This window comes from Brassica rapa, chromosome A01, assembly GCF_000309985.2.
Source record: "Brassica rapa cultivar Chiifu-401-42 chromosome A01, CAAS_Brap_v3.01, whole genome shotgun sequence".
Lineage (NCBI taxonomy): Eukaryota > Viridiplantae > Streptophyta > Magnoliopsida > Brassicales > Brassicaceae > Brassica > Brassica rapa.
Genome location: NC_024795.2, coordinates 13,926,300 through 13,978,279, shown reverse-complemented (window position 1 = coordinate 13,978,279; position 51,980 = coordinate 13,926,300). Strand labels below are relative to the sequence as shown.

Below are 51,980 nucleotides of genomic sequence, written 5' to 3'. Positions count from 1 at the left end.
CCGATAAAAAATATAACCATTGTAGTCGTCGAAAAGTCGTCAGAAAATTCCGACGAATTTCCGACGACATTCCGATTAAAAGATATAACCGTTACGGTCGTCGGTATTCCGTCGGAATTTTCCGACGAATTTCCGACAAACCAAGTGACCATTGCCGACAAATATATATGACCGTTTTATAGCCATTTGAGATTGGAAAATACCGACGGAATTCCGACAGAATGCTTTATATTTGTCGTAATTCCGTCGGAAAGTCGTCGGATGTCCGTAAGCAATTTCCTATAAATGCAGCCCCTCCTCATTCAACTCATTCACACCTCATTCTCTCTTCTTTCTCTTTAGTCATAACAATTCCGTGAAAATCATGTCTTCAGGAGCTTATTATTGTTCGTGGATGGATAAACCTCATTTGGATCCCAACACCAATTTGCTTACGGAAGAATACGTTCAAGGGATTGGAGAATTCATGAGGCTTGTTCAACAGCAACCGGATGCAAAAAGTGGTATGTTAAGATGTCCCTGCTCTACTTGCAATAATAATAAGGTTATAAAAGAATTTGATGTTTGGACTCATTTGTATATGAAAGGGTTTTCACGTAATTATAAAGTTTGGTACCTTCATGGGGAAACTGGTTATGAATATGGTAATACTAGCGAACCTCAGCCTGTTAGTGAACTTCAGCCTGATATTAGGTTAGAAGAACCTAGAACGGATATATATTATAGTGTAGGTACTGAGCAGATGGTACATGATCATTATATAGGGGAAGAACCAAATCCCGAATCTAGGAGATTTTTTGACATGTTGGATGCAGGAAAACAGCCTTTGTATCAAAATTGTAGAGATGGTCATTCAGTCTTATCATCTGCAACTAGATTAATGGGTATTAAGACAGACTATAATTTGGCTGAAGAATGTATGGATGCGATTACTGATTTTGTCAAAGGTATTCTACCTGAGGATAACCTTGCACCGGGTTCATACTACGAGGTTCAGAAACTTGTAGCCGGTCTTCAACAACCGTACGATGTGATAGATGTATGTATTGACAACTGCATGATCTACTGGAGAGCGGATGAGACACGAAATGTATGCAAATTTTGTGGGAAACCTCGTTATCAGGAGACGAGGGGAAGAGTTCCGATCCCGTTCAAAAGAATGTGGTATTTGCCTTTGACGGAAAGATTGAAGAGGTTGTATCAGTGTGAGCGCACATCAAAAGCAATGAGATGGCATGCAGAGCATTCCACAAATGGTGAGATTAGACATCCTTCAGATGCGAAGGCTTGGAAATATTTCCAGTCAACATATCCAGAATTTGCGGAAGAGAGAAGAAATGTTTATCTTGGATTATCTACTGATAGTTTCAGCCCGTTTGGAAAGCATGGAAGACAGTATTCTCTATGGCCAGTTATCGTGACCCCGTACAACTTACCGCCGGGCTTGTGCATGCGACGAGAGTTTTTGTTTCTCTCAATTCTCGTCTCCGGTCCAGATCATCCTAAAAGATCACTAGATGTTTTTCCTCAACCACTGATATATGAGTTGCAACAACTATGGGCGCATGGTTTTGAGACATACGATGTTTCGTGCAAAGAAGACTTTCAGATGCGGGCAGTACTTATGTGGACAATAAGTGACTTTCCAGCATATGGTATGTTATCTGGATGGACAACACATGGGAGGCTATCATGTCCATATTGTCAAGATGACACAGATGCTTTCCAACTAAAGAACGGAAGGAAAACGTGTTGGTTTGACTGTCACAGACGATTTCTACCACCTGATCATCCATACCGCAGGAGTAAGACTTCGTTTACGAAGAACAAGCAGGTGTTTGATGGTCCACCTGAGGAAGTTAGTGGGGAAGATTTGTTGAAGCAGTTTAGGGATTTTGAGGCAGAAAGGACGCCAGATGTAGGTGGACATGAAAACACTCGAGTCAGTGCGGTTGGAGAGCTACATAACTGGCACAAAAAGAGTATTTTCTGGGATCTGCCATATTGGGAGAGTCATCTATTGCGACATAATTTAGATGTCATGCATATTGAGAAGAACTTCTTCGACAATCTGATGAACACAGTCCTTAACATCCAAGGTAAAACGAAGGATAATTTGAAGTCAAGGTTGGATTTAATCGATATCTGTGATCGTTCTGAACTTCACGTTGATGAGAACGGTACGGCCCCTTTTCTCATTTATCGGCTGGATGGTGCTAGAAAAAAGAGTTCTTTGATTGGATTACAGATAAAGTGAAATTTCCTGACGGATATGCATCAAATTTGGGGAACTGCGTTGATAGAAGCGAAGGAAAGTTTAGTGGCTTGAAGAGTCATGATTGTCATGTAATTATGCAGCGCCTCCTTCCATTTGCTTTTTCAGCATTATTGCCACGTAATGTTCATGAAGCAATTGCAGGTATCTTATGTTTTTACAATTTAATTTATTTTTATATTTAACAATTATGCTTATTTAAACTTAATACTTATGAAAATTATGTCTTTTATCTATGTAGGGATAAGTGTTTTCTTCCGCGACTTATGCAGCAGAGTAGTGACTGAAGAGGGTATTAATAATTTAAAGACAAACGCACCAGTCAGCATGTGCAACCTTGAGAAGATATTTCCTCCATCATTCTTTGATGTAATGGAACATCTTGCTATTCATCTCGCAAGAGAATTGGAACTTGGTGGTCCTGTGCAGTACAGATGGATGTATATTTTTGAGCGTTATATGCATCATCTGAATAAGATGGTCAAAAATCAAAGCAGGGTGGAAGGATCTATAGTGGCACAGGTGATCAATGAAGAAACTGCAATCTTTGCTGAAAATTATTTTCCACCAGAAGTGCATACAAAACACCGAAGACCTGCTCGGCATGATGACAGAGGGGAGAGAGCAACATATCATGTTACTGTCCCAAGCATGTTCAAGGAAATAGGACGACTTAGTGGAAAATTCACGAAGCACAGACTTACAGACACTGAACACGCTCATTTGCAAACATATTTGCTCACCAACTGTGAAGATGTTCTACAATATGAGAGGTAAAAATATTTTTTCATTTACATTGTTAGATTAATATTTAATAAATTTATTTCATATTGATAATATTTTTGTATATAGTGTATATATGGCGGAGTTGCGTATGACTCACAGGCATGCAACAGAAGATGAGCTTCAACAACTTAGAGATAACGGATTTGCTGTGTGGCTTCGTAGTTATGTGAGTCATATATTATATTACACTATGCAAATGAGTAGTTTAAATTTAATATAAACTAATCAACTTTTCACTCATATATGTTTTTAATTTGTAGGTGAATGATGGTTTGGCCAGAAGTTTTGTGTTCGATGATTGGATACACGAATTTGTGCAGGGACCAAACTATGTGGTCAAATCATATCCAAAATTTTGTACGCGAGGATATGCATTCACAAGGAAAGGTCATTCTAAGACAACATATGATGCTGGTGTTTCATCTTCTTCCGGTGACGATGTCTACTACGGCAACATAAAAGAAATATTGGAAATCCAATTTCCTGGAATGGTTGGATTGCGTTGTGTAGTATTCTATTGTGATTGGTATGACACCACCCCAGATAGAGGAGTGAAGATTGATGCGTTTGGTGTTACATCAGTTCATTCGCGGTAGAGCTGTAAACTGGGCGAGCCCATGTCCATTAGCCCATATCCATTTGTCCATTCATTGTTTGTGGACAGCAAAGTGACCATGTCCATTAAGAACCATGTCCATTAAAGACCATACCCACTAACACCCATATTTTTATGGGCTGCCATGGGGTCCATAATGACCATATAAGAAAATTTTAAATTTTAATTTATAAGCATACAATTATATATAAAAGTTCATAAAATTAAAATTCATCCATAAATTCAAAAGTACAAGAATACATAAGTTCATAAATACAACAATTACGGTTTTGGTGGGAAAAATTGATTTTGCAGTTTTGGCGGAAAAACTCGATTTTGCAGTTTTGACGGAAAAACTCGATTTTGCAGTTTTGACGGAAAAACTCGATTTTTCAGTTTTGGCGGAAAAACTCATTTTTGCGGTTTTGGCGGAAAACTCGATTTTCTGATTTTGGCAGAGAAACTCGATTTTTCGGTTTTGCCATGGGGTCTATAATGACCATATAAGAAAATTTTAATTTATAAGCATACAATTACATATACAAGTTCATAAAATTAAAATTCATCCATAAATTCATAAGTACAATAATACATAAGTTCATAAGTACAACAATTTCGGTTTTGGCGAGAAAAATTGATTTTGCGGTTTTGGCAGAAAAACTCGATTTTCCGGTTTTGGCGGAAAAATTCGATTTTGCGTTTTGAAGAAAAACTCGATTTTCTGGTTCTGACGGGAAAATTTGATATTAAAATTTAAGCGAAAAAATCGATTTTACGAGTTTAGCGGAAAAACTTAAATTTTATAAGCCTTAGGTTTTGTGACCATTGGACAGTCCACGTCCATAAAGCCCAAAACCAATAAAGACCATTTTCTTAATGGTCTTCCACATTTTGTCCAATGAAAACTAATGGGAAAAATGGGTTTGTCCATATTAAGCCCGTTTGTATATGGACATGGGCAACCATTGGACGGCCCACCCATTTGACACCTGCGGAAACTTCAATACTATTATCCCTTCATTCTTGGTTCGTAAGCTGATCAGGTATGTCAATCTATTCATAATTTTTTACCAATATAATTAATTAATGTTATATATTTTACTAATATTTGTATAATTGATATGTATAGGTGTGTTACCTCAGTTACCCTCGGGTAACGTACAAAGATGATCCATGGGTCATTGTAACGCAAATCAACCCAAGAGGACGAGTGGATAGAACTTCTGATGATGATGAACCATTGCAACTAGAGTCTACCAGCAACGTCCAGGCAGTTGAAGATTTGGCAAATGTTGAACTCGTTGAGGATTTGACTGAGTTTGGACTTGATGCTGTTGTACATTCGGAGCTAGAAGCTGAGGTTGGGGAGTTTGATGAAGATTCAAAAGATTCAGATTAGTTTTTTTTTTTTTCTATTGGTCCGTCGGAAATCCCTCGCAAAATACCGACAAGATAGCGACGACAAAGAGTTTCATTAAAGTTTGGAAATGTCTTCGGTAATTCGTCGGAACATACCAACGACATTCCGACGAACTCGTCTTGTTTGTCGGAATGTCGTCGGTATATTCCGACGAATTACCGAGGACATGTGTTTTTAAAAAATTTCCAACATAAAAATCTATAAATTTATATGCCAAAACTATGAAAATAATACATAATATGTGTTTAGTATAGTATTAGATCGCAACCGTTCAAATATAACAATTCATTAAAATATTTATGTATGCAAATCATTGTTTTCATAACATCTCATCTTAACACTCATATACTTATACAATCATATTCATCGAATCTTACACTACAAAAAATGTTGTTGTGTAAAATCGTGTTATAAAAACATTTCTATTGTTAAATCTTTATGCAAATACTATATATATTATCAAAGATTTGGATTTTGCATTTAGAAACTTGTAACCAAACTAAGTCGTCGGAATTCCGTCGGAAAGGGTCGTCAGTATTCCGTCGGAATATACTGACGAACTAAATTCCGTCGGAATTGTAATTTACCCGGGAAAACCAAACCGCGTGAAATTTTCGCGAACCGCCAATGGTATATATTTAATGATACCGACGGAATACTGACGAACCCGTGTCCGTCGGAATTGTTAAATATAATTACCCTTCTTCTTCCTTCTTCGTTATTTCCGCCTCCGGCTCTCTCTCAGTCCTCTCCACGATTTCTCTCCCTTTCACGGCGATTCTGGCCGTTCTCGAGCCCCCATCACCGGCGAATCATCTTCTCACCCTCATATCTCTTCCCAAACCCCAAATCATGTAAGAATCATCCCAACCTTGTTTTATCTCAATTTTTTAGGGTTTTGGAAGTTAGATCTCGGATTTTAGGTTGTTTGATTGAAAATTTTAGGATTGAATGGATAGTTTAGGATATATAAGTTAGGATTGTTGTTTGGATTGTTGTTTAAGTTTTTTTTTGGAATTATTTTGTGTTTTTGTTAAAATTCAAAACGTTTTACTTTTTTTAAAACGTTTTTTGATTTTTAAAAACGTTTTTCAAGTTTCCAATAATAAAATATGTATAATAAAACGTTTTTTAAAAATTTTAAAAATATTTAACAACATTTTTCTATAATTATAAAATTTTATAATTTTGTATACATATATATATATATATATATAAATCATGTATAATAAAAAAATTTAAAATTTTTATATTTTTTTACAAGTTTCCAGTAATAAACTATGTATAATAAAACATTTTTTAAAAAATTTTAAAAATATTTAACAACATTTTTCTATATTTATAAATTTTTTATAATTTTGTATACATATATATATATATATATATATAAATCATGTATAATAAAAAAAAATATATTTTTTATAAGTTTCCAGTAATAAACTATGTATAATAAAAGGTTTAATTGTTTTTTTAAACGTTTATAAAACCTTTTGTAAATATATAAATGAAAACATTAAAAATAGAAATGATTTGAAAAGATTTTTGATGTATTAATTTTTTTTTAGGTCCGAGTATGTACCCCGCCCCGCAGCCCGTCTTCGACGAAGTTCGGTGAGCAGTTCCCGTGCATCGGGATCGTCTCACGAACAAAACTCGGTTCCCGCATATATTCCCGCTCCAGCTCCCGCTGCTTCTCAACAGGATCCGGGGGTCATGCCAGTTGATCTATTGGTTCAACAACCAGGTCGAGAGCATCTCCCGGTTCTCCATCCCAACCCACGACGAGGACATAGCACTTGGTTAGTATTTTTTTTATTTGTAGTATTATGTTTTTTTCCATTAATTAACTTGTTAACTAACTTGTATTTTTTTAAAAGGTTCACCAAGTCGAAAAATGGCATTAGCAGGAGCATCAACCAGATGATGTACTCCATGCTTCGTTTTGGATATTCAAAGTGGAGTGTGATTCCTTTCGAAGAACGAGAGTTGTGGTTTCGTCAGTTTGCGGTAAACTCTTCATTTTTTTTAAAGTATTTACATTTTTTTTTAATATATTTACTTATTAAATTATGTTTGTTTTGTAGCAAGAGTTCAACTGGCACTCCGATCTCACGGAAACAGTCCGTAAGAAATTCAACGAAAAGGCCATGGACTCTTATACAAAGCAGATAAACGCGTGGAAGACAGTTTGGCAGAAGAACAAGAGGCCACGGTTCATCAACGGGACGGTGTGAGAGCAGTTGATAGTTCATTGGGAGAAGGAAGAAACTGCAGAGACGTCTTCTAGGAACTCCAAGAACCGGAAGAGCGATCGTGGCGGGAAAGGTATGTATGTGCACAACCTCGGCGCTTGCTCTATGTCTACTAAGGAAGATGAACTTGTAAGTTTTTTTTATTATTTATCTTTATATTTTTTAAATAAATATTTTATATATTCCTTGGCTAATAATGGCAGTTTTTTAGATCGAAGAAAATGACGGTAATCCCGTTGATCGTCTCCAACTCATTAAGGTGGCTCACACTAACAAGAAGACGGGTCAAATTCAGGATCTCGTGATCAAAGGTGTCGTTGATTTGGTGGAAGCTGAAATAGCAACTCAATCTCAGCCTCTCTCTGATGACGGCGATTCTACGGGAGCTTCAACCAACTTGTCCCTATTGCAAATAAATGAGATGGTTGAAAAGGTAATTTTTTTTATTAATATATTTTTTTTATAATGTCGATTACTAATTTGTCCATATTTACTAACTTTAAATATTTTTGTAGGCGGTTCCTAAAAGGAAAGGAGGCCGTTTAGTTGGGTTGGCCCGCCGTGCTTCTTCGTATCCGACATCTTCTTCGCAAGCTCTGTATGCCGATCCCATGATTCTCGAGGAGCTACATGACAAAGATGAACGGATTGGGGCATTGGAGGAGCAGAACACCACTATCCTTTCTGAGAATGCCACTATCCGTTCGGAGAATGCCACTATCCTTGCTGAGCTGGCATCCCAGAAGAAGTTCAACGCCGAGATAATGCAGAAGCTAGATCGTTTGATGTCTTCGAGTTCTTAGTTTTTTTCAGCTTTTTAAAACTTTCTGAATGTTTTTTTTTTCGTTTTGCATGAATTTTAAACTTTCTGAATGTTTTTTTTCTATTTCGGTTTTTATGAATTTAAATTCTATAATATTATTAGTTTTAAATTTCAGATTTTATTTATTTATTAATTAATTTTTCATATAAAAAATATATATAAAAATGCAAAATTAATTCGTATTAAAATTGATATATTCCGACTAACTGAGGCCTCGGAAAATACCGACGGACTATGATTCGTCGGAATTTATCGACGGACTATGATTCGTCGGAAATTACCGACGAACCAACGGACTATGATTCGTCGGAAAATACCGACGAATATTGGTTCGTCGGTATTTTCCGACGAAACATAGTCCGTCGGTATTTTCCGACGAATCATAGTCCGTCGGTATTTGCCGAGGACTTCGTTGGTCGGTATCTTCCGAGGATCCGTCTCCGTCGGTATATAGTTTTTCCGATGAACTCTGGTCTCGTGTGTCCGCATCGGAATATCGTCGGAAGTTCGTCAGAATGACATTTCTCGGTATTCGTCAGAAAGTCGTCGAAAGGTCTGACGAAATTCCGACGAATCCTTTTTTTCCGACAAAATGATACCGACGAACGCTTTCGTCAGAAATTCGTCGGAATAGGCCTATTCCGACGAATTTCCGACGATTTCGGCCATCATAATCCCCCTGTTTTCTTGTAGTGTTTTTGTTAGACCTAGATATATGCAAACTTCTGTTTTTTTTTTTTTTCAAAAAATGCGGGTTGTCTCTAACCAGTGAGTATATCAGGAAATAAGCTAAACTTCATGTGGTTTATGTTTTGGGGTTCATCAGAAGGTTTGTGTATGAAAAATTGTGGACTCTACATTTCTTAACTCCTAAGTCTGAATCCCCACGTTAATGAATTTGGAACAATAGGCTAATAAAACTTGTGTCAAACTATCAGTTTCCTCTCATCATGATTGTAAGTTTGTAACATAGCACAAATAATGTATCACTTGTTGCTCTTGTCATGTGCATATGGTATTATTAATGTCTCTTGTATTATTCGTGCAAATATGATAAAATCACTATAACATTGCAGAAACTGAGAGAGACCAAACTATATCTTCATCTGTCCCTTAAGAAAGCCTGCGAATATCTTCATAGCCTCGAGAGCTTTCTCACAATCAGGTCTCATCAAATGAAAAACATGGTCTTCTCCTTCACTCTCCACCAACTCCACTTTCCCTTTCCACTCACTCTTCTCAAGCTTCGCCGCGTACCCCCAACCTTGCCTGGCCAAGGCGTCTTTCTCAGCCACCATCACCAACACTTTACCGCAACCCAACCCGGAGATATCCACCGCCTCTGACTGAACCACGTTGATCAACGGATCATCGACTCCGTCTTTGTTGTTTGGAGTAGCAGCCATCATCCAAAACGCTTCGATCTTGGACCTCAACGTTTCATCTTTGGTCTCCTTGTCATCGATTGGTGTTTTCGACCAAAAGTAAGGATGCACCAGGATGATCCCGGAGATTCCTGAGTCGCTTAACTCGGGACTGAGATTCTCCTTCGCAGCTCTCATCGCCATGTGATGAGCGATGGTCGCGCCGGCGCTGTCTCCGGCGAGGAACAGTTTGCTGAAGTCGACGTGTTTGTTCAACCAACTCTCCGAGCCAGATCCGGCGATGTGGGTGAATACCCATTTGAGACATGTCCACGAGTCATCGAAAGAGATCGGAATGGGATGCTCAGGTGCACGCCTGTAATCCACGGACACGGCTACGCAGTCGGAAGCAGAGACAGCCGCCGTGAGGAAAGTGTGGTACGTCGGCGAGAAAGCGGTTTCGATGATGAATCCTCCGCCGTGGAAGTAGACGAGGAGGGGGAGTTTCTCACCGGTCTCCGCGGCTTTCACCGGGAGGTACATGCGGACGGAGAGATTGTCGTCGGGAGAATAAACGACGTCCTTGGAAACGACGCCGTTTTGTGGGGTTAAAGAGGCTGGGACGGTGGTTTCGCCCATGAGACGCTCGATGCGGCCACTCTTGTAGATCTTGAGCAACGGAGAGCAGTCGACGGCGATCTCAGAATCCATCGTTTTTGGTTGATTTGGGAATAGTAAAACTTGTCTGAGAGTTGTGATGTGGGTGTTGGGATTATATCGAGAAATGGTGTGTGTGTCTCTGTAATACTAATTATACTATTGGAGCTTGGTTTGGTTGAGGCACGTGATGTGTGTTGTTGTTACACGGACTATATATTTGCCAGCAATTCAAGGTAGATGTAAATTTGTTGACTAGTTAGGTTAAAGACAGGTCGATATATGGTACGTCATTTTTTTCAGTAACGTTTCCTATCTTTCGATGTGAACAGTTGGTATGGAGTTTTGAGTTTCAATGATTTCGGTTTTTGAAAATAAATGAAATAATTCTTAGCACATGAAAATAATGAATTTAATACATCAACACTCGGTCAGAACTATCAAGAGAAGGTCTATCGACCACAAATACAGTTCAGTCAGACATTAATTCATTAGGTCGATTTTATTTTAAATACTAACCAACTAATCTTCAAACTGGTCGAGAGAGATTTTTCTTGACCAAAAATTCATTTGCTCGTGAGGATCATTACATTATCTCCTCCCCCCCATGAAAATAATGAATTTAATACATCAACACTCGGTCAGAACTATCAAGAGAAGGTCTATCGATCACAAATACAGTTCAGTCAGACATTAATTCATTAGGTCGATTTTATTTTAAATACTAACCAACTAATCTTCAAATTGGTCGAGAGAGATTTTTCTTGACCAAAAATTCATTTGCTCGTGAGGATCATTACATTATCTCCTCCCCCCGCCCCAAAAGTTCAGTCCCCTCCCCCCAAAAAATTCAGTTGAGACATTAATTCATCAGGTCGATTTTATTTTAAATACTAACCAACCAATCTTCAAACTGGTCGAGAAGAATTTTTTTTGACCAATAATTCATTTGCTCGTGACCCCCCCCCCCCCCCCCCCTCCCAAAAAGAATTTGTCCCCAAATTCTCATAACATAAATATACACTGGTAAATATGTGAATATGTGAGAGACACTACAACTTCTTTTTGTAGCCACGTGTCATTACTATGAGGATTCTTATAATCATTAGAGGAATAGGTTTGTCCATCTAACTATATAATAAGTTTTTTATTAAATTAACCATAAATTCATTATTAATGTTCTTTATTATTTGCTTAAATAAAACTAACAGAATTGTCTAATGTGGTTAAAGTATATATGATAGTTAATAATTCTGAATAATAAATATTTGATAAAAATTAGTGTATCTTCTATCATATTTGTTTAATTTAAAATTATTAAAATAAACTAAACAACCACATTAACCATATAAAAAAATTAAAATTTTCTTTATATGTATATTTTGAATTTTTAAAAACGACTATAAATTACTTAAACTTTTACAAGTCTCACATTTAAATTTTGTGATCCATGGTTTAAAATTTTTGTTATGACAAAATACAAATGATTACAAAGTCATATAAGTAAAATGTCTAATTAAATTAATTATTAAGACTAAAAGATATATATATATATATATATATATATCATTTTAAATTAAACTATATACCATATAAAATACATAAATTTTAATTTCAAATTTTACTTTGAACAATTGTTTTGAGAAAAGCTTTGAACAAACATTGACAGCTTAATTTTAAATTTTTTTTTATAAATGACTAAAAGTATTAATCCCATAATGAAAATTTTGTTATCAGTAATTTAAAATTTTTGTTATAAAAAATACAAATTCTGAAAAAACCATATGAGTAGAAACCATCATTTAATAGACATTAATATTATAAATATACTATGTATGTTAATATCATTTAAATTTAATTATATATCATTTGAAATAGAAAAATAATTACTGTTCGGATTAATAAAATTGATTTATATGTTCGCACCAATTTAATTATATATGTAACTAGGATCGGCCCGTCCTATGGGCGGGATGTGTTACATTTATATTTTTCATTACAAATATATAACTGTTAATATGCAAATCCATGGTAGGGGTTGGTTTGCAACTGATCTTGTAGTTGGTTTGTTTGTGTCAAGTTTAAGTTTAAATCGATGGATGGACGATCAGAAATGAAAATCATGTTCTTTGAATTATTTTTGAGTTTTTGTAGTTAAGCTTTATTATTTTAAAAAATGTGGTTATCAGCTGCACGTAATAGAGTGTGATTTGGTTGAGCGAGTGCATTGGTGGAAATAACATGAGTGTTAGTTGGCTATGCAGACTCCATTTTTGATTGGGACATGATCTTCGTATTTGTACTTGTAGGTTTACAATGTAGGATTCTCGTGTTTGTGGAACTATATGAATATTTTTAATGTATTATGTTAGTTTAGTTTTTTTTTTACATTTCCACAAACTGATTACAGTTTACGTTTTGTTAGTTTAGTTTGAAAACCTAACTTCGTATTTATCGTAGAAAAGAATTTGGCTGAATTTTATTAATTATGCTATTTTAAATAGAAAATGGAGACCATTATCTGCGATTCAATAATTTTAATGGTAAACTAGATATTGACCCTCCCTCGAGAGGGCGGGTATATGTTTTGTTTTAAAAATATTTATCTAATATAATTTATATATTTACGTGTTTATATAACTATATTTTTGTATGATATGAATTTAATAGAATAGATTATTTTTGTAAGTATATTAAATAAATCAAGTTTCATATGTACTTGTGTCTTTCCTTGTATCATATATGTATTTTTTGTAATCATATTTATGTTTTATCTGTGATCATATTATAGAGTAAGAATTCGGGTTCAATTCTGACTATTCATATATTCGTCTTTAGATGAGAGATTAAAACCTATTTGGATATTTATAAATTTTAGTTCGGATTCAGTTTGGATAATTACGGGTTCAGTTTAAATACGGATACTCATTAAAATTATGTAAAAATATTGAAATACAAATATACCCGCCCTTTAAATTATGTAAAAATATTTTTGTTCTATCATTTTTGAAAAATTTAAATTTTATAATTGTATTTTTTTGTAATCATATTATATTTAATATTAATATTAATTTAATATATTTTTGGTAGTTAAATTAATGTTAAAAATAATATGATTACAAAAAAACACAAATTTAAAAATTAAATTTAAAAAGAAAACTAAAACAAAAAATATACCCGCTAGAATCTAGTGCTTTTTAAAATAACCTGCAAAAAGTTGTTATCACAAATTTTTGCATGTTTGATGTAAACTTAATAAAATTCTAAGGATATTGTTTATTAGTATAATTTATGGCAGTTAATTTTCTTTCTAATAAAATGCTAAAATAAAAATAAATATATTTTACTCTTCTTTGGATGACATCGTATTGGGTATCTTCATCGTTTGAAATATTTTTTACTGGGTAGTTTTTGTTTGATGAAATGATATGGCATTAGTTGTATTAAAAAATGGTGTGGGCTATAGAAAACTATTATATAAACAAAAGATATGGAATTAAAGTAATTTGGCAGTTTTAGCTATATAAAGTGGGTCCCAATTATTTAGGAGTTTATAGTGGAAGTTATTTAACTTACAACGTAGTTAGTGTTAATTATGTTTTAATAAAATTGATATATGAAAATAATTGTTGGACACTACTTTTATTAATGGGTCATACTATCGTTTTAATAGAATAGATATGGTATATTTGGATTTTAATATTTTTACATAGTTGAAATGAGTACCCATATTTGAAAATTCGTAATGATCCAAACCGAATCCGAACTAAAATTTATAAATATCCAAATAGGTTTTAATCTATTATCTAAAGACCAGTATCTGAATAGTTGGAATCGAACCCGAACTCTTGCCCCTACATGTAGTCTATAATTTGAATAGAGTAATATAGGCTATACCTTCCTCTTTAAACATACTTAATTAATTATTAATAGCATGATTAATTGACAGACTTAATAAATAATAATCAATAATTTGCAAAAAATTCGGTGGCCTAGTGGAACACAGTACGCACATGTTTACATAGCCTGGGTTCGATCTACTCACATCGTGTTTTCATCTTTTCTATCTTTTTCTTTGTTTTTTTCATTAATGGCATAAACGTAATTTTTCTTATCTTCTTCCCCAGTCGAATTAGGTTACGCAGAAAAGAGTTTTACAGCCGCCATTGTTTTTCTTATTTAATCCATCGATTGTTATGCGTATTCGTTGATTTTTACGTTTAAACCTTACAGATTTGACATATAATACCGGATATTAACCTATAGAAATCCAAAAAAGTAAAAAAAAAAATTTGATGATTTTGATATAGTGGCCGATTATGAGAAAGATAGCGGTTGTAAGTCACCATGAATCTCATAAACTGTTTACACACTTCTATTTGCAGGTTTGATTGAGATTCAAAGAGTAAAAACTGGGTTTCTGCGACTGGATTAAATTCTGAGGGTTTGAGTGTTCATCAAAAATCAAAATCCAAAATAATAATCGTATTGAATTATGTATTAATAATATTGATATACTGATATATATAAATGTAATTGCGAAAAGTGGCTGCCGATTATTACGCAATTTAAGTGGTTACATTCAGCAAATAGATATCGTTGCAGTTATTATATATAAAAAGATTTCTATAAGAAAATATATGAATTATTGAAATAATAGTTGGATCCTACTTTTATCAACTGGTCACACTGCTGTTTTAATAGAATAGATGATGAAGATCATCTTAATAGAGAGAGAAAATATAAATTTCGGGCAGAAGATAAAGTACTTTTTCAAAAAAAGGGAAGAAGATAAGTTGTATGTTTTATATATTTTCGTAAACAGGAAAACTGTTTCACAAAAAACAAACCAACTAAAAGAATACTGAAAATATCCAAACAAAACATTAGATAAAGCCATCATGTTGAATGTTGATTCCATATCTGAACTATTGCTTTTCTTAGATAATTCCTTATATTATCAGGTTGATGAATTATAACATGAGAGATGGTCTGAGGTAGTTCTGAAATATGATCACTGCTGGAAGGTGTAAAGCCTTTTTTTGTTTGAAAGCATTCTCAACTGGATAACTTGGGTGTTAAGAAGAAAACTCAAGAACAGAGACAAAGGAGAAGCTGTAGATCTGATACATTGCTCCAGTCATACTTGGACATCATGCTATGAAAGAGATGATTTAGATTAGAGAGACCAAGCCATAAAAGGTCACAGGACCTTTTAAGCTAGATTCACTATTCCATTGTTTAAGAGAATCTTTACTGATAATATTTAATTGGTCTCTGATGATAAAAACACCGAAAGCTTCTCTTAATAGTAAATGCTGAGATTTCTTTGTTGAAAAGTCAAACGGGAGAAGGATCCCAAAGTTACGTTCCTCCTGTTTCATATGTAGCAAACATGTAAGTTGCACGCATTGGTAAAACCGCAAAAGTAATCCAAGGACCAGCCTTGAGCGATATCACCATCATGATCCCTTCATGTACCAGAGTTAAACTCGTAGAAGTCGTCACTTTAATAACAATAAAATTTTGCATAATCTTAGAAACATACATAGTAGCCAACAAGAATATTAAATAAGGAACAAAGATGAGAGAAAATTACAGAGAGTTGCATTATTGATAACAGAAAGAAACCGCTGGAGATTACAATTAGCTTTGGTAATAAAAACACCATTGTCTCTTTTACAAAAAAACAAAGAGAGGATTCAAAGTAATTGGAGATGACATTGCCATGGGAGATTACATTTTCATTCACTAAAATGGGTACATTGCTATATTATTCTTCCTTTTTACAACTGAAAAGATTCAAAAGTAGAACACAAAGAATTTCATGGACCAACTGAAGAAACCAAAAAAAATAATTGAAGAAACCAAGGAGGCAAGGAGTCACACCTTTAACCATGTTTCCGCAGCCTCAGGGGCGTCATTAGAGCATGTGTTACTTCCTCTGCTAGCCACAATCCCGGAAAAGAGTTAGCAACCAGGAATGAAAATTTTAAGCAACAAAGCAAGCTATAACATTAATGGTGTTATAGAGGGAAAGAGAGAAGGGAACATTACATTCATTTGCTTCTGAACAGTTCTTGGTCTCTTCTTTGGTCTTCAAGGAGGTTTTTTTCCCAACGAAGGTGTTGAAATCTTCTTCGACTACTTCCCTCAACAACCTGTGACAAACACATTACTCAGACCTGCATGATAAATGGAAAACTGGTTCCAAAAATTGGAACTTCTATTCTCTGTTGACACAATGGTTTTGAATATGAATTCTCTTATGATTTACCTTAATTAATTGGAAGTTTGACCCTATTTTCGCAGCTCCATTGTGGTGGAGAAGTAGAACCATCATTAGAAGCCTGGCTTTCTGCTCATTCAGTGGAGCATCGATCTTGTAACGAATAAAAAGAACTGAGATTACAATTCACAGCAACCAAAATTATTAAAACCAAGAAAGATTATTTTTGTTTCCTTACTAGCTTGTACCACATGCGTTTGTTTGACCGAGAAAGCTTTTCCATGCCGTCCGTATAAAGACCATTCAAAGATGCTGCCAGCTAAGTCCTATCCAATTGAGTGTCTTGATAGCTGAAACCCTTGTTTCCACAATTCAATTTAACTGTAGCATCCATAGTACATAAAATATTCAACTGGAGGAGACGAAAATATTGATGTTGAACGCTTTTGATCCAGCTAAATAAGCCATAAGAAGAGAAGGTAAAAGATTGAGTTACTAACCAAAATTACCAAAATCTTTGTGCTTCCACTTACAATCCACAACTTGATCTGCCTCAAAGTTCTTATAGATCAATGTTGTTGCCTGACTTCTCACACTGCACTGCTTTCTTGAATTTTTCTGTATATGTGCAAGAGTGTGAAAATTAGTTTGTGGTCACTGTATGATGTAAAAGACCATAAACTCTTGCAAACCTTGTCGTGTGCAGTCTTTATGTTAGCATATCATCTTCACGTTACTTAAGGTCTGTGTGTCACCTATTAAAAAAATTAGATGATAGTAGTGTAAATGCAAAAATTAGTGTTTCCAGTTACAGCTAACACAGTTTGAATTTAAATACAAAACAAAAAGTAAAAGAAATTCTTACTAAATTCATGACATCTAGAAGTGTGCATCCAGACTACAATAAAGATTTACTCAGGTGGGAGCTTCTTTGTGCTAACTGAGGCGCGGCGAGGCTTACCCTGCGGAAAGGAAATTGAAAATATTACATCAACCTGCTAGGCATTATGTAGGTCTGATCGCAAACCTGGATTCCTTTGTAGAAACTACAAAAGCACATAAGCAAGATCCTCAACATCAGAATCAACGAATGGTTTCAAAATTTCTTATTCATAGATGTCAAACAAAATTCTGAATAGGAAAGCTTGATAATGACGATTTAACACACCGGACTTTTTTTTTTTAAATTATGAACGCAAGCTTTATACATAAACAACCTGTGAATCAAGTAAGAGCATATACACTCCCATGAGTTCGTCGCGACCGGACGTTCCTATCTTCCCATAACCGGAGCAACCGCACTTGAACGGTGGAGGAGCAGCGTCGGATCTTCAAATCAGAAAGGAAGATTGATGTGTTAGCTATTTCTCATAAAATAAGATTACTAAGTTGTTTTGACGGATTGAGAAGTCGATTAAACCTCTTTAATGGTGAAGAACAAAAGTGAGATAACCCTAAAATCAGATCAATCGACGCGACGCGTACGGAGACGCTCAGGGGTGCTCCCTATCAGGCTGGGTCTCTTGAGCAAAACATGAAGCCTATAAAAATATTAAAGCACGTATCAATTGCAGACTCAATTAAATGAAACGCAAAGTTTAATTGGTGGGACACATGTTGCCCCTATAAAAAACGACTTTCCACGTGGACACTCCAGAAGTGAACCAAACATCTTTATATATATAGAGATACATAGTTACTGACTTTTAATTATTTAATATATATTTATTATTTCATAATATATAAAAACATATAATACATAAAATAATGTATATATATAATATTTATATATATAATGATCTTAACCTAGTTATTGATTAAATCGGAAAATAGCAAATGTACATATCCCCAATAGGTAATTACATAATTTTAAAAAAGAAGTGGAGAATTTAATTCCAGAAATACATATATAACATTGGCAAATGCACATATATTTTCCCGGAAATTATTTCTTTACTTCGCACGCTTGATAAACTCAGAAAAATACGACGGCGTAACGGGTACACGTGGTGGTTGGTATATCAAGTTGGGGTAAGAATCAACATTGCATAGTCGTAAACGAGATTGTTTATTCGTGTTCATGTAGGTGTTGCGGAAGAGGACTGCTTGCCGTTTTGTCCATCAATTCAGCCTCAGATCTCTGATCATTTCCGCAGGTACACTTGTTCGTTTGACGAACGACTGCGATTGGCTCAGGGGATGACACTGTGCCTAGCTTCAACATATCGAGACTCACCTCGGGTAACTTTGCAGCTTCTACTTCTTTCTCTCCCAACTGCGGTGGCGTTTTACAGTATCTGTAGACCACATAGAGTATCATTTGAAGTGCACCGAGAGCAAAGCCAAGCACGTTAGGGAACTGGAAAAAGACAAAAGCCAAAACAATTGTTTAGTGGCAATAACATGATATAATAATGATTTAATACTCACTTTTCCACTTTATAATTCATGAATAAAGTGCGTAAAAATAAGCTTATTACAAAAGTAAAGTCTATGACAAACTTGTGCGCCATGGATAGAAGTTACGTACAATATGAATTCACATTTTGTCAAAAAAAAAAAAAAAGTTACGTACAATATATAATTTCTACGTAACAATAGAGATAAAAGAATTATAGTATTAAATTTCTTTTGCAAAAGCTATACTTATTTAATATTGACTAATTCTTGGATTCACCCTAGAGTTAATCTCTAGGTTCACCAACCAATATGATTGTGTTATTTTAAATTCGAGATTTTTTATAAAAGGAAATAAAATATTATCAAATTATATTATGTTTTTAAAATAAAAAGGTAAAAGAAAAATAAATAAAAAATAGTAGTAATTACAAAAAAAAATATCTTTTAACCATCAAAATACTAAATCCTAAATCCTAATCCTTAAACCCTAAATACTAAACCCTAAACCTTTGGATAAACACTAAAATCTTGGATAAATCTTAAATTCTAAATCAAAAACACTAAACACTAAAACATTCAAGGGTTTATGTTTAGTGTTTAGTGTTTTTGATTTAGAGTTTATGATTTGTCTAAGGGTTTAGGGTTTACCCAAGGGTTTATCCAAAGGTTTACCCAAAGGTTTAGAGTTTATGATTTAAGGTTTAGTGTTTTGCTGGTAACGTTAAAAATATTTTTTTTAATTATTTTTTCTAGAATTATTTTTTTTTATTTTTTTTTATCTTTTTATTTTACATCATAATATAACTTCACAATATTTTGTTTCATTTTCTAAAAGATATCGAATTTGAAATAATGAAATTCTAATGGTTAGTGAACCCAAGAATAATTCTTTAATATTTCTTTGGAATATAAAGCGAGTCTCTTTACAATATGTCTTATCGTTTTTAATCGTAAAGGACAATACCAAACAAAAGGGTTTGCTTTCTTTAATTGTTTATCTTTTGCCAATCCGTATCTCTTTTTATCTATGGATCTATGATTTAGAACCTCAAAGTCTCAGGTACATTAGAAACATAAGCACCTCCTTTCATGTAATATAGATGTTGATTTCCGTATCTCTTTTTAAATTCTGGCGAAAAACAATGATTCTACATCTTAGAATAAACCGGAATCCGGTTTATGATTTCAACGGTAAGGGTAATTTAAAAATCGGATCCGTAATGGTTTATGATAAACCAGGTATATGTGATCTGCTATAGGGATTACGGTGGTCAGTAAATTTATATATTGAGTTTGTCAGTTTCCACGAGTATCTAGACGGTACATGCAAATATGCTATATGTACAAATTAGTATATAATATAAATAAATAAACAGAGAAAGTCGAAGAAATGCCTTACAGCAACATAGATGTCCTTGAGGGCAAGACCATAAAGGAGCCATACGACAGCACTGATTGTAAGGGTTAAGGATAAGCTAAAGGGCATGTACTCCACACTCCTTGTCTTTATTACCGTCCTCTGTGTTTTAAATCATAAATTTGTTAATTATTGAAACTATCTATTAATTACTCACCACTTTATATACTTAGCTCTTTTGAAATGCTTACGATTATGCTTAGAGGAGCAGCAAAAACACAAACAGAGAATCCGACACATATTCCTCCGATGATCTTGGCACGTGTAGTTCCTTTTGCCAAGAATTGGCATAGAAGGAGAATCAGACAGAATCCTCCAAAGTTCATGAGAAGAAGTAACTTAACTGTCAACATCTGCATCCATTAAGTATTTTAGTTAGAGTATTGATTTGAATTTGTAAACACATATTCCTATTTAAATTGAGTATGTTTAGATACCCGAGCTTTCTTTGGGGCGAAGGCAAGGAAGATAGAGATGTAGATAGTTTCTATGAAACATCCAAAAGAGTTGATGGTGACGAGGAGGAAGACATCTTTCTTCTGTGTTGCGTAGTAAAGCCAAAGTGTTGCGCTGAAGAGCGCCACAACGTAAGGAAGAGACTGAAACCCTTCCGTTGTCTTCTTCTTCCAAACCCTATAGAACGTTGGCCTGCATCCATTTCATATAATCTCATTATAGAGGATACTTTTGATGTAGAAAAATGTATTAACACGTGATAACACAAAGATAAGTATTTTATGTCTTGTTTATCTAATATATATTGAGGTAATATGTGAATAGAACTTACACAGGAGAGAGGAACACCGCGAAGGAGATGACATTTCCTGGAAAGTACAGAGAATATAACAAAAATGGTATTAATAAATCCATACTAATGGTATTAATAAATCCATACTAAATCCCTGCAAATCGATTAGGATTTTAGAATTTGTAGATAATTATGCTATATGAAATGAACACAACAGTTAGTATCATACCCATCAAACCAAAGACAAAGGCCCATGTGTTGTGAGTGTCGAAGAGAGGCATGGTTTTCTTTTGGTTGAAATAAACTTTTTAGGATGTTTAGGAGGAAGAAGAAGAAGAAGAAAGATCGCACTCAGATTTGTAAATGTTCTTAATATAAAAGCTGATGGCACGAACTTAGCATTTCGAGGACTTCGTGTATATATAGAGGGCTAGGACCAAAGAGAGGAATGGGGTTTGTGTAGGAGGAGATGGAAAAGTAAAATGTTTGTGTGAACAATAATATTTTGAATAATTTTACAAAATGTATATTAGAATGCATTAGACCAAAAAAAAAAAGCATCAGTGTCACTGTAGTTGTATTACAAAAAAAAAGAAGAAAAATATTATAGGCACATATAACAATAATCCACACGTTAATCCATTACCAAAATGTATACATGTTGACGTAAGAAAAAAAACACCCTTTACCAAAATAAATGTTTTAACTTTTGTTTTGGTTTAAGAGAAAAATACTTGGTTAGTTATGTTACTAATGCTTATCATCTCAGTTTAGGCATGTTCTTTTTAATGATTACTAGATTTTGACCCGCGCTTTCAAAGCGCGGGATAACATTTTGGTTAATTTTTTCAGTTTAAAAGTTACTATCATTTTTGGTTTAAATTTTAATATTTGAGTTTTAACATCTATAATTGAGAGTAATTATTTTGACGGCTCACAATATTGGGCATTCGTGTTTTCGATTTGTGTTATTCGGTTTTTGGGTTATTCGGGTTAGGATGTTTAAGACCCGTTAAAAACCAGACATTTTTGGATCAAATCGGTTCAGGTAATGTCGGATTTAGGTCATGTTTTTATTTTCTTATAAAACTCGTAATGAAAGCAAATTAAAAATAGATTGGCTTAATTCAGGGTTAAAGGAAAAAATCCCAAAAACGCTTAAAAACCAGAGTTAAACCCGGAAAACCACCAAAATTCAAGTAATTAGAGTAATGAGGTGATTTGAATATTTTATATTTATAAATTATAATTATATATATAAATTAAAAATAATTAGTATTTTATTATATTTCAAATATTCAGGTACCCGTTCGGTTTTTTGTTTGGTTTTAGTTTTTAGGTTTTAGAGAACTAAAAGTTGTTTTTTTTTATAATTTCACTTTTTATTTTTATTCGGTTCAATTATAGTTTTTGGTAGTGTTTTGAAACCCGATCCGGACACACGATTAAATTGGTAAACCTAGTTACCTAAGATAAATCCGGTTTGGGTTTTGTGAAAAAAACCAATATTTAAAAACCCAATAAAACCTGAAAAAAATCACTAAAACCCAGAAATCGGTTACTGGTTAAATCACTGGTTGAACCAATAAATAAATTTTACATTTTTAGCTTTTAATTAATGTTTTTTAATCGGTTTTGTATTCTAAATTTTAATTAAGAAGTTAGTTTTACATGTTCAAAGTTCTCGCTTATCATAAATCTCGCTTACTATGTTTTACATGTTCTAAGCTCTACTATGTTTTCCATGATTTATCGTGAATCGCATGAGTTTATTTTATATTTTTTTACATGTTTCTAACTAAATATTTTGTCTTGAAAGTCACTGAATTTATTCTATATGTTTATGCAAAACCATATGATTTGAATCATGTTCAGCAGTGACTTTTTCACATTAGACATTTAAATATTTATGAATTTTAAGTCCTGATATATCTTTGTTAGATGTCATAACATTCAAGTTCTTAACTTGTTACAAAAAAAATTAAAATAGTCTAAACTATTTTTTTGATATTTTGTATGTCAAATGAAAATAAAAATATAGTGTTTTCTAAATGTCTTCTAAAACATAAAATATACATATCCAAACTATTATTTTATGTTTTAAACAACATTTAGGAAATACTTAACTTTAGTTTCTATATTTTTATTTTCATAGCTAATATATTATTATCTAATAAAATTAATTAATATATTAATCTGCGATGCACCCGCGGTTGATCCAGTGATCCAGTAAGCCAGATTGTCCGGTTTGGTGTTTTGGCCAGATTTCAAAATACTGGTTTTTAAGTTTCAGATAATATGTCAAAGACTAACGTTTCATTAGTTTTTTTATCGGTGTTTTAATACCTATCTTATTAAAATATGATCCTTCTTATTATTATCCTTAGAATATCGTACAATATTATTTTTTGTATTATTGTGTTTCTAAAAGATTTTTTTCCTTCATTAAATATATTTTTATCATTTGTAAATTGATTTAATAAAATTATTTATGTCATAAATATCAAATTTCACTTGTTATATTTTTATCATTTATGTTTGACAAAAGAAAAATGTCTAATATCATGGAGTAGATTACATGAATATTATGTTTTAATTTGAATAAATACTATTAATTATGTTTTAATTTAAAGCAAATCGTGTTTGTTACTAACTATATCCATTATAGATTTTTTAGTATAATAAACTATACTAATTATGTTTTAATATAAATGTAATGGCATGGCTCTGTAAATACTTACAAAATATAAGGGTACCTAAAAAAAGAGCTTCTATTTTAATAGTATAGATCTTATATATTTTATGTATAATATAATGATGATCTTTATATATATATATATATATATATATATATATATATATATATATATATTCGGTTTTAGATTTGTAAAATCATTTAGTCATTGATGAAAATATGGAGATATGTTTTCAAATTGGTTAGATTTTGTGATATTTAGAAAATCTCTCAAAAACTGGGTGGTAAGTAAGTTTGGATGATGAATCTACAACGTTTAACATATTCGGGTATTAAATGATTCTGCACATTACTACTCCAGCACATAATCAAGGTACATTGCAAAAAACTGAAATCAAGTTTTTCTCGGCCAAAAGATACATTGCAACAGAACCGTTTCTCAACCCTCTGCTTCAGAGACAAATCAGTAAAAGGAACTGAATAAGATATGTCCAGAATAAACGCTAAGATATGATCACTGATTTTAATTTACAGTAAAACCACCTGATGATGATAATTTATAAAGTCCATCTTTTTGAGGCTCATATGTAGGTCAGTAGGTAAGGTAAACTATTTGGTCTCCATGGTTTTATCATCATTTGATGGTGGTGAGAACTTTCCGGAAGGTGTTGTGCCTGTTGATTCAAAACCGACTCTGATCCCATTCAGAAGAAATCTATGGTGAGCTGAAACATGAAGGTTCACAGTGTGGATTGTGACATCACATTCCCAAATAGTAATGCTCTATCTTGCAAACAGAGGAAGAATCCAGAAGCTTCATGTCATATTCCTATATGAAACAGAGAATAGCTTTGTCAAAAAAAGGGAAAAAAAACAGAGCATAGCTAAGATAACAACAAACAAACACGATAAATAACTAAGATATTGGTTAATGGCCCCTCTAAACCTAAAAAGGTTCAACTATTTAATGAGAAAAAACTTTAAAAATCGTTCAATCATGGATACACTACAGAGGTATCTCCAAATAACTAAGAAACTGGTTTATGTAGAGCTTAAAACTTACAACCTCTCATACCTTAAAAAGAACTTTTCAGATCAAAGAGAGATGAGCCCACAAAACGCAGCAGCTCGGCGCAACATAGCACTGCTGCTTCCGCCGCCCATAAATGCTTCACTGAATCGTGATACAGCTCCGAGTTTGAAGAAAGAGATGTCGTGGTATGATTTCTGATTATCTGGTTCTGACTTCACGAAAGATCTTACGTTTGAATGGAGATATGAGCCGAGATGAGAGAAGGCGTCGTCGTCGTCGAAACTGAAAAATAAAAATGAAGGCTGAATAAGAAACTACAAAATAATGAGATGGTTAATTAAAAGGATTTTCGATAAATATAGTATATTTAATAAAAAGCATATGTTTAAAATAATTCAGTGGCAGAGATCTGTAAATATTGTTAAAGAAGAAGGGCACCTCAAAAAAGGACCTTCTGTTTTAATAGTATTGATGTCTAGATTCAACATATGCATCCGTATATACGCAAAATAGTTCTGATTGGAAAACTCAAGAATGAAAGAAACTATGACGTAATTAATTATTTCCCAAGTATGTGGTTTTGACCAATTTTCTTATTTATTTAGAAGACAATAAAAAAATTTCCATGCGGTATTGTTTTGACCTAATAAAATATTTATTGGCTACATTGGTGGCACGTAGTATTAAGTTTGAGTTGCAGTATATATTGTAAATCGATGTAACTTGTAATAAAAATTATATGATAAAAATTGTAAATATATGTAATAATTTTGCAGTAAAAATAAAAGTTATCATTTTACTAAAATTAGTGACTGATAACAGTTTTGATATATAAGTTGCGTATATTTTTTCAGTAAAATTATTAAAAAAAATAAACATATACATAATGAATATTTATCCAAAACCAAGAAAATATTAAATTATTATAAAAATAATTAGATAGAGTTGTATAATATTGTTAAATTAAAAATTTCAAATAAAAACAAATAAACATAAGATATTACTAAGTTTGTGATAGTTCAACAAAAAAAAGGTTTTTGAGTTTAACAACTATAAAATTTTTGCAAATTTACAAACAAAGATAACTGAGGTAACTTCATCTTTGAAACTAGTATTTGAACTTTTTTTTTCGTTTTAGTCTCTTATAAATATTGCTAAATTTGTGGGTTTAAAACTTTAATAAATTACAATTTACAATTAGAAAATCTACTCACGTAGCTCAATTTCTTATAGTATTTGAATTCCTTTTACATAATTTAAGGTGTGATTCTTATGAGGCGTTTGTATAAGAAAAAGAACGAAAACTACTATTTTATAATGTTTTAGACAGCATACAAGAAAGTTCACAATGTAACATATATTTTTCTTTAACTTATAAACGTCCAAACGTAGCTCAATTTCTTGAAGTATTTTTCTTTAACATATATCACGAAACCTCAGTGTTTCCTTTTAAACAGGAAAAATAATTAAAACTCTAACTCAACTTTTAAAACATGGGTTTTCTTTGATGTTGCATTAAGTTTTGAGTTATCAAATGAAGAATATATACAAGTCTTAAGTCGACATCCGGTTAAATCAATGTAAGCATAATCAGTTTGTGATTATGCTGGTTTGAGTTCAGTAAACCGTCTCTCTCTTGGATGTGATGTGTGTCGTACACTGTAGGGTGATCTAGATGGGTGAGTGTTAATATTAAAGATCGAACTGTTCAGATCAATTCAATTGTTGATCTGATAACCAGCGAAAGAGAGGGAGAGATAAAGAGAGACGGTTGAGATAGGTGACTCAAGTTTCAGAGTCATCGGAGCTAGTAGATTGCTGATCAGATTATCCCCGGTGAGTATAGCAGCTTTTCTTATCTTTGGGGAAGTGTGGTGAAGACCGGATAAACAAATATTTTGCACTTTTTTGCTTTCAATCTTTACTTAGTTTTCTTTGTGATCAGTTGTACATAAACGAGAACGAAATCAAGAGAGAGAGATCCAGAAAAGGTACAGGGAAGATAGTAAATCTTCACAAATTGGTATCAAAGCCAGGTTATCTGAGACCTGAGCCGAAGAAGGAATAGATCGGTTTCGAGATGTTGACACACAAGATTAAAGTTGCAATGACGATGTTCGATAGCACCAGAGAATTCAGGATCTGGAAGAAGAGGATCCTGGTGAATCTAAACATTCAAGGTATTAAGGACGTTCAATTTCCACAATCACAAGCTTTGGTGATTTTGAAGACTAGAGATGAAGATGAAGACACGAAGAAGAAACGAGATCTTGAAGAAGTTACAAGACTTGAAATAGATGAGAAGGTGATGAATCTGAAGAAGGAATCGATCGGTTTCGAGATGTCGCCACACAAGATTAAAGTTGCAATGACGATGTTCGATAGCACCAGAGACTTCGAGATCTGGAAGAAGAGGATCCTGGTGAATCTAAAAGTTCAAGGTATTAAGGACGTTTAATTTCCACAATCACAAGCTTTGGTGTTTTTGAAGACTGGAGATGGAGATGAAGATGAAGATGAAGACACGAAGAAGAAATGAGATCTTGAAGAAGTTGCAAGACTTGAAATAGATGAGAAGGCGATGAATCTGATCTTCATGAGTGTAGGCGATCATGTTCCAAGGAAACTCGATAATTATAAGACAACATCGGAAGTATGGGAACTTCTCGATCGTCTGTACATGGCGAATACATTACCTAACCGAGTCCATGCTCAACTCAAGGTCTACTCATTCCAGATGCAAAATTCAAGAACTATCGATCAAATCGTCAATGATTTTCTCAAGCTGATTACGGATCTCAACAATCTGAGTATCGAGATACCAGAGGAGGTTCAGGCCATTCTAATACTCAATGCGTTGCCATGCAGGTATGACTCTAAAAGAAACTCGAAAATACAGTAGAGAAGCTACTAGAGTAGATGAGATTGCTAGTACTTCTAGGTCTAAATAAATGGAGTATAATGACTCATCTACTGCTAGGTTGAATGGAGAAGAAAACTTTGTTAAAGGTAGGTTCGGATAATAGAAATAGAAATATATTTTATAAAATGTATTTTCTATTGTATTATCATTTAGTTTTAATATTTGAACTTTAATATTTCTAATTGTTAATATTTAAATATACCTATAATTTAGGAAACTACTTATATCTAACTATAATTTAAGAAACTATAGATGCTACAAAGTGATTTTGTGGCTAAAATTGATTAATAAAGCATTATATCTACCTCACGTCTAACAATTCTATCTATTCGACACATTGACTATGATTACTTATTATCATTCAAATTCACATAAAACTGTATGAATCTCATCATTCTCATTCGTGGACAATATTATTATAATTATTATTTGAATCTCTTCATCCTCATATCTTCTGCCACTCCTATATCAATGGTAACCCACTATATTTTCTAACTGAAATAAATTAATACGGTAAGTTCTTTAACAAAAATATAGTTTATACTTAATAAAAATTGCAATTAAAACGTGAAATCTATTTTATTATATATATATAATACAATAGAAATATATTTTATAAAGATGTAAGAGTTAAATAGTTGTATAAAAAATTAAGCATGACACCGGTCAGAATTTTTATCAAAGCTTAAAATTTCAAATACTCCAAAAAAACTAAAATAAATCCAGCACATAAATTTGAATGTATGTACAAAATATAAAAAGACTTAAATACCCTGCACTTTAAAAGCGTGTATCTGTAAGAAGTTAAAAAAGAAACAAAACTCATATTAGTGAAACATAAATAAGAAGGAAATCACAATTTTATAGAGGTAAATATGAAATCAGTTATGGAGATTCAATAGTAAACAAATCGAGAGCAGAAAACCTAATTCTCTTTCGCAATTTTACAATCGATGTTGTTTATCTGGTTTTTGTGATTTTTGTCAGCCACAAATTTTCATTTTTTGTTTTGTGCATATGAAGTCTTAAAAATAATTAAAATGAGTTGTAATACATTAAACTCTTCAACAATGATGTACATTTAAGAGACCAACATTTATATTCAACATTTTACAATCGATTGCAAAATGTTAAAACAGTTTAATAACCAAAACATTAGTATAAACAATTCACTCCGCACATGCGCGTGGGTTATCATCTAGTTTTTTTTGTAAAATATGGGTTAGCATCTACTATTGTTGTAAAATATGTCCCCTAGACATTAATTGATAAGTGATTTATCACATGTTCTCTCTATAATCACTTTCACAAAACAAATGTCACATGACTGGTAAAATTGATAACATGATTTATGACTATATATGACATGCACAATTACATTTAATATTGATATATATTTTTGGTAAACTTTATAAATGGTAATAACTCATATATTACATTTATTGTTGATTTATATTTTTGGTAATAAATCATCTATCATCATTAAAATAAATATATTCAAATATTACATTAAAAATCCTTAAATATTATTCAATTTTTTCAAATTATAAATTTTAATCATAGTATCATTATTTATATATATATATATATATACATATATATCTCTAAATTTTATAAATACTGTTTAGTTTTAAATTTTGATAATTATAAAATTTTATATCAATTTTTTATTAATTTATACAAATTGATTTAATATATTTAACAAAAAAATAGATAAAAGAATCTATCTAAGAATATAAGTTTAAATATATATATATATATATATATATTCTTAAATATAATTTAGAATAAAAATTATTTTTATTTTATATGTAATTAAATCAAATTTATATTAAAATATTAGTAACAAAATAATAAAATATAAAATATAAAATATTAATAAATCTTTTTATTTTAAACTATATATTTAAAATTTACTACTGTACATGGTGCAGAAAAAAACTTAGTATCTTTTATTCAAGATTCTAAAACTTTGTAAGTGAATGGAATGTGTGAAATACACTATTTCGTTTGTAATTCCAGTTTTGTTTTCATTTCATCCATTTTTATTTTATTTTATTTCATAAACGACCATTCCTTTTAGTTATAATGGTAACTATGAAATAGAATTAGTGGAATACAATTGGATGAAATAAAATGTAGTATTAATTGGAATATATTCATTTCATTTATTTTTTATCAAAATTGTAAAAAAAATGTTTATGAATATTTCTATTTTTGAATAGTTATGAAATTGATGGAAAGAGTAATTTTATTTAAGTTAGATGGTATAAAAATCATGAAATTGATGGATTATGTCACATATCGTAAAATTCCAAAAATTAAGAATTCAATTGCAGCCAATATCCATTATCAAATTCATAAACAATAACAAACTACACTCCATCATGTGAATATCAGGAAAAACTTTCATATGCTTGCTGCACCTATACTTGGGATTAGTTTTGACCCTTCCAGTGGTCAGAATATCTCCAGGTTAATAAAAAAAACAAAAATAAATAAATATTATAGAACCTAAAATCTACATTAAGTATTTGATAGTGATCGGGAGTTTGATCTAGGGAAGATAAAAGATGTAGGCAACAATATCTTTAGAACAAAACGATGCTAACAGTTTCCAGTAGGCAAAAATGGACTTTGTTGATGAATAGGATCGAATACAATAAATTGAACTTAGATCGAATTACACAAGTGAGATCGATAATGGAAAGGATCTGAGAACGGGAGAAAACAAGGTCGATATATGTGTGTAGCTCTCTCTAGGGTTTTCAACGTATCCCTCTCCGTGTTTCTCCTTCCTCCTTTATAGTAAGTCGATCCCGTGATGTTTGCAACGGCTCCGAGATCTTCGACTCTTGTTCCGCGATCTCCGACGACTTCGACGACTCTTCTTCGAACTCGATCATTTGCTATGGGCTTCGGTTTCCTAAGGCACATTTCTTTGATCGCGGCCCGTTAAGATATTACCCAAAATGCCAAAATTGGATCCAACAAATATGACTAATTATGTATGAGGATAAGCATGGTGGATGTGAAAAAGTTATGTTTACCCTGAAAAAGTTATGTTAACCCTGAAAAATAATTAGGAACATGAAAAAAGTTACATTTATGTCACTAGTGAAGGAAGGAACATGATTTCTAAAGGTTGAACTCAATTTCCAATAGTTCATAACAATATTTTGTTATGTACGTAAATTATTTAATAATATAGATAATTATCAAAATTAAAAATAGCAAAAATAATCATCCATTAATATCTAATTTTTAGTTTGTTAAGTCTAGGAATGGCAATTGGTACCACCCGCCCCGCCGTATCCCGCCCCGCCGCGGTCTCTCTCTCCGGCGGTTCTTTGCGGGTTGGCCCGCCACAACCCGCGGTCTCAATTGCCATGCCCAAACCCGCCCCGCTAACATCTTAAGACTTTGCGGGCAGCCCGCGGGTAGTCAAATATTAGTGGCAAACAGTACCATCCGCCCCGCCCCGCCGTGGCCCGCCCCGCCGGTGGTTCACGTCTCTCTCTCCGGTGGTTCTTTACGGCACTGCTATCTCAGATAGTAAATTAAAATCAAAATTAGTCCAATATAGTTAAATATAAACTTCACCAAAAGCACAAAAGAAAAAAAACAGCATTAGACGTTATAGTCTTTAGCCATCAGGCATTTAAAACCTAGTTGAACATTCTACAAGTTCGTTACATGTGCAGTGTGCACTATACAATCAGTCAATCATTAGATTTCAATATTTCATCGTATACATATTATATCAAGTCAATACCAAGTGTTTTCCTCGTATCATATTATGACTCGTATGTATAACTGATACCAATGCATCATTTACGTGATATCACTCGTGCAAGTCTTAACCAAATTTAAATTAAACAAAACACCAGATCCCAAAGGTAATAAAAAACCAAATCCAAACAGTCATTCTAAATGTAAATAAAAGCAAAACACCAAATCAAAATAAAAAAAAAATCAAACTTCTTCTTCTTCATCTTCATCTTCACCATTGACAATAGATTCAAATGATGGTAGCTTCTCTTCCTCATCATGAATTTCATCTTTAAAAAATATCAATAGTTGAAGTTAGTAAATATAATATTTAAAATATTAATAGACATGGTTCTCAAAATTATATGATAATGTGAATATTTTACCATGTTCATAAGCTTCATATCCCTTTAGCCAGTTCCTAGTACAGATCAGAGCTTGCACATTCTTCGGGAGTAGACGGCTCCTGTATTTATTAAGGACTCGCGATCCAATGCTAAAGGAAGACTCTGAAGCCACTGCTGTAATAGGAATACTCAGTAAATCACAAGCCATTGCTGACAAATCGCTATACCTATGAGTATTATCTTTCCACCACTTGAGAATATCCATGCTCCGAAAACTATTAAAGTCCAAGGGTGGTTCATCAAGATAAGCTTCTAGAGGTGTTTTTCCACTCACAACGCCGCTGACTTTGCGAAACGCAAAGAAATCCTATGAAGGTTTAAAAAGAGTATAAATAACTATTTAAAAAAAAATAAACAGAATGTTAAAAAAAATCGAAACACTCACATTGTAGTTCTCAAACATACCCATTGACCCTTCAGCACAAACATTTTGTGGAACCGTCTCACGTGGCTCTGTAGAAGGTGAGTTAGTCTTGGATTTTTTGTCGTAAGACTCAAACAAAGTACTGAGCTTATCACGCAAGTTTCTCAACTTTGCATCACGTGTACTCATGTCAAGCTTCCCTAAACAACAATTCACAATAGAAAGCTTAAAACGTGGATCAAAGACAACTGCCATCGCGAAAACACAACTGACTTCTTCCCAATATTTATCAAACTTCTCTTTCATCGGTGGCACCATCTCTCTAACAACCTCATCTTCGCTTTCTTCATTTATTCGAAGCCAATCATCTACTGAGAAGATGAACCTCTGAGTAGAGCCTCTGTAGATCAACAGAAGAACGTAGAACCTCTTTTAGCTTCACCTGGCTCCATGCTACTTCTATCCCCAGCATCTCGTCGATTGCTTTGTACACTGTTTTCATAGCTCCCCTTCCAAGAACTTCTGCAAACTGTTCCAGTACAAAACCAAGTGTTACAAAAAAGGTATTGATTCGTGAAGATAAGACTCTGTCTTCCTACTTACACGTCCATAGCGACCAATTGGATCGGTTTCCACATACTCGGAAACTTGGTTCATGTTCATGGTTGACCAATACTAGATTGCTGCTCCCAAAATTTTTGAGACGATGAGCTCTCTTTGGATCCCAAAAGTCGTCCTATTACTTCTTATTCTACTTCATCAAAGAAGCGTCAGCAGATAATACGTTGAACAGTATGTGGCCTTAATCACATAATATAATGAATAAATACCTTTGTAGTCCAGGAACAAGAAGCGCCGGTGGAGGCTCTAGGAAGGAGAGAAGCTCTGGTGGAGGCTCGAGGAAGGAGAGAGGTTCCGGTGGCGGGATCTCCAAGAAGAGAAGTTATGGTGGTGGAAAGAAGACGGAGAGAAGTTCCGGTGGAGGCTCGAGGAAGGAGAGAAGCTCCGGTGGAGGCTCGAGGAAGGAGAAAAGTTTCGGTGGCGGGATCTCCAAGAAGAGAAGTTATGGTGGTGGAAGAAGACGGAGAGAAGCTCCGGTGGTGGCCTTAGTCGAGGAGAATAAGAACATGCATCCTCTGGTGTGCGTCAATGGAGTCGCGGCTTCTCTGAGAACATAAATCGCCATTTTCGTCTTTGTCTTTTTTTTTTTTTCAGGTGGATACACAACAAAGAGGAAGTGGTGCGGGTTCAGTCTGACCCGCAATACCCGCAAGACCCGCAGTGACCCAAACCGCAAAAGCCCAACCCGCATGAGACTTAGCCCGCGAGACCCGCTCACAAATGGGCCTACAGTATCTCTGCCCAAACCCGCCCCGCATGGGTCTTGTACGGGCCAGGCCCGCGGGCTGCGGTCCATTTGCCATCCACATCAACCATCCAACTTTCGTGTGTAACACAATTTCTAATATTACTTATACTTCCAATATTAACTATATCAACAAAATTGAATTAAGCGTTGGTCTTCATGATCACTTTTTATTAAACTCATATTAGAAGATTTCGAAGTTGAATTATTTTGCGTACCAAACCTCAAATACTAGGGTGACCTTATAATTTAGTTTTTAATGACTTAATTTCAAATAGATTTTTAGATATCCCCTATCTCCTATATATTATTTGAGAAGCATTACAACATTTTTTTGTAGCCACATGTCATCATTAGAATGATTCTTATAATCCTTAGAGAAATAGGTTGGTCCATCTAAATATATAATAAACTTTTTATTAAACTAACCATAAATACATTATTAATGTACTTCATTATTTCCATAAATAAAATTACGGAATTACCTAATATGGCTAAAGTATATATGACAATTAATGATTTTGAATAATAAAGATTTGATAAAAATAAGTGTGTCTTATATTATATTTGTTTAATTTTAAAATATTAAAATAAATTAAACAACCATAGTAACTATTTAATAAAAATTAAAAGTTTTCTTTATATGTTATATTTTGAATTTTTAAAAACAAGTATAAATTACTAAAACCTTTAAAAGTTTCACATTCAAATTTTGTGATCTATGGTTTAAATTTTTGTTATGACATGATACAAATAATTAAAAAATCATATAAGATAAAAGTCTCATTTAATAAGTATTAAAAATAAATAAATAAATAAATATATATATATATATATATATATATCATTTTAAATTAAATTATATGTCATATAAGAAAATACATAAATATCTTAATTTTGAAAATACTTTGAACAAATTGTTTTGATAAAAAATTTGAAAAAATACTGAAAACTTAATTTTTAAAAATATTATAAATTACTTAACCTATTAAATTATATAAAATAATTTATATATATAACATTCATTCCGCGCAAGGCGTGTGTCTTAACCTAGTATATATTAAAAGAGAAGCATTACAACATATTTTTGTAGCCACATGTCATCACCACAATCATTCTTAGAATCTTTAGAAAAATATGTTGGTTCATATAAATATATAATAAGCTTTTTATTAAACTAACCATTAATTAATCATAAATGTTATTTATTGTTTCCTTAAATAAAAATCACGGAATTACCTAATGTGGCTAAAGTATATATGACAATTAATAATTTTGAATAATAAAGATTTGATAAAAATTAGTCTATTCTCTATCATTTTTTAAAATTTTAACTTATTAAAATAAATTAAACAACCACATTAACTATATAATAAAAATTTAGATCTTTTCCTATATGTTATATTTTGAATTTTTAAAAACGAATATAAATAACAAAAGTTGTTAAAAATCTCACATTGAAATTTATGTTCACTACACATATGGAGGAGTTTCTTCGATGTAAGGAATTCTTTCTCGACTTTACTATCCAACATATCCCAAGGGCGCAAAACACTCTGGCGGACAAGCTGGCACGAGGTGCTAGGACTTCGCCATCTGCTATGGTTTATGTTAATTCAGTTCCCCCGAGGTGGCTCTCGGACCAGGGATCTTCTTAGTTTCTTAGCCTTTTGCTGTAAAAATAAAATAAAATAATAAGATACAAATAATTGTGAAATTACATAAGTAAGAAATCTCATTTAATAAATATTATATATATGTATATTAATATTTATAAAAAATAAATTATATACCATATAAAATACATAAGTATTTTAATTTCGAATTTGCTTTGAATTTTTTTGATAAACATTTTGAACAATTATTAACAACTTAATATTTAGATTTTAAACTTTGCATTGAATGTTTTTAAAATTATAAATTACTAAAACTATTAAACATCCCACAAATGTTTTATTGTTATCATTGATTTAAAAAATTTGTTATAAAGAAATACAAATGATTAAAAATAATATGAGTATAAATATTATTTTAACAGATGTCAATATTAAAAATGTACTATATATCTATGTTAATGTCATTTAAACTTAATTTTATACCATATAAAATAGAAAAAAATGTTTGTTTGGATTAATAAGTATTTGAACCAATTTAATTATATATTTAATATTTACTAAACTTTTTAATTATTCAATATATATTTATTATTTCATAATATATAAAAAAATATATAATACTTAAAAATAATTTATATATAATATTCATTCCGTGTAAGGCGCGGATCTTAACCTAATATATATTAAAATATTTGGAGATATACACTTGTTTCTTTTTCTTGTCAGACGACAAAGATATAAGATTATGTTATTTCTAGTTATCCTACGCATAGATTCTTCCCACTTCACAGTAATTGATAATTGTTCCACTATTTCTGTATAAATAGTGTTTTAGATTCATAAAGACAAATGTTTTAAAATACATGTAAAGTATCCTTAACTTTTCGGGTCCGGATTCAGATATTTAGGATATGAAATACGAAAAATTCTTTGGTCAAAATATATCATATATATTTAAAATTTTACAAAATAACTTAAAATAAACTATTAAAATTAAAATAAAATATTTTTAAACTCTAAACTATACATTCAAAATTTCGTATTACTTAAAAATGCTACAAAAATAATAACAAAATTATTAACAAAATATATTTTAGGGAAATACGGTAGGATAGCACTAAAAAAGTTTCTTTCACAAATATAGACTATAAGGATCAAAATGACTAAAATGTTACATTAAAAAGGTAAATATACATTTATGCCTCTAGGGTTAACTAATCAAAACCTTAGGGTTTAGAGGTTAGGAGTGGTGATTTGGGATTGAGATTTAAAATTTTATAAAATAAACAATAAATATTAAAATTTGAAAATAAAAATTTTAAAAATAATATCAAAAAGTATTTTCGAATTACAAAAAGATATTTGAAAAAAAATTTAAAAAAAATTCGAAAAACAATTTAAAAAAAATTATAAAAAAGTTTGAATTTGAAAACATATAATCTAAAACTATAAAAAAATATTTTTTTAATTTTTTTAATTTTTTAGTTTTTTATATATCTAGGGTATTAGGATCCTTTTACCAACTAAATGAAACTGCCCTATATTTTAAAAATTGCCCTTTTAATTTTGTCATTTTCTTTCTGGCGGTCTATTTTTGTGATCAAAACTTGAAAATTGTCTATTTAGGAGAATTTCTCTATATTTTAACTAAATAATAAAATGAAATATAGAAAATTCAAAACAAAAAATCATAGTTTTGGATATTTGTGTTTTTAAATTTGGTATGAATCAGTTCTTATCAGGTCGGGTTTATTAGGTCGGTTCTTTTTAGATCCGGATCCATTCGGGCCGGCTTTCAGATAGAATTTTTTTGGACCCAATAGATACTTGTAAATTTTATGTTCAGTTTTGGATCTGGTATTTTCGGATTGGATCTGGTTCGGGTTCGGGTCGGATCCGGTTCAAGTTTTCAGATCCGGATAAAATGTCGAGGCCTATGATTTAATATCATTTTAAGAAATAACTACTGACCCTAGACACGTGCTTATGCGTCATTAATATACATACTCGTATATATGCAAAATTAAGTAAAATAAAAAAAATAGTACACATTATTGGTTACGTTTCCAAATTCCAACCTCCTCCTGTCCTCCACCATCTAAGCACTACTTAGAAAGTTCATACAATTTGAGCCTTTGCTTTAAATATGGTCACCCACCACATTTCCTTCGAAACTCCTTTTATATTCTGAGATCATTCATGGCAATATTTAGAAATGTTAATATTTGTGATCCTAGATGTGTAGTGGACTAGTTATCATCTAATAATTAATATGTTCCGAATTTTCCCAGTCACGTGTTTCAAACCACCACGTTGGTTAAAACAATTATAACATCTATTTTATATTAAGTAGAAGAAGGAAAATACAGAAAATTTCACTAACCAAAAGGGTGATGTTTAAATCTCTTTATCATGCAGCATTTCATGCTAATGACAAAAAGATCATATAAAATCAAGTTATAATCACTAAAAAAATCAAGCTTTTAACAACGTTTATAAGTTTAAAAGCTTGCCACAAGCCTTTTTCTAAATCGTGATTTATATTACTAGAGTTTCGTTAAGAGTGGTATGTATATTGTTATGCCAAAGTACTGAGTGGAAAAAATATACCGAAGGCTATAGAAGATGTTGTTTACGTATAACCAAGCATCACAAAACTCCAAGTCTTTGCTTAGAAGTTAAATGCTCTTCAAAACATTGGTCAATTTATATCACAGTTGATCACATGACATGTAATTATCACAAAGAATTTTACTCGTCACCATCTGCGATGTGATAATATTTATCCTAGATGTGGGACACGTGATGAGTCTGTAACGCACACTATCTTCAAATGTCCACTGTCATTCTTTTCAAGTGTTGGCTTTATCAACCACACCGTCTCATCCAAACATTTTTCGGTTTCCAATATATACACTAACATGGATTATCTTTTTAGTCAGAAGAATAGTATTGAAGCTTTGGAGGTGGACATAGACCCATATCCATTAATTTGGTATATACTGAAAGCACGAAATGATAAATTACTCAGAGAGATTGACAGAGACCCGTTTGAGCTGATAAGATATGCAGAAGGAGAATTTCAATCATGGTTCACAGCAAATGAACCAACTACTGAATCGATCTCAACACCAGCAACAACATCAAAAGTCTTACGCTTAGAGAGTATATGTTTGATAGATGATTCTTGGCCCTCTAAATCAATCTTCAGTGGATATGGATGGATGCGGAAAGATAGCAATGGAGGGACATAACTTATGGGAATACAAAATTGAAAAGGAAGAGTATTCACATTGCATGATTGTAAGTGATATGCTAGGCAATGGAAAGCATGTTGCATCTTTCGACATGTCAGCACTTCATGACGAACTGTAAGGACTTGATAACGGTGTTAGGGGAACCTCATGCATGACCGAATTTGTCGACAGAGTTGAAGGATATACGAGAATTGAATAGAAGATTTCAAGATTCCAAGATATACTATACTCCTGGGGACAAAATGGAACTGCATATCATTTAGCTTAAACTGCTCGATCATTTAGCTAACACTATTCGATCTTTTCATATGATTTTTTGTTTTGTTGGTTGTTTAGTCCAGTATAGTTATCCAATCCACCTCAATTTTGAGTAGTATAATGGCAATTTTGTGTAAACAAATTATAATATGCTTAATTATATCCTAAAAGCAATCTTTAAAATATTTATTTAACCATTAACATATAAAATATTATAATTATCGAAATGCTCAGCGGATTAATAAAACCATATTAATTCAATCTACTTTAACTTCTTACAGTTGGTTTACGAACGAATTGGAAAAAGATGTACCAGCGTATTTTTTTGTAACTAATTATAAATTTACGTTGAATAAATATCTTAAAATATATAATTCATAGGTAAAATGTTACAATAAATACATGTTAACAAAGTATTATACGCTAATAAATACATGTTAATAAATACCTTAATCAGGGTATCAAGTGGAACGGGTCTATCCTAATAAGGAAAAACCACCTGATTTTTATGGACCAACAGTGGATATACTAAAAGCATTCTGTTGGGAAGTGCAGTGCCCGCCAAAGATAAAACACTTTTTATGGCAACTCCTTTCAGGTTGTATTGCGGTACTAAAGAACCTTAGTGTGAGAGGAATACAAGGGGATATACGCTGTGCGAGATGTGGATATCCGGAGGAAACAATAAACCATGTGTTTTTTGAATGTCCCCCAGCACGTCAAGTATGGGCATTATCTAAAATACCATCGAATCCTTATTTTTTTCCTACCTCTTCTATTTTCGGTAACATGGATCATCTTTTTTGGAGAGTCCATCCAAAGATGGATGACCACCAATTTGCATGGATATTATGGTATATATGGAAAGCCAGGAACAACAAAGTGTTTAGTAATATGGATATTGATCCCAGGGATACACTTCAATTAGCAGAATTAGAATCATCACTTTGGGCTGAAGCACAGGTAGTCACTGATCAGCAGGGGGAACGACAGGCGCAGCCCAGACCCCCATTGGTAACTTCAGGACGATGGTGTTTTATAGATGGTTCGTGGAAAGAGAAGGATTTATTTTCGGGACAGGGATGGTATAGTACATTACCGGGTTTTGATGGTTTATTAGGAGCAAGGAATGTAAGGGAAAGTCTTTCACCTCTTCACTCGGAGGTGGAGGCCTTGATTTGGGCAATGGAATGTATGAAGAATTTACGACAGTTTCAGGTTACGTTTGCAACGGATTGTTCTCAATTGGTGAAGATGGTTTCGGAACCAGAAGAATGGCCAGCTTTCGAAAGTTATCTGGAAGATATCAAGCTTCTTCGGAGAAGTTTCTTCAACTCAGATATTGTTCATGTACTTCGGGCGGAGAATCAACGGGCGGATAGCTTAGCACGCAGTGCTAGAAAGCAACCGTCTTTCGTCGTTCACATGGATGCGGAGTTACCAAATTGGTTTGCAGATTCAATATGAGTCTGTGAATGTCTTGCTGTCAAAAAAATATATATATATATTCTAAATTTACGTTAGTATAATCATTGGGGCTCATATATATCGTTATTTTAAGAATTTATCATAATATTATTTTACGCAATACCTTATAAATCACGCTAAACTGTAAATATCATATAAATGAAAATAGATTTACATGAAGATCTAGGTTTGAGCCATCTTGGCAAAACGAAAAATAAAAAAACAAGATGGATTATTAAAATTAACTTCTACGCATAAAGCACTATCTGAGCCACATCACCATAAGAGAGTGTAATTGTTTGCTTAGTCTTCTAGCAGATAGAATATTTCTCAATTCCTTGTTAATGCAATATAAGACTGATACTGGAGGAAGCGAAGTATCATTATGAATCAGAGTGTTCCTTTGCTTCCACAGATGGAAAACAACAGTTTGAGCAGCAAGTTTAAGAAGCTCGGATTCAAGAAAGGAGCTCGGACCAGCACATGAACATGGTTTGTGGTGGTTGGCACCTGATAAGCACATCCCTCCAAACTTCCTGACTGAATTCGCATGACAGCATAAGATGGTCTCGACGAATCTTGAGCAGAATGAGCAGTTAGCAGAGATAGGCAGTCCCCAACCAGCCAGTCTTGACTTAGTATGGAGCATTTCATAATTCGCTGTCCACATTGTGAAGGAGTACTTCAGAACAGCTCTTTTGAACCAGACTACATCAGTCCAGTCCTTCGTCTCTATTCTTGGCCGAAGCACTTCCCAAGTGGTAGAGGACCTGAAAATACGCAAAGATGTATCACCAGAAATCCATTCATGTTCATCATTTATATTGGGATCTAATAGAAGAGACAATGTTGTAAGATAAGCATGAAGGTCAACTTCCTCGTGGGATCTCGGATGTGGTAAAGACCAAGTAGAACCGGGGATAGCATCTGCCACCATTTCGTTCTTCCTGATTCTAAGTCTTCTAGGACCAGTTGGGCCTATGTAACTGAACAGCTGTCTGATACACTAAAATTGTGTCTTCTCTACTGCAAACTAAGAGTGTAGATGTAGTATTTTGAGATTCAATTCCACAGGACCAGTTCAAACTTTATTTCTATGGGATCAGTATCAAGCTAAAATAATATGGGGGTTTTAAAATCAGTGAAATCATAACAATCAAGTAACAGGGTTGATTTGGGGTTTTCAGATGAATAAGAGAGCTAAGCCTAGGGTGAATAATTGGAAATCAATGAGCATGAGCCAAACATCTATTCAAGAAATAACTCACAGCAAGTCTTAAACTCGAACAACATATCAAGATCGATCCACTTTCATGGCATCTATCCTTTTATCATGTATTCCTAATATCTAAACTGTCGTTTGAATCAGAGAAAGATGATAAATATTAAGACCAGATTCGATAAGTTCACAATTTACCCTAAAATCTACTTTCGCTGGTTAGGGACAAATCCCCCATTCATGATATTTCTAGCAACCTAAAACACTTTTGATGATTAGATTAAACCTAGTTTCAAACAGTAAATGGTTAGTTTAATGCAGGCAGTAAGCGTAACCATGAATGGAAACAATCAAAACATCAATCTTTATTTGTGTTTAGCTCATGAGTCTATGATCTCCTAACATCCTAGACTAAGCAAATCGGCTACTCAGTCATAACCAGAGAAAACATAGAGATAGAGACTGAAATAAACATGTATATGATTTCAAAATAATTAGAGATAGGGTTCAGAGGATTCTTCTCTAATTTGAGAGAGATGGCCTTATCCCTTTACAAACTAGCAAATCCCAAAGTACAAAGCTCTAAAGTATGATTTTATCCTCCAAAAATATCGTATAAAAATAATAGAAAATAAGAAAATATATATTGCAGGTCTCTGGCGGCTGAAGGAGAGAAAATTGGGATGATTAGAACAAATCCCGAAATATTAGAAGTTTCCTTAAAATTCTCTGCCGCTGGAGCAGGTACTCGGTTGCTTTGAATAGTTAGGAGCACCCACCAGGCTGCTCCATGTGAAAATATCCAATTTGTACTCTATTCTAGCTCTTTTGCTGCAGATGATCCATCTCTCATCCAATACAACTCCAGACCTATAATGACTCGAAAAAGACTCAAAAATACTTTGGAAAACATTGTTAGAAGGTGTCAAAAACACCATATATTACTGCGTCAAAGGGGTCAAAACATCAAACCAGAAACTTGTTGTCCACCCGTTCCCAAGGAAGATTTTACTGAATTGAAGAGCCAGGGGTCTGAGATCAAGGAGCTTTCTCCACGCCCAAGAGTCACTAGGCGCAGGTTCAATGATCGAGAAAGACTTCTCATTTAAGTGCGTGCTCCAGTGCCATCAACCCACAGCGAGAGAGACTTTGAGAGCAGTAGCCAAATGAACTTAAGGCATAGAACTTGATTCCAAATAGTGAAGTTCTTGAGGCCAAGGCCCACTTCTTCCTTCGGGAGACAAAACGTTGACCGAGTAACCTTAGCTATGTATTTTTTTCAATGTTCCCAGACCATAAAAAGCGGCAACACATAAATTCAATACTCTTTATACAATCTTTCGGGAGTATAAAATCTGATATCTAGGAATTCACAGTGCTGAATATAACAGTTTTGAGGAAATGCAGCCGACCAGAAAATGAGAGAATCTTTACCGACCAAGAAATGAAATTCAAGGTGATCTTCGTCATTAACGGAGCATACTCAGATATCTTGAGTTTGCGACTCATAAGCGGGAAACCTAGGTACCGTATGGAGAATTTACCAGATGGGAATCCATAGCTAGTCATAGCAGATGATTCCCATTGGTCTAAACCCGAGGTGAAGAGCTCCGGTTTTGTCGGGTTTATTTGCAGACCAGACCAATAAGCAAACTTAGCTTGATAATTGATACATTAGGTTGAAGTGCATATAAATTAGCTTGATACATTAGATTAAGTGCATATAAATTCTGATACAAAAGGAACTTGATTTTAAAAATGACAAAAATGAATAATTCAAAACAAGATAGTTCCAGCTGCAGGTTATATAATAGTTAATTTTCTTGATGGTTTCGCTACGAAAATTTTGTTATTTTTTTCCTCTAATGAAGACAGAAGAATTCGAATAGCATAGAAAAATAAATTAATAAAGATAAAAGCAAAACAAGAGGAGAGGAGACACTACGCTAAATTGTGGCTCTTCTACTATACGTAGTTGCTCTCAGACTCTCGATCAAATGTCATTCTCTCGCTCCATATATTTTTCCTCTTCTTTTTTTTAAAAGATATATCTTCTGATAATATATTTTTATCATCAACCAATTTGCATGTCTTGAATATACATATATACGTGAGCAGCGCTGGTGTTATTTGCGTTTATAAAAGTTAAAAGTATCCGGACTTCCAATTTGAAAAATACTTCAAATTTGAATCGAGATTTTTTATGTCTAGAATAGATTCTTGATTTAAATTTTAGTTTTGTTTTCAGCTTGCATGGAATAATTGTTTCGTTAGACTATTTTCTAGTTACTATACATTTACAGAAGGAGTCGAACACTTGGCCTCATGTAGATGAAAGAAAAAAAAGTAGACATTGACCCAACGTAATCATCCAATTCTTATCAATAAAATTATCTTAATGCATAATGGAAAAACTCTATAGAAAGCCTCAGTTCAAAAAACAAATGGAAAGACTCACAAGAAACAGTGAAATTCCTTTAAATTGTTAATTATGATTGATTTTTACTCCAAACTTTTTGGCAAATCATGGCTAGCCATGTCCACCGTTATTTCGTGAGGTGCGTGTGCGTTCGTTTGATGCAAAATTGCTTTATAAGATAACGAAAGTATAATAAAAAGGAAATAACGAAAATAAAAAGGAAAGTAACGATCCATGAAGATAGCGATCACGTCGGCTTTATCTTGAGATCTTATAAAAAGAGAAAGATTAAAAGATAGGTAGGAGAAGTAATCATATGATTGGCCGGATTTGTTGTTGCCATTAAGTAAAATGCATTTTAATTTTGTTTTCTTGAAATTATCTGTGTCACATTTCTTTCCATACCGCCCGTAACCTTATATAAGGTCGGATGACAAAGTTGAATTGATTTCCAGGTTTTGATTTTATGAGTTTCTTGCTATCCTAACTATTGGGAGTAAAACCTTACACATAAAACTGAAAGCAATATTGTTTTCCTTGAAGTTTACATTCCATTTACATCCAGATATATATAGCACATACAGTTTCTATAAATCATATATTACACTTATCTATTCTAAACAGAGAATATTCAGAAAATATTACTTAGTATCCATCATTTTTCCGCAGTTTGAGCGTCGGGATTACCTATTGAGAAGTAATTCGCGTTATCGTGTGAGTGAGGTCAAAACACAGAGAAAAGTCATGTGGTGATCGAAGGATTAGTACACAAGACTAATGAGCCTCTAAAAAATTAATGTAGCGCCCATCGCACATGTGGTGAAGTGTAACACCCTAGTTTCTGGTATATGTGGAAAGACTTAAGAGAATTGATTTGACTACCTATGTCACCAACGTACTTTTACCTTTTTGGGTACACATCGGTTTAGAACTCTAGAGTTAGGTGTGCTTAGTAGAATGATGGATGACATATCGGGAAGTGATTCGTGATATAATGCGAGTGAGGCCAAAGCACATGAAAAATCATGTAGTGATTGCATGCTAAGTAAACAAAACTAATGAGCCTTCGAAAAATTAACGCACCGCCCGTCGCACGAAATGGGGTCCACTAGCCGAGTGAGCGGGCGTAGAATACCCAATAACTGTGAGTGGTTGGAGCGTTACAAATAACTTCGGCCAAACATCATAATTGTGACCATCAATGTCCAAAAGTATAGGGATATGGGCTTGTTATTAGTAACAACATATGCTCTTTCTAGATTTGGAGGTTGTGCTTCCATTGGATAAAATAGAGGAACTCTAAAATATATTACAATGAGAGGAATCCACTAGTATATTGCTAGAATGATGAGTAAAAGGAAAGAGGATAAACTGGGAAGATTCCTCGAGTAATATTATCTTTTACTTGCGTTAAAATTTTTACTAAGTAATTATAGTTAAAGAAGATTCAACCGAGATTTGTAATTTGTTTTTTTTTTCCAAACTGCATCTGTGTGGGAAATGATCTGATTGAAACGATGTTTTATATAAATCTTCTTCAGTTTTACAATAAATATCATTTAGAAAATTTTCAAACATATCAAGAATATATTGTTAAAATAAATAAATATTCATAAATAAGTTAATATATAGTACTCTTATATCTGAAATAAAATTTAATACTAAATACCAATATTTGCATTAAAACTAAAGAAATATTTAATTAAACACTTTATCTCTCCCAATGTATCTTTTACCAAATCAATTGAATTTCTTATACCTAATATCATATACGTTAAACTGGGAAATCAATCAGAAACTGTTCAAAAAAGAGTAATAATATTTCTGTCCTTCATTACCACACGTAACCATGACTTTACAAGATCTTACAATTTTAATTTTTGACGACGATGCTGATGGAACCAATATTTTCCGTACACTTATAAACAATTAACCTTCTACAGATGAGCAAAAAGATCTGCAAAGTTTGATTCAATTTGTTATTCGTTTTGATTTGATTTTAAAAGCTTTGACATTCATATTCTATAAATAAAATACTAATATAAAATATCATTAAAAATCAAAAATAGTAATATTTTGTAAACCATATATTTACTCCAGTCTGTTATATGCATATATATACATACATGTATTCAAAAAATTATATAAACTATATAATTATTACATTTATGTAAATCTTAAAAAAAAATTAATCATTAAATTAATTATTTAGTTACTAAATTTTTTTAAAGTAAACAACTTTTATGTAATACATTATTATTAATTTATATTATTTTTATTAGTTTATTTAAATTTTAAATCCAAACTTTATTTGTACAGATTGGATAAAAATATATATATAGATTTTTGATATCCAAACACTAAATATTGTGGGAACCGAAATTCGCACTGTCGATTTCCGTTTAAATTAGGAAAGTAGGAAAATCCTAGTTTTCTCCTAGTTTTCCAGAGGTCCCGGATATCTGCTACTACCACACGCCAATCAATCAGAACACGAAACGAGAACAGTAATAAAAATAAGAAATCGAAAAAGAGAGCAAGATAGATCTTATTCTGAATCTGTGTTTGAGCGTTACAACAAGGTAAAAGCCTGGGTTCGAGAGCTGTCGGCGAGATTCCTAGTTCTAGCAACCCTAAGACGGCTAAACCTAATTGAGTCGCAACTCAAAATAACAAAAGCAGAAATATGCCTAAATTGCTCTAAGTGCTAAGTTTTATCTGAAAAAAGTCTCCCTCCATGCCTCTCGCCTAGGACTCCTTATATACTCGCTCCTAGGTCGGTTTACGCTTTCCCCCTTCTGCCCTTAAGCCGTCATAGCATAAAAATGGAGATATTCCATTTTTTCCGATCTTCATAATTATCTTCAAAATTTTATATTTATCCGCGGAAACTTGACATTTATCCTTCCTTGCGAACCAAGCATAGGGACGGTTTACGGGCTGCTGGTTAAGAAATCGTAAGGTGGGCTTCGAGTCATGTCTTAGGTCCCTTTGGGCCGTCTTTCGACTTGAAGCGTTTATTACGACTTTCCGCGGTTTTTATCGTAAAGTTTGATTGATGATTTCGAACGGCGGAAAACATGAAATGGGTTCGCTACGGTCCTCGGGAGATAGCACCGAAGGGTAGACGAGAATGCATGGATTTGTGTCATATTGACGTTTCGGAAGAGCTCGGTCACTACGTAGCGACCGAACAGAAAGCACGCTCGGTCGCTACGGAGCGACCGAGCGGGACGGACGTTCAGTCGCTACGTAATGACCGAGCTTGACTCGAGCTTGGTCGCTACGCATTGACCGGACAGCGTGCATGTTCGGTAGTTGCGTAGTGACTGAGCTTGGTTTGTCCGTGTTCTGATCGTCATATTCGAACCTATCCGTAGCTGGCTTGGATACGTTTTGGTTACCTCGGAACAGCTTGTGTTTGATCCAAATAGAATTTGAACAAAGTTTTATCTTCGAGAACATATGTCGCGACATTCTTTTGATTGAGCACGATTTGTTGCGGAAGGACACTCATACTTATATTTTGCGGAGATTTGGATGTTAACTTCGTCGTAACCGTTTTCGATCCCAACAAATATCCTAATGATTACAGAATGAATACATTCCACAAATAAATTTTTGAACAAAATGAATTAGATCACAGTACTTCCAAAAACTCGAATATCTAATCCGTGTCAACCCAAAAAGCAGAACAGATTTTGGCATCGAACAAATTCACATTGATTGATGATCCAACCTTTGGAAACCATATAAGTTGTACTCTAGCAATCATCGATAACAAACATCTACTCATGATTGTTTTATGATTACATTTATGGTTTTTATGTAAATTTTGAATATACATTTTGATTGTCTATATGTCTTATGCATGTTTTCATGTTAATATCTATCTTTTAGAGTAAAATGGTTACTAAAAATTACATACTCTTTAGTACTGAGTATTTTCCTTTCTAATAATTACTAATTTGAAGAATCCAAATCGACTACAATCATGTAATGTAACGCCGAGCGGAAAAAGAAAACCTATGACCTATTTGGTATTCGCTCATGTTTTTATAAGTATTATTAGGTGGTCATCCGCGTTGTTGGGGATGAATGGACTAAATTAGTTTATAACTTTCATTTAGTAGGTATTACTTATACTAATTATAAGAAACAATAATCATCATGATATTTGACCATAAACATTTAAAAGCGATGGTTACTCTCATAAATCAATCATCATAATTCTAAACACATAAAGCCACAAAATAAACGGTGAGTTTATCTAATTTGAAAGAAAACAATTGACTTCCCATAATTAAAATTCACACTAAAAATTGGAAATATCAGTGTATTCGAATTATAATATATTTCTTAATGAAGACATGAATACCAATTTATGATGATTTTAGCATATAGTACGTTTGGAAAGAAAACATTGCACTTCCCATAATCAAAATAATTCTAAGTTAATGGAAATATCAGTGTATTCCTTTACGTAATATAAAAAGGTATGAACTCACAAATGATATATGCTTTACGTGATATAAAGCCACTATACTATCATATGAATAACGTGTTATAAAATCAAAATATCTTAATCAAAATAAATGTCATTTATCAAAGTTTTAGAAAATAACATGAATAAATGAAAAAAATATTATGATTTTACCTCAAAGTAAATTTCATATATCTTTGCAAAATAAGAAAACCCTCTTGCCTTTAGGTTAAATATTGTATCCAATAATTATTGGAACAAATAGAAAACCCATATTAACAGAGATACATGAGACCAATTGTTAATACTACGGATATTCCAAGACTGAAAATATGTTTGTGCGGGAACAAAAGACATTGCCAGCTCCACAACCACTATATGTTGACATAATATAATATATAAAACAAATATTATGATTGGGAAAGTCAAAATAATATTCTGCTTAGTTGTGGTTTAATAATTGAGAAAGTCAACCGTAAATGGTTATTTCGGTATAGGTAGTGACCGCCAGTGACAATCAATTCGTGATTATACTATATGGAACATATGCAATGACATTACATGCATGTAATTAGTCTAGGGAAAAAAAAATGGCTTTTCAATAGAGGATGTGAGAAAGATTATAGTGATGACATTTAAGCAATGACATTTTTGTTAATCATATATAAGAGCAAGGTCTTTTTTTTAAGAATGCTTCTCAAATAATAGGAAGGGGGTTTGAATAAAACATAGTTTCCCAAAATACTGTATTTAAACAATAACTAAAATGTTAAGAAAAATAAACAATAACTAAAATAAATTTGTTTGGAGCTTTTTAAGAATTATTCATTGGGGATAAGATTTTAATGTACGTACCAACATGAATTTTTTTCTTATATTTGTTTGCATGATATACTAATTATTGAATGCTTTATGAGTGTTTCTGTAAGTGAACATTCCACTCTTCTTTCTTTTTTTTGGTAGGAAACATTCCACTCTTCTTGAAAGAGAACAAGATAATATCACAACTTTGGTGTTTCCTTCCATTCAATTTTATTTCATTTCTTTTTTATTTTGTTTATCCTTTTTTCTTGTTGTCCATTAGAAGAATAATTAATATATATGATTTTTTGGTCTTCTCTAAATTGTTTATATAAAACTTGGCAAGCTGGCTCGTTGCATATATAGCACTAGTCTGCTTTCCTTTTTTTGCATCCAAACATTGAAAGCTGATCGATAATTGTCTAAAATAATCTTTCAGAATCAAAGAAAATTTAGATGATTAACATATTTCTTTCAAAATAGTTATATTTTTCAACATAATTATATTAAGAACATAAATAACGTTAATTTATCTTTTTATTTTACAGTATAAGTGATAGACAACCATATATTACAAATTTTATATCTATGCATTATCCAGATATCATATTTTCTACAATGGTTAGGAAATTTATATTGAATACGTACTTCTCTAATATTTTTAAAACCACACACTCGTCATCCATCAAGGGAAAACGTTTAAAAGATTCATTGTCTTGTCACTGTTGTGTACAGTTGGCCGGCAGCTTTGGTGCACCAAAATTTTCTGAACAAATTTGATTATGTTTATCAATTATCACTTAAAATATTATAAAATCATACTCTCTATGTATACACATTGAAATGCGACATTTTAATCAAGAGTGCAACTTTTAAAAGCATACGATACATTTCTAGGTGTTAGGTGTATAAATGGAAAGTTAATTTTTATAAGCATACGATACATAAATTTATTTGCTAAACCAAAACCGAAATTTTTATCTACTGGTAAACTAATTTTTATAAATATCTGAGGACAAAGCACTAGAGATGTTAACCACGTGTTAGTGGTCCGGTAGTTAAACTCAACCTGGAAAATCAGAAGTTTGAGTGTTGTTGGAAGGTGATTATTTTGAGGAACCTTCGGGTCTAAACTGAGGGAAAAAATCGTCGGTATGTCGTCGGAATAACGCTATTCCGAGGACATACCGACGAAAAAAGTCCTCGGAAATAACTCCTCGGAAATTCATAATTCCTCGGAATTCCGTCGGAATTTTCCGACGGAATTCCGAGGAAACAAAATTCCGAGGATACTCCGAGGACACGAAGTTCGTCGGAAGGTTCCTCGGAAAATACCGAGGGAATTCCGATGGTCCAATCCTCGGAAGTTTCGACGAAATATTCCTCGGAATGTTTATCGGAAAATACCGAGGAACAAATGTTCCTCGGAATTTTCCGAGGAACTTTCTTCCCTCGGAATTTTCCGAGGAAGTGTAGTTTCTCGGAAAATTCCGAGGAACTTTTTCCCTCAGAAAATTCCGAGGAACTTAAAGTTCGTCGGAATTTGCCGAGGGGAGAAAGTTCCTCGGAATTTTCCGAGGAACTCCATTCCCTCGGAATTTTGAAAAAATTTATTTTTTTAAAAATTTTTTTTTTTTTAAAAATTAATTTTATTTTTAAAAATTAAAATTTTTAAAATTTAAAATTAAAATTGAATAAAACATAAAATAAAACATAGTAGATAATATTCAAATTTAAATAAAACATTCAGAGTTTTTGGAAAAAAAAAAACTACGGGTCTTGAATGTTCGGGAACGTCTCGTTCGGGTACATCCTCTTCATCATCTCCATCATCTGCTCGTTCAGCCTCTTCTGGGTCTCATAGCCCGCCTGTTGAGCTGCCATCTGAGTCTCCAACGCAGATATCCGATCATCCTTGTCCTTCAGCTGAGCCGTAAGAACTTCTGGATCAACATACGCATGTGGTGCAGAAGAAGGAGCAGCCGACCGGGAGCGACGACCCAAACCGACCAAACGTCCCTTTTTCTTTGGAACCGACTGAAATATAAATAACCAAGTTAGATAATTTAAATTGATGATAAAATAAAAATCAAGAAATAATTAAATTGAACTTTTAAAAAAAAAAACTTACCGATTCAACGATTTCGTTGATTCGAACCCGAGACAAGTTGGTCGAGGCCGTCGAATCGTCATCATCGGTTTGAAGCTGAGACACTTCGTCATACACCTGAGTTTGGACCAGGTCGACCACGTCCCTCACAAGACCATCATCAATCTGGCCGGTCTTCTTGTTGGTATACGCCCTTTTCATAAGGGCGAGATCATCAACTGGGTGGCCTTCATTTTCTTCCGCCTTGAAAAAAAATAAATTAGACAAACATTAGAAATTTGAAAATGCAAAAAAATAAAATTCTGAAACTTAAATAATTGAAGAAAAAGCGGTTGAGCTTACCATGCGATCCGCCAGAGTGGCAATAGATTGAGCACCCAAGTTATGCTTGTAGATGCCCTTTCCTTTACGGTCGCTCCTGCGGTTGTTGGAGTTGGTGGAAGAAGTTTCTTTCGTCTCTTCTTTATCCCAATGCGCACACAACTCCTTCCAGACCGTGTCGTTCATCGACTTTGGGACCTTTTAATTTAAAAAAAAAAGTTTAATAATTTTAAAAATAGTTTAATAAATTAAAAATTGTTAATAAATTAAAAACTACCTTGTTTACTTCCCACTTCTTCTTCCACTCGTACATCTGCTTCCCATAGTTGTCCATAACTTTATGGACAAAATGGTGATAGATAGAGAGCGTATCATCGGCATTCCAGTTGAATTCTTGCTGAAATAGTTTAAAAATAGTTTTTAAGCACAAAAATATAATAGTTTAATAATTACAAAAATCGTCGTTTTAATAAATAAAAAATAGTTTAATAATTAAAAAAATAA

The 51,980-nt window shown here is 32.9% G+C and overlaps 5 protein-coding genes, 1 long non-coding RNA gene and 1 pseudogene across 9 annotated transcripts in view; 3 read left to right on the top strand and 4 right to left on the bottom strand.

Moving 5' to 3' along the window:
• The window catches only part of LOC103854820, a 5,094-nt gene extending 1,196 nt beyond the window's left edge, over window positions 1-3,898 (top strand). Inside the window, exons 1-3 of one of the 4 annotated variants that reach the window (XM_033276987.1) lie at window positions 1-3,048; window positions 3,128-3,227; window positions 3,322-3,898. The exon at window positions 1-3,048 is cut by the window's left edge and continues 1,196 nt beyond it. In XM_033276987.1, coding sequence (XP_033132878.1) covers window positions 365-2,257 — 1,893 coding nt within the window. In that variant the 5' untranslated portion in view covers window positions 1-364 and the 3' untranslated portion in view covers window positions 2,258-3,048; window positions 3,128-3,227; window positions 3,322-3,898. The other 3 variants (XM_033276975.1, XM_033276979.1, XM_033276985.1) reach the window with 3 other exon arrangements.
• A 2,586-nt stretch (window positions 3,899-6,484) lies between these two features.
• Window positions 6,485-8,246, top strand: LOC117134220. The gene is made up of 5 exons (XM_033292307.1): window positions 6,485-6,875; window positions 6,954-7,083; window positions 7,161-7,457; window positions 7,540-7,761; window positions 7,844-8,246. The coding sequence occupies exons 3-5, from the start codon at window positions 7,404-7,406 to the stop codon at window positions 8,129-8,131; spliced, it is 564 nt and encodes a 187-aa protein (XP_033148198.1). The 5' UTR covers window positions 6,485-6,875; window positions 6,954-7,083; window positions 7,161-7,403; the 3' UTR covers window positions 8,132-8,246.
• An 820-nt stretch (window positions 8,247-9,066) lies between these two features.
• On the bottom strand, window positions 9,067-10,722 carry LOC103874818 (probable carboxylesterase 12). Its single transcript, XM_009153253.3, has one exon. It carries the CDS (start codon window positions 10,224-10,226, stop codon window positions 9,246-9,248), a length of 981 nt encoding a protein of 326 aa, XP_009151501.1. The 5' UTR covers window positions 10,227-10,722; the 3' UTR covers window positions 9,067-9,245.
• Window positions 10,723-15,895: 5,173 nt separating this feature from the next.
• Window positions 15,896-21,443, bottom strand: LOC103874837 (annotated as a pseudogene).
• A 237-nt stretch (window positions 21,444-21,680) lies between these two features.
• On the top strand, window positions 21,681-28,378 carry LOC117134221. Its single transcript, XR_004458426.1, has 2 exons — window positions 21,681-24,675; window positions 24,756-28,378. It is a non-coding gene; the product is annotated as an uncharacterized LOC117134221 (long non-coding RNA).
• Window positions 28,379-31,470: 3,092 nt separating this feature from the next.
• Window positions 31,471-34,045, bottom strand: LOC117128524 (zinc finger BED domain-containing protein DAYSLEEPER-like). Its single transcript, XM_033281155.1, has 4 exons — window positions 32,763-34,045; window positions 32,181-32,688; window positions 31,775-32,102; window positions 31,471-31,678 (listed from the first exon to the last, which is right to left on the bottom strand). The coding sequence occupies exons 2-4, from the start codon at window positions 32,475-32,477 to the stop codon at window positions 31,593-31,595; spliced, it is 711 nt and encodes a 236-aa protein (XP_033137046.1). The 5' UTR covers window positions 32,478-32,688; window positions 32,763-34,045; the 3' UTR covers window positions 31,471-31,592.
• A 6,340-nt stretch (window positions 34,046-40,385) lies between these two features.
• Window positions 40,386-41,060, bottom strand: LOC103828334. The gene has a single exon (XM_009103942.1). The coding sequence runs from the start codon at window positions 41,058-41,060 to the stop codon at window positions 40,386-40,388; it is 675 nt and encodes a 224-aa protein (XP_009102190.1).
• Between the last annotated feature and the right edge of the window lie 10,920 nt (window positions 41,061-51,980).

Bases quoted from the DNA above. Each gene is read 5' to 3' on its own strand.
- LOC117134220 (XM_033292307.1), top strand. From the start codon at position 7,404: ATGTATGTGCACAACCTCGGCGCTTGCTCTATGTCTACTAAGGAAGAT. The intron at 7,458-7,539 runs GTAAGTTTTTTT...GCAGTTTTTTAG, and splicing joins CTACTAAGGAAGATGAACTT to ATCGAAGAAAATGACGGTAA. The intron at 7,762-7,843 runs GTAATTTTTTTT...ATATTTTTGTAG, and splicing joins TAAATGAGATGGTTGAAAAG to GCGGTTCCTAAAAGGAAAGG.
- LOC103874818 (XM_009153253.3), bottom strand. From the start codon at position 10,226: ATGGATTCTGAGATCGCCGTCGACTGCTCTCCGTTGCTCAAGATCTAC.
- LOC103828334 (XM_009103942.1), bottom strand. From the start codon at position 41,060: ATGGTGGCAGATGCTATCCCCGGTTCTACTTGGTCTTTACCACATCCG.
- LOC117128524 (XM_033281155.1), bottom strand. From the start codon at position 32,477: ATGGTGCCACCGATGAAAGAGAAGTTTGATAAATATTGGGAAGAAGTC. The intron at 32,103-32,180 runs GTGAGTGTTTCG...AAACCTTCATAG, and splicing joins GTATGTTTGAGAACTACAAT to GATTTCTTTGCGTTTCGCAA. The intron at 31,679-31,774 runs GTAAAATATTCA...TATTTTTTAAAG, and splicing joins ATATGAAGCTTATGAACATG to ATGAAATTCATGATGAGGAA.